At 39.9% G+C, this 72,089-nt stretch overlaps 3 pseudogenes; 2 read left to right on the top strand and 1 right to left on the bottom strand.

Moving 5' to 3' along the window:
- Positions 1 to 322, bottom strand: part of LOC125366797 — a 1,360-nt pseudogene extending 1,038 nt beyond the window's left edge.
- Positions 323 to 18,153: 17,831 nt separating this feature from the next.
- LOC125366795 lies at positions 18,154 to 44,261 on the top strand (annotated as a pseudogene).
- A 1,704-nt stretch (positions 44,262 to 45,965) lies between these two features.
- On the top strand, positions 45,966 to 49,967 carry LOC125366905 (annotated as a pseudogene).
- Positions 49,968 to 72,089: the final 22,122 nt, after the last annotated feature.

The following is a 72,089-nucleotide window of genomic DNA, read 5'->3' as shown; positions in this document are numbered from 1 at the left end:
CATTGAGGATTTCCCCATGAAGTCTCCTTTAAAAGTATGCATGATGTGGGTTTCCATGGACTTTTTCAAGTTCTTATAGTACGGGTTCCAGCCAATGCTCACCACCATTTTGTGAACATCTCCGCTTCCAACACTGGCCCAACCGTAATAAATGCCGGTGGATACATCAGCTGGGAGATTGTCTACTACTTGCTCAGGAAAATTAGCCATGGGAATGCCGAGCTGCCTGGAGCCGCAGCCGAAGCCACGCACCACCTGCCCCTGACAGAAGTACGGCAGGCTTCTCATGATGCGGTCCGTGAGGGACACAGGTGGGGACCCAGCCCGTGCGTCCGGCAGCGCCGCTGTGGGTGTGAGGCCCAGGCCCAGCGGACCAGACGGGCAGCACCTGCCAGAACCCTGCGGGAGGCCGGGAAGCCGGATGGGCAGATGGACCGCGGGCTGGGCGGCACCCACGACTCGCCGCGGTGGGACCCTCACACTGCCCACCCAACGAGAAGCTTCCAGACAACTTCGGGGGTGCGTCTGCTGGCCAGGAACTGAGGCGAGAGCCGAAGTAAGCATGGGTGTGGGCTGGGAAGGGGCTCGGAGCCGAGGCCCAGTCGCGAGAGATCCAGCCTGAAGCGCCCCAGCTGCCGGACGCACACTGGAAAAGCTCCACGACATTTTCAACACCACATCTGGTGTCATATTCACCATCTGGGAGCAGAAAACCATTGTGTCCTCTGTTGCAGTGGGAACGCATGGAAATCAGGCAGAGTTTATTCCTCCGTGGTCCCCCCACGGAGGGGCCACGTATTTTGGTCCCCCCAAAATACGCATTCACCTGTTTGCGATTTTCCTCATAATGTATGCAGTATTTCAATAGATGTGTGTTGTGGTTACCATCCATAGTTTTGAAAATAGAACAAAGCTATTACAGTGGGTAGAAATCTCTAACACGCGCCCTTCCCCATTACTGACCCAAAGCCTATTGTCTCCCAAGGTGAATGACAAAAATCATTGTCATTGACCTAAATAATGCTGGTGAATGGTTGGCTTTATTTCCTTTTTCCTTTCCAGGTTGTTGCTCCACTAACTGCACAGAGACTTGCCTAAGAGGTGGCCACACGTGGCACTAAATGCTATCTCCCAAAGAAGAGGATGACCCCAGGAATAACACTGGCCGCTCTTGCTAGCCTTGGCTTTGCTGCTGGGGTGGATTGGGGCCTCCTCAGGTGCGTGGTACATGGCTGCTCACAGGCACCGGCTCCAACCTTCTTGTTGGAGAAGAGCATCAGAAATTCTGCACATTCTTTTGAAAGATGGTGCTGTCTATTTAACAATTCTGCCTCAGGATTTATTAGTCACCTTTCCATCTCTTGCAATATAATTGGACATAATCTGAACATTTAGAACCTGGTACCAAAAATCAAGCTTTACTGCTCTATTAAGGAAAATGGGCAAAGAGAAGATGACTAGTTTGATTGGAATCTTCACAAGACAAACAAGTTCCAATCCAAGTCCTACAAAGTGATGTTTTTGTAATAGGTTTCCCAATGTTTGTGTGTTGAAACTGGATGATAACATAGTAAATTAAGTGCCCCTTCACCAAATATTAGATTCTAATAAATTAGAAAATTAACATGTCACTGTAGTCTATATTATATGTTTCATAATGCTTTATACAGAAACAGATGAAAATTAATTACATTGATAAAAATTAGGGCTGGGAATATGGCCTAGTGGCAAGAATGCTCACCTCATATACATGAAGCCCTGGGTTTGATTCCTCAGCATATATAGAGAAAAGGCCAGAAGTGGTGCTGTGGCTCAAGTGGCAGAGTGGTAGCCTTGAGCAAAAGGAAGCCAGGGACAGTGCTCAGGCCTTGAGTCCAAGCCCCAGGACTGGCAAAAAAAATTAAAAAAGAGGTTTAGGAGGGATATTCTTTGTGGATTTCTGAATATTGGAAATATTTTTTTTTTTTTTTTTTTTTTTGGCCAGTCCTGGGCCTTGGACTCAGGGCCTGAGCACTGTCCCTGGCTTCTTCCCGCTCAAGGCTAGCACTCTGCCACTTGAGCCACAGCGCCGCTTCTGGCCGTTTTCTGTATATGTGGTGCTGGGGAATCGAACCTAGGGCCTTGTGTATCCGAGGCAGGCACTCTTGCCACTAGGCTATATCCCCAGCCCCTGGAAATATTTTTAATTAAAACATTTGTCCACTCTGTGTGTGTCTATCTATGTGTGTATTTATATATGTGCATGTGTTTGTGTGTATGTGTATGTATACATGCATGCACATGTGTATGTGTATATGCATGTGTATATATATGTGTGTATGTATGTATGTGTTATGTGCGTGTATTTGTACATGCATGTATAAGCGCATGCACATGAATTCAGGGCCTGGAGATGTTGTTTCACTTTTTCTGTCTAGGATGGTGCTCTACCACTTGAGACACATCTCCACTTCCAGCTTGTTTGTTGGTTAGTGGTAGAGTAGAGTCAGAATTAAATGCTGGGGCTAATTTGATCCAAGACCTTCAAATCTCAGCCTTCTTAGTAGCTAAGATTACAGGTATGAGCTATGAGTACTTAAATATTTCTTATCATTAGATTTTGAAAACATTAAAATTCTAAGGTACAGTGTCAATCATAAGATACAGTGTGACACATTTGTTATCTTAGCTTTCTTGGTGAAAAATAATAATCTTGTCTCAAGTTTGTACATTTTGATTAGAAATCCTCCTGCTAAAATTGTGGATAAAGAGATGTCCTCTTGATAAATTTGAATAAACAGGTGAGCTTTATTGGAAGTATGATCAATTAGCCCCCACAATCCACCAGAATTATGAAAATGTTTTAGTTATAGGGCCCAAGAACCAATCCCCTGCCTCTGAAAAGCAGGGCCATGCCAACCCTGGGAATCCAAGCGTAAAAGCGGGTTTTCTCTTGTGTTGCAGTGAGCCATAGACCCTTGCGTGCAGCAGGAGAGCTCTGGCTAAGCTAATGGCACAAAACACTGGATATTCACCGGCTGCCACTCTGAACTCTCCTGACATTTGAAGTGTTTATCCCAGACATAATCCGCTTTTTTTTTTGCTGCTGCAAAAGCTCAGATAAATGAGATCTTCCTTGTCCCTTGCCTTTGTTATCCTTTAGTGGGAATCACTTAGGAGCTAGCAATCCCCTGCTCAGGATGGAAGAGTTGCAGCACAGCGCCTTATCCAACACGGGCTGCTCAGGAGTGCCACTCGGGGATGCGTGAGATTTCTCCCTGCGCTGATGTGAATGGGCATGTCGGGCCTGAGGAGAGAGAACTCGCCACAAGTATTATGCTGCATGGAACCAATTTCAGCTTCCCTTAGGAAATGTTCTATAGAGAATCATACAGTGTTCTAAACCCTGAGAACACAGAGATCCTCTTCTTCTTTGGTAATGGCTGCTTATGTTATTTACGGATATGATTTCTATGCCTCACAGAATAGCACACGGTGTTCTGTCTATCTATCTATTTCCCTATATATACATATATGTATACCTATATATCTATATATGGATTTACCTATCATCTGTATATATATTTCTGTATCTATCTACATCTACCTATCTAAATATATATGTCTATATATCTCCATACATACATACATACATCTACCTATCTACCTATCCATCTATTTCTCTATCAATCAATCATCTACCTACCTACCTACATAGCACTTCATCCGTAAGCTTAAGGACTGTTTGAGGATGGGGTCCCTGTTCCACTCACTTCTAGAAAGCACCATTTATACATCAGGTAAAATTTGAGGTTATACTGATGAATGTTTACTCCATCTAAATCTCTCTGAAATGATTCCAGGTATTTAAATTTAGAAATTTGAAGCTATGCAGTGGCCTCTAGGGCTTATATTCATGACACAAACTAATATCTTTTAAATTAGTGGCCCAGGTCCCATGAGATTCACCTCAACCCGCAATGGCCTTTGCAGAGTTTAGAGTGTTGAGAGAAGAAACACATTATTTTGTTGAAACCTATGGAAGAATCTATGAAGAAGCTGGACTGATACGAGCACTTGCAAGTATTTGGAACTGAAGTAAAATTGCAACTAACAGACAATGTTAACATTATAGGACCTCAGGGATGAAGTTGTGTTAGTTATTTTTGGTCCAACATTTGAGTCAAGAAAGTTATTGCATGAAAGCCATTTGGCCATTTAGCAACTGGATTGCATCAGAGGATGTCATGTCAAGTACATGGTGAAATGGTCAGGAAAAAAAAATCTATGCCCAGGAGATAACAATTACATGGATTATAGTATACTAAGTAAAGTGAGCTAGATCCAAAGGAACAGGTTGCATAGTTTCCTTCCTATTTTATAACTAAAGTAGGCTTAGAAATCTATCATAGTAGTGCATGTATACATTCTACACAGTAGATTGTAAAGTTCAAAAAAGGTTTTAGAAAGTGAAGAGCTTGGAATAATGACCTATCACTCGGGGAGAATGGAGGTGAGGCAGAGCTGGGGGGCAGAAGTGAGACACTCTGGTGTGCTCAGCAAAGGGGGTGTGGGACAATTCCTTTTGCCTCCCTCGGAGGTTACCTGTGCTTCCAGGCCAGCTAAGATTTACTGTACTCTCAATCAGACACTCGGGTGATGGCAGGGCCGTGCAATGCTTGGGAGTGCAAAGTTCCGTGGGTCCCTGCGGTGGTCCTGAGGACAGACCAGGGCTGCTCCCTGATTGGGGGACACCAGGCCATCAGGCAGAGAGAGCACACACACGTAGACACCAGGACGGAGGACCACTCCTGCTTTCGTTTAGATGTGGGTGGTGTGGAAGATGATTAGGTTCTGGGAAGAGATTGAGGACATCCGCCTCATGATTGAATCCTGGTGCTTTTATAAAAAGGAAGAGAAACACAGACACAAATATGCATATTCTGTTTTAGCAGATGGGCTTCTGTGCTGAGGCAGAGGGCTGATACACAGGTACACACACACACACACACACACACACACACACACACACACACACAAAGTTGTGCCATTCCTGGAGCTTGTACTCAGGGTGTGGGTGCCATTACTGAGCTTTTATTGGTCAAGACAAGGGCTCTACCTCCTCCCCACAGCTCCACTTCTGGCTTTTTGGTGTCTATTGGAGATGAGGGTCTCGTGGACTTTCCTGCACATGCTGGCTTTGAACCACAGTGCTCAGATTTCAGCTTCTGGATCAGTTAGGCTTGCCAATGTCTGTCACGGGGATGATGAATGATCCTAAGCACAGCTGTGTTGTGAGTGGTGCTGCGGTGCCTCTGTCGGGGAGAGAGCCCGTGTTGGATGAGCGCAAGGAATGGCAGACTCCTCCTACCCAGTGAGAGAAGGGAATCAAATCTCCCCTGAGCAGCACACCTCTAGTTCTGCTTCAGCAGGCTTATTCGTGTCCTTATTCCCCTGGGAAACACAGAAATTCATCAGATATTAAGAGGTCAGGTAACATGCCAAGATTAGAAATAATGTACATCTCACAGTTCTACTTATTTGTATAAAAAAATATTTGTTCTAGTGTGAACACTGGGAATGAAAGCTGTGCTGAGCTTCCTATCACCAGAGCCTGGTAATTCAAATGCATCTGATTTGTATTGATTTTAAATTTAGCTCTGAGAGCGAACACATGTTCTATAACATTGTTAAGCATCACAAATAAAATCAGAAGATGAATTGTCATTGCCTTCCTAAGCTGTAAATTGGATGACTCACCATGTAGGGAAATTAACTCCAAGATGATTGGCTGGTTTATCATTTGGAATTATAATTTAGGCGCTGTGGTGTGTTTCCTGTCAGAAATTCGCGGCCTGACATTAGATTTAGCCTTCTTATCTTGAGTTCAGTTAAGCAACGAAAGACTGAGTTCATTTAGTGAATAAAACTCAAGAAATAGCAGCTGGCTTTTCCCCAAATAAGGTTGTTGTCAGCCTTGTCTTTAACTGTGTCATCCAGAAGACTGCGGCTTTCCTTTACAACTTGCTCATTTTACAATCCTTGCAGAACCACCTTTTCCCTGTGGTTGACTTGGGTTTAAGATCCTGCTTCTTTTAGACTAGAAGGCGACAGACAGACAGGGGTAGCTAAGAAAACTTGTTGTGCTGAAGGAAATCAAAAGCTTCAGGTAAAGACAGTCACTGCACTCTGGTCCTCAATCTCTGACTCAGATCGCCACGGGAATGTCTGGTCTCTAGGTAATGTTTGGTTTTAAAGAGAATTTCTTTTCTTTCTCAGAAATATTACAGATGTATGTTTTCATTGGGTCTAGAGGTCGCTCTTCCTTCATGCTCCGCCATCACAAATTTACCTTGCTCATTCTCACTGTAATCCAGAGCAACTGATATGTTTCTGTTCCCAGTCCCTCACCTAGAGCATGATGGGAAACATTACCGCGGCGTGTAGACTCAGTTTCCACCTACATGTCGTGAGGTATGGACAAATAGATGATAGAGAGAAAGGCAGATAGACCATAGGTGGATGAGAGATGATAGTTTGATCACGGTGCTTGAATCTCACGTCTGATATGTATTATCACTCTTACTCATAAGTATTCTGTTTTCTGCAGAACTGTAGTATATAAAGATTGCAATGTGACTTCAGAGCATTCTGGTTTGTCACTCTTATGTTTGATGGATGAGGTGATCGACTGAAGTCAGACTTTTAGGCTGCACATAAGAAGGTTCCTCTGCCTGAAATGGCTCCTCCCTCCCCCCCCCCCCCATTTCCTCAGTTGATTGCTCTTGTTCTTGAGACCTCACCTGGTCTTCTTCCTCGGGGCCTTGAGTTTGTTTAGATGGGATCCACACCTCAGTTCCAAAGTCAGGCTATGCACGGTGCTCCATTCCTTATGAAAATGTACATCTGTCAACAGATGCGTGCATTTCCTCCTCTCGTGCAGTGGTATAAGCTGTCCTGACTGTTATTCTCCCCATGCTTTGAGAGCTGGGTCCCAGCCTTCTGCCTGCTTTAGGCTCTGCCTCTGGGACCGAATACTGATGGGAAGGAAATCACACAGCTGGGAGGAAAGGACGTGTTTAAGCATAATGGGGGAAAACCATCATTTACTTGGAAGGCAGTCAAGGAGGTTCTGTAATTTCACTCTAAAATTAGAGCAAGTGTGGGTAAAAGTTCTCAGGTTGGCTACAAAGGCTGTTACATAGAACCAACTTCTCAGCTCCAAACACCGCTGGGCAGGAGCTGCATAAGGTACACAATTTTACAGACAAAAGTATTAACCAATGCAAGAGATGCTTTAATACTGCTAGTAGCAATCATGTACATGATCAAAACATTAAAGACACTACTCCTTGCTTTTCATATACTTTATATCAATGATGGGGGTTTTGAGTACAGGAAATTTGCAACTGACCTCCTCAAGTAAGGAACCTGAGCTTGTTACAAACTAATATACAACACATATTCCACTACTGACTTGTGATTATTTGTTATCTTTTATTCTTCTACATGCAAATGTAATATACGGTGTATATTCCACTACTGACCTTTGGATATTGGTTATCTTATACTCTTTTACATGCAAATGTCTCCACTTAAAGTTTGATTGCTATTATCCTTCACCTAGCTCTAAGGACTCATGGATGTCTGCCACCAATATCCATGGATTGTGATTGAGGAAGAGCCAGGTGCGGGGTGCCTCACACCTGCTAAACCTTTGCTACTCAGGAGGCTGAGATATCTGAGAATCATTGTTCAGAGCCATCCTGGGCAGAAAAGGCCTTTTATCACCAATTAATCAGAAAAGGACTGAAGTGGAGGTGTGGTTCAAGCAGTAGAGCAGCAACCTTGAGTAAAAAAGCCAAGCTTGAGTGTGAAGCTCTGAGCTCAAGCCCCAGTAACACATGAATACCCATGCATGCACACATACACACACGTACACATACACCTACACCTGCACACACACACAGTAAGAACAGGTAAATTGATGAAGAGGGTGTTTGGAGACAAATCAAATAAAAACTGAAATTGTACTTGAAACTCCTGGGAGAGGGTGTGTCGGGAAGAACTTGAGAAACACTAGAGGTGAAAGCTGTTTTAATACCTCTAACCTCCATGCAAAGTGAGAGGCTTATCAATGAGTATTCTTGAAAAGTATAACCTTAAGGATAAGAAGAAAGGAGGAAGGGAAAGAGAAGGAGGAGAGAAAAGAGGGAAAGGAGAGGGAGGAGTGAAGAAGTCGGCAGTATGTCCTTCTCACCATACAGCGGGTAAATGAATTTAAATCGACAAGCAGACAATCAGCAGCTTCTGTGTTTGAAAGCAGGGATGAGAGATTGAACAAGAGCTCTAAATTCGAATGCTCGTGTGATGGTGGTGTTTCATATATTTTAGATATGAATGGGGAAAAATGCACCTTGTTGAATATCAGTTTCCTTACCTGTAAAATGGGACCTTTCATAATGTATACATTAGTAATCTTATCTGAATTATAAAATTAATATCTATATGTTGGTGAATGTATTGGTAGGTACCCAGGAAAAAACATAATAAAAATAATAAGGAATTATATTTCTTAAGTTTATTGGAACTAGGGAATGGAATGAGAACATCAAAATGGAGAGACAAAGGTAAAAGGTGAACCAATGCAAAAGCAATACTTATAAAACTATATGTTGTAATCCAACTTATGGGGGGGAGAATTAGGGGGAGAATTAGGAAGTGGTCAGGGAGGTAAATGAGGGAAGAGGTAACAAGTTTGATAAGAAATGTTCTCACTGCCTTACGTGTTGAACTGTAGTCCCTCTGTACATCACTTTGACAATAAATGAATAAGTGATAAAATGAAAAAAAAATAAAGAATTAAGAGATCCTACATGAAAGAAATTGAAGTATGTATTTCTTGTTCATTAGGATATGTATCTTTTCATAATAGAGAGTGACTGAAGTGTGCTTTGGGGGTTTGAAAATTCTGGTCATAATTCTTTCTGTGACATCTTCCAGAGTATTTGTTTCTGGACTTCTAAGTAATCAACAAATGTTTACCAAGAGTTAATTTCTAGGTGGTGTTTTCTTTAACAAACTTAAAATTTGCTTAGCAAACTTAATCACAAGTACCACGCTGACCACGAGTATGGATGCTAGAGCTACCTCTCCAAACTCTGGCCCAGAAGAACTCATACAGTCAAACCAGGCTGGATCTGAGTCACGAGACCTTAAAAGGCAAATCTTGGAAGCGCTTTAACAGTCACATTTTCTTTTACTCCAGAGTTACTAAAAGTCAGAAAAGAATTGAAGAAGTGGAAGGAGGGACCTGATTTTCATTTTTCAACTGGGCCTGCACTGGAGTTCCAGGCAGAAGAGTGGTAGCTAGTGTTTGGGAGTACAGAGGAGAATCCTGGGATGCGAAGTGGACTATAGACTCCATAGTAGAAGAATGGAGTGCAGGTTCACTGCAAAGACTTTCTGATTCTGAGTCAAAGGATGTTGTGGTGGCTCTACAAGGCTGAAATGCGGAGAAAAATAGTCCCGTTTTAAATATGTTTTAGTTAAGGTAATGGAGCCTTCCAGAAGGCTGGATTGAGTTGAATACATGCATTAAGAGCTAAGATGAAGGAGGTCTCAGCAGCAAATACAATGCAATGAGTCCTCAGCACAGAAACCTTAAATGAAATTTTCAGCCATATTTGGACTAAATCTACCATGATGGAAATATAATTGAGAGATACCAGGGTTTTAAACAGAGACCCAAGACCCATCTGTATTTAATACTTTTACAGACAAAGTACTACCATGTGGGAAAGTGATGGCTATGATCTGAGATTATGACAGGGGATCTCAGATTTTAGAAACCACACACCAATATGGATAAATAAATAAGGAAAGATGTGTACTCATCACAGATAATGGGTGATTCAATGACTTGGCTATGGTAAACAATGCTGCAATTAACAGGATTGTACTGGTAGCTTTCCCGTGGCCTTGTTTGTGCTCTATTGGATAAACGTCCAGGAGTGACACAACTTAAGGATAATGAAAACATGAAAGCACACAAAAGAGCCATCAGTGTGGATGTGCCACAATCATGCTCTGATTACTCTCACAACTCCTTGGCAAACAGTCTGGAGGAAGCAAAAGGGGCCTGTGAAGTCAGAGGAAAGGTTCAAGGAGCCGGAAGGAATCAGTCTGTAGCTGAGTGAGAAGTAGGTTATGGGAGGGGTGACTCTTCGTCGCCTGGACAGTTAGATGAAGGGAAGGAGGCATAGAGGCAGAAGGGTCCAAGAGAATGCCACACTACGGAACTCACCAGTCCTGGGAACTGAGGGGAAGGGCATGACATTCATCCATTCATTCATTCATCCACCCATTCACCTATTCACCCATTCGTTCACTTGCCAGTTGTTTGCTGAGCTCTTCGCACGCTGAGGTACTGACAGCAACAGCCACTTTGCCAACCTAACCACTGCTTCCTGACCTACTGGAAGAGAAGCAGCGGCTTCCCTCAGACTGGTGAGTTCAAGCCCTTTCTTGATTAAAATCTTAAGTCGAATGCCGCTGTGGGAAAGGATTTGAAAAGTAAAGATTTGTCTTCCCTAGTTCACAATTTTACTATGTGCTTTTATTTGAAACAATTTCAAGAAAAAAAATCTTCAATAAGTTCTATTTAACTGGAAGAAATGTCTATTTATTGTGAAGCTGCAGTGAAAGTCGATTCTGCGTTCCTTGCACGCCGAGTCCGGGCTGTCCTGTCGTGTACGATGGCAAACCCGAGCCATAACAACCTCTTGGTTTTCACCTTGCATTCCCTCTCCTTCAGTCTCCCTGCTTCCCTCTGCTCTGCTGAGCTCCCTACATAACTTAGGCTTTAACATCTAGAACCAGACTTCAAAACTTCAAACTCATGCCACGCGTGGAGGCTCACACCCGGAATCTGAGCCATAGGAGATTACATCTGATGATCATGGTCCATGAGACCTTCCTCTTCAATTAACCAGCAAAACCCAGAAGAGAAGCTGTGGCTCAAGTAGTAGAGTGCTCTGTGTAGTAAGAAGTTGGTGCTGAGTTAAGAATTCACTACTGAAATTTCGAGAAAGCACAGTTTCCTCCACTTCGCAGAATCCTTCACCAGGGAGACCTCGGCCCAGCCCTGAAGTAGTGCTTGTGTAAATCATAAAGTGCGCTTCCTTCTTGACTCGAGCAGTTATCAAATATTTATTAGCATTGTGGGGTTCGCTTAGACATCCCTAACTGAGTCATGATAAAGAGAATTTGGAAAGAAACCAAAGAGAAATAATAAAAATTATTAATAATTTGATAAATGGGCTCCGGGCAGAAGGCTGGAGGATCCAGCTTGTAGAGTCTAAGCACATGGGTGCTAGAAATGGTGGGAGAGACTAAGTACCAGTACTGGAAAGGTTCTGGACAGAGGCAGAGATCTTGCCTTCCCCCGCCTCCACCCAGGGAGACTGAGGGCAGAGAGCAGGGAGTGGGCTAAGTTCCCCGAGGAAGAGAACGAATGGGCCTTGGCTCATTTAAACGTTACTTCATATGACCCAGCAGCCCCACTTTTGGGTATCTATCCAAAATACCACAAACAAAATCACAGTAATGCCACCAGCACAACAATGTTCATCGCAGCACAATTTGTCATAGCTAGAATCTGGAGCCAACCCAGATGCCCCTCAGTAGACGAATGAATCAGGAAAATGTGGTACATATACACAATGGAATTTTATGCCTCTATCAGAAAGAATGACATTGCCCCATTTGTAAGGAAATGGAAGGACTTGGAAAAAATTATACTAAGTGAAGTGAGCCAGACCCAAAGAAACATGGACTCTATGGTCTCCCTTATTGGGAATAATTAGTACAGGTTTAGGCAAGTCATAGCAGAGCATCACAAGAGCCCAATAGCTATACCCTTATGAACACAGAAGATGATGCTAAGTGAAATGAACTCCATGTTATGGAAACGATTGTTATATCACAGTTGTAACTACTTTCAACGTCCCATGTGTATCTGTAGCTTCTATTATTGATGATGTTCTTGTATCACCTTCCAGTGGTTGTACCTACACTATCTCTGTAATCTTATCTGAGTATTTTGGAAACTGTGTATACTGGTATTAGAAGTAGGAAATTGAAAGGGAATACCAAAATTGAGAGACACAGGGTAAAAAAAGACAAACAACTACAAAAGCAATACTTGCAAAACTGTTTGGTGTAAATGAACTGAACACCTCAGGGGGGGGGGAAAGGGAAAGGGGGAGAAGGGAGGGGGGTATGAGGGACAAGGTAACAAACAGTACAAGAAATGTATCCCCAATGCCTAACGTATGAAACTGTAACCTCTCTGTATATCAGTTTGATCATAAAAATTTTAAAAAAAAAAGAACACATATTGGCAGTGGGATCTGTTAATCTTCCATGGAAGAGAGGATCTTTTCCAAGAATTAAAAAAAGGAAAGGAAGGAGCCAGACAAGATTAAGACAGTAATCCCTGCCTCTGGGATCCCTTGGTGTGCTTTGCTGATGGCAGCACAACCCCAAACTCTGCCTCTATCTCTGCAGGGCTGGTCTTACCTGCAGAGTTGTGTGGGATTAAGGACCCACTCCTTAATCTTGTCACTGATGTAGAAGATCTTGTGACTGATGTAGATGTTAAACCCATTTTTCTCGGTATGCCTGGTCACCTCTTTCAGCATCGGTCATGGAATAAGGTCTCCCATGTTCTCCATGTCCTATGCACTGAGTATCCCTCTTGATGGCATCTTTGTCATGCCAGTTCTTCAGCGTCTGTCCACCTCCTGGGAAAAGTATCTTCTTTGGTTGACTGTGGAAGCCCTGTGAAATTCTTGTCTGAGGTGTCTTCTGTCCACAGTTCTGCACCTTGTACCAGCTTGACAATCAATTCAGGTTTAGGAACACAGGGACAGACAGACACCAGGTTGCCGTATGTCTCCAGTATTACATTGCTATACAGGGGCCTCTGAGCAATGTCCAGGTCCCGCCATTCCTCCCAGCTGAAGTTCACAGCCACATCAGCAAATAACACCAGCTCCTGGTGAGGTCCTGTGCACGGTGTTGCCCATCGCTGCAGCAGTTCGAGATCGGCGCTCGGCACCCGGTGGCTTATTCCGGGGCAGACAGGGGCCTCAGGCACAGGCCAGGGCCGAGTTGAGGGAGGGCATCGCACGCAGTCCAGGGCATCATCGCTGCACCCGCAAGCATGCGGCGGGAATGGAGCGTGCTAGGGCTGTGGCATTGTCAGCAGTGGCAGCAGCAGGGGCGGTGGAGGCAGTTCCTGTCCCTATATTTTTAAGCACTATAATCTTAAACTCCTTCCAAAAGGTATGTTTAACTTTTTCCCCCTTTTTCTTTAGATCAATGACATGACACAGGTTTTATGTGTCCATCTAGGTTTAATATTAGGTTGAGAGTTTTAAAAGATACATTGGGGATTGGAAGTTTGGTACAAGTGGTAGAGCACCGACCTAGAAATCACAAAGACCTGAATTTAAATTTCAGAACTGCCACTAGAAAAATTAAGTGAAGATGCCTTGGTATAGTTACTTTTCCAATATGTCCACACAGTAAGTAACATTGGCAGTTGAAAAGCAGTGCTTATTTTCCTCATTGGTACTCTCTTATATAATCATTAATATATAGAAGTTGTGGGGATTTGGGGGTGGATTTTTGTTTGTTTGTTTGTTTGGCCAGTCCTGGGCCTTGAACTCAATGCCTGAGCACCATCCCTGGCTTGTTTTTGCTCAAGGCTAGCGCTCTGCCACTTGAGCCACAGTGCCATTTCCTCTTGCAACTAGGCCATATTCCCAGCCCATTAGAGGGGAGTGTTTAATTGATCCTGGGGCTTGAACTCAGGGCCTGGGCTCTGTCCCTGAGCCTCTCTGTGCTCATGGCTAATGTAAGGTGATGTAAGGTTCGCCAGAAAGAAAACCCACCATATGGTTCAGGCAGAGAAGAGTTTATGTGTGTGGGGGGGGGGGGAGAGCAAACTGCCAGCCCACACAAGATGGAGGCATGGGGAGACAGAGGGGAAGGAAGAAGAGAAAAAAAGAACAAGAGAGCAAGAGAGAGTAAGAGAGTAAAGGAAAGAGAGTGAAAGAGAAGAGCAGGGACTCTGTTGAGCCGGATTATATAGGAAAGGTGGGAGATATGGCCAGGTGGATTGGCTTTGACCTCAGAGAAGGAGGAGGTAACTGCCTCCAGGTGTTCCAGTTACCTAGGTAATTCAGGTACTGGGTGCAGACTTAAATAGGTCAGGAGAATCTGCTTGGAGCCCTCCCTGGGGTAGACCTTACAGCTAGCGCTCTATCACTTGAGCCAAGCACCACTTCCTGCTTTTTCTGTTTATGTGGTGGTACTGAGGAATCAAACCCAGGGCTTCATGCATGCTAGGCAAGCTCTCTATCACTAAGCCACATTCCCAGACCAGACATTGTGTTTTAAGTATATATTTTCCCACACGCAATTCAAACTACTTTGACTGAAAAGTAAATATAGCATGCATACATTTTTAATTTTCTTGAACTGACGTTAAGCAAAAGAAGCTGGGCTAGAAATCAAATGGTGTAATTCTTTAGAAAGGCTAACACAGTGCACCAAAATATACAGCAGCAAACTAGTATTCTAAAGTGGAAGTGGGAATGGATGTCAACAAATGAGAAAAAGAGAAGGGAGAATGCAATCTTAAATCAGTGCACATCCTACAAAATTAAGAAAACTGAGGGAAGGGAATGGTCAGAGGGATGAGGGAGAATGATAGAAAGGGAAACACTAATCAAGATGCATTGTATTTATAAACTAATTTGTTGAATGGGAAATCCTTTGTACAACTACATAAAGATATATATGTATATATGTATATATATATATATGTATATATATGGTTGGGCTAGAGGCATGGCTCACACAGTAGAGCTCCTGACTAGCAAGTGTGAGACCCTGAGTTCAAACTCCAAACCACCAAAACCACAAATACCAATTATTGTTAATGTAGACCAAAGTTGTTAATCTCTTCAGCACAAAAAACTCATCTTTATGGAGAAAAACCTTTGAAAATTTTGGGGAATAGCTAGGAGTGGTCAAAGTCTGTACTGACTTGTTTTTCTGGAAAGTTCCATTCAGACTGGTTTTCTTGGCTTTGTGAGATCCTCCTGTCTTCTATATTATATCCTGATGGATGCCTTGTCCATAGTTGAAAATCCTGTGGAGAATACTCCACACATATCTCACCAGGAAAGATGATAGGGGCAGGTTCTGGAGGTACTGGAAATCCTTTTGGGAATGTGTGATGGTAAGTCAGTCTAGTTAGTTCTCTATTTCTAGGCAACTCCCCTCCCCCATGTGCTTTTTTAGTCTGTCTTGTTTGGGGGGAATGACTATCCTTTTATTACTGGGAATAAGAGTCTAAGTACAAAAGGCCAAGTGATGTATAGTATTTTGGGGTCTGGATACTTCTTTGGGTTTTCCTCACTTGGTTTTATTCTGCCACTGACTTTGTAGACAGATGCTCTATCCCTTGGGCTATATCCCCAGCCCCATTAATAGTAGTCATTTAAAAGACTTCACATCAAACCTAGGGGAAAGCACAAGAAAATAGGGAAACAAATAGTATCTCTTCCCACTTCCCCCCCAAAAGTCTGGCGTAATGATTCTTTCTTAGTTTCTTGCTGCATAGTGGGGTCTTTTTGTTTCTGACCTAAATCTGTCCAGCTACTAGTGCTAGCTGACCTTGAGTGGGGTGCCTTGTTCATATCCCTGAGACTATGATGTCCTCCTTATGGCCAAAGCCAGAGACAAGTACATTGTGCCTACTCAGGCCCGCTTCCTCTCCTGACTGTGCTTAATTTTTCAAGGAAATTAAGGGAAAAGGGTGTTCAAGATTGGAAAACTTCCTACATTTGATAATTGATCTCTTAGGATAAGGTAGTTTAAGATAACTTGTTAGGATAGGTTAGTTTACCATAGGTTGCTAATGTCTATACCTTGTTGTACCAGCCACAATAGATGCAAAACAGAAATTACTTCTGTTTTAATAGGAAAGTTGCTGCCACTCTGTTCATATATTTGACAGTTTCTTCATCACCCTTTGAAATAAAGTGGCTGAGAGAAAGCAGCTCTCATGTGTTCTTGGATAGTTAAGATGCTTATTCTTCTTGAGGTGGAGTTTGGGATTGTGAACGGGTTACTTTGACCCCCTCTATTTCAAACTCTTCACTCTCCTGGCTAGCGTCAATCTTCCTCTTCCCAATAATGAGTGAGGCCAGGGAACTTCTGGAGGAGAGGCCTGGGCTTCTGTGGTTGCATAACAAGAAGGATTCCTCTGATCTGCAGCTTCAGCTCCACAGCGGGGACACTGGCAGATGCCAGGTCTGCTTATAGTTTAGCCCTAATGAGATCTCAGTGATGTGGCTCCTGTGCTCTTGCTCCATAAGCCAATATTCTTTTTGCTGCACATTGTTATTGGGCAAGTTGATATTCATTTTAAAGATAAATAACTTAGCTTTATCAGCTATGTGTACTGGAACTAGAATTGTGCAAAGCAAGAAGTCCTTTTTATTTAGCAGATTCGAATTTTTCTCCTTTTCCTGGTATATTATGAAATGAATACTAGGTGTCAGAATTTTGTGTTGAAGAGATCTTTAAGGCATATCACAACTAAGGACTTATGAACTCCAAAGGGCAGCACAGCTACACTTTAATTTCTCCTGAGGCTGCTATGCAAGGTGCTTCCTCATCGTGTATCCAGGATGTTGTCAACCTTTGGAGGGAGAGTCAAGGAGTATTTGAGAGGCATGTCATCAGATGAAACTTTTTAGTTAGGTTTAGCCAGGCAGGCAATGGCATAGAGTTTCCACATAAAGACTATATACAGAATGGGGACTTGATTTTTAATAACAGCTTTAGGAAGGAAGGGGAAAGGGCAGAGGATAAGGGGAGAAGAGAAAGTAGGGGGTAGGGAAAAGAGAGAAGAAGAGGGGAAGAAAAGACTGAGGTTGTGGTTCAGCAGTTGAGTGCTTCCCTAGCATGTGTAAGGCCTTGGGTTTGATCCCCAGTGATACAAACAATAAATTATGGAAATTGTAAAAAAAAATTTTTATAGAAATAGCATTTAGGTATTGTAAAACTTCTAGAATATAATGGGAATCTAAAGTTATCTTATTGTTTTGCATTTAGCTGTGCAACTTCATGAATATTTAAAATAACACCACCTAGTCCATTAGCGAATTATAGAAATGCAAAGATGGAATATAACATTGGTAAGAAAATTTCTGTGAGTTTCTATTCAGTAAAATTTTGTAGGGGGGCTGGGGATATAGCCTAGTGGCAAGAGTGCCTGCCTCGGATACACGAGGCCCTAGGTTTGATTCCCCAGCACCACATATACAGAAAACGGCCAGAAGCGGCGCTATGGCTCAAGAGGCAGAGTGCTAGCCTTGAGCGGGAAGAAGCCAGGGACAGTGCTCAGGCCCTGAGTCCAAGGCCCAGAACTGGCCAAAAAAAAAAAAAAAAAAAAAAAATTTGTAGGAAGAAAATATATTGGTTGTAAAATTGTAGTGTGTATAATCCTTGAAACAAACTGGAGTTGTTTGAGTACAGTCTTTAAAAAAAATATCTAAGCCTAAGTGGGTGTCACTGGCTCATGCTTATAATCTGCAGGAGCTGAGATCTTAGGATTGCGGTTCAAAGCCAGCCCAGGCAGGAAAGTTCATGACACTTTTATCTCCAATTAACTACCAGAAGACTGGAAGTGGCACTGTGGTTCACGTGGTAGAGCGATAGCCTTGAGCTGAAGAGCTCAGGGACAGTGTCGAGGCTTTGAATTCAAGCCCCACAAACTAAAATGAAAAAAAAGTGATATAGTACTTCAAAATATTTTTATAGCCATAGTGGTAGACAGCATTAATATTTTTGGTGACTAAGCATAGAAAATGTGTGTTCTATTTAACATATTTCTTACTACTATGTATTAGTTGTACAAGGGGGGAGTTCATTGTGACATATCCATATACGCATTACTATGTACCCCACCAACCTCACCCCTTTATTCCCTCTACCCCTTCCTTAAAACTATTTGAAGTACCTGTTTTTGATTTTAATTTAAGGAATTCTGAAGTGAAAATATGTGCCCTGTCACTCTAATAAGTGAAGATGAAGGATATTGACATAGGAAAAGAATACATCATCCCCAGTTCGGGGTACAAAAGTGCTCCAGTTAGGGAGAGAAGCAGCACTTCCGGGCAGCACAGAGAAAGGGAGGAATCCACTTTCAAGAGAACATGACGGGTAGTGGTTTCCTTTCCTCACAGTCTTTTTCTGACCTGTTTGTTGTACTAGACACACCTGCATTCATCTGATCCCATAGTTTAAAATATTGACTTTAGGTCACTGTGAAGAATTTATGGTTACTGGAAACTGTAGTGTAGCACAGTGGTAGAGTGTGGGTGCTGAGCATGCTCAAGGCCCTGGCTTCCATCTGTGGCACCAAAAGAAATAATTAATAGTAATTTATAAGCACCCAACAAAAGGGAAGAGTGGCAGTCTTCAACCTCTCACGTGCTTCCCCTTGGGATTCTTGTCATTTTCATTTACTCCATGTTGACGCCTCCCAAAAAGCACTTGCTTAAGAGGAGACAATGTATGATTTGTCTTATAACCATTCAACTTACTCATGTATTTAGACAAAGTCAGTTTCCTGCTGTTCCTGTGTCTTACTTGAAGAGATTTGTTCAGATTTCTGAAGGTGGTTATAACAATTCTGGATTGTTGTAAGATAATCAATAAGTTTTTTGTTTTTTTGCTATAATAGGATTGGAATTCAGGGTCTTGTGCTGGCTATGCAGTTGCTCTGTTATTTGCCAAAACTATCTCTAGCCTTACAACCTTGGTAACCTATTTCCTCCAATAGAAATAATGTTAATGAACTAGAAGAGTATGTATGTGTATGTATGTATATATGTATGTATGTATATATATATATATATATGTTTCTTTTTTACCCTGCTCCTTAAAGATCCCCCGCACCCCCATTGAACCTCAGTGCTGGTTTAGCCCTTTGTCAAGTTGTATGCTTTCTCTTGAATTGTAAAAGTAACTACTAAGACCAAATAAGGGTGTCTAGTTTTGGGAAGTTGAGATTTATGTTTGTATACTTGCTATGTGAAAATTTAAAAGAGAGACTTGGTGATTCATTAGCCATCTATTACCTGTTCCTCTTTAGCACATTAAAACTTTGGCCTTTTATGTTTCAGTATGCGGTTTTAACTCAAGGCCTTACACTTATTAGATAGTCACTCTACCAGTTGTATGCCATCTCCAGCCCAAAGCACTGGCTTTCGTAATGTGTTCTCACTAATATGTCTTCTTTGTTTCCTGCTGTATATTATAGAATGCCTTTGCATTCAAGCTTAGCTTCAGAGAAACAGATTCAGTGAAATCAAATATCTGGTGACAGTTCTGTAACTTCTATGTGTCCTTTTGTCTAGACCTTATGTTAATTAAACAGCTATTGAATATATTTTGAGTGCTAGACAAAACACTGTAAATGTGGCATATAAGTCTGGAAAAGTCACATAGCTAACACTAGAGCAGGGTTTTGAGTGGTAGTTAGGTGGTGAGGCTTTTTGCCCACAGACATAAAAGACTCACAGGTACAGGAAAAGTATTTTGCATGTTGGGACCTTGGAAAAGCTCCTTATGTCATTGTGTCATAGATGTACAAGTGAAAATGGTGCTGATAATGGAATTAAATGAGAACTAAGATAGATATATAAAATACTTAGAATAGTGCCTTGGCGTGGCTAGTATTTTAGTGTTCACTAAATGTTAGCTCTCAGAACTAGTGGTCTAGAGTGTAGGATAGGAAAAGGAGATATTGGTCAGGGAAAATTTCTACATGCCATAACAAGGAATCTGTATAGGCATTAAGAAACTTCTGAAAGTTTCTGAGATTTAAATTTTTTGTCATGTTCATATAACTAGATTTGCATGTAGCTATAAACAGATAGTACAGAAGATCCTTTATCTGATTTTCCCCCCAGTGGTAACATGTAGAATAACTGTAGTATGGTATTAAAATGGAATTGATGTTGGTAGAGTTCATTGTCATTGTTCAGATTTTTCTCAATGTCAGAGAGCTTGGCTTCAGTGGTACAGTGCTTACCTAACAGGTGGGGGCCTTGAGTTCAAACCTCAGTACCACCCGCTTTATATGCACTCACTTGGGCATATGCACGTGTACTCTATGCAGTTTATACATGTTTATTTAGATTGTCTGACTACTACCATAGTCAGGACATTCAAAGTTTCATCGCAGAGATCTTTCTGTGACCCCACTTATAGCATTGCCACCTTTTCCTAGTAGTCTCTAATTTTTCTCCATCTGTTAAGAATGCTTTCATTATATGTGTAATATTACAATATTTTTTATTGCTTAATTCTATTTTTGTTATAAATATACTACAGTTTTAGCCTTTATCTATTGGAGGGTATTTGAGTTAGTTCCAGTTCGTGACAACTACAAATAAAAGTGCTCTTAACATTGTGTATGGGATTTTTGTGTGAACACAAATTTTCCTTTCTTTGGATAAATGCTCAGGACTGCAGTTTTTCTGGGGGTCATCTGGGTAAGTGGATACTTAGTTTTCTAAGAAACCCCAGTGCTCTTTCCCAGAATGGCAGCATCATTTTATACTCCCACAAACAGTGATCCAGTTTTTCTACATTCTTGCCAGTATTTGGTCTTATCTTTATTTATTTGTTTTATCATTATTATTATTATTATTATTATTATTATTATTTTTGGCCAGTCCTGGGGCTTGGACTCAGGGCCTGAGCACTGTCCCTGGCTTCTTTTTGCTCAAGGCTAGCACTATTCCACTTGAGCCATGGCGCCACTTCTGGCTATTTTCTGTATATGTGGTGCTGGGGAATTGAACCCAGGGCCTCATGACTACGAGGCAGGCACTCTAGCCACTAGGCCATATCCCCAGCCCCTTATCTTTATTTTTAGCAATTTTAATAATATATGTATCTATAGTGTATTGTGAATTTAATTTGCATTTTCCTAAGGCCTATTCATCTTGAACTGAGAAGGGTTTTGGTTTTTTTGTTTTTTTTTTAAGCCAGGATCTTGTTATGTTCCTACTGCCTGGAACTCCTAATGTTCTTGCCATGTTTCCTTTTGTGCTGCTGGAGTACTCCCATACTCAACTTTGAGGGAAGATTTTTCTTTTTTGGGGGGGGTCGATTGTGGGGCTTAAACTCTGGGTACTCTCTCTGAGCCTTTCAGCTCAAGGCTAGTGTTCTACCACTTTGAGCTACAGTGCCCCTTCCAAGAAGAGATTTGGGGTACTGGCTTTTTTATCCTACACACAGATTAATCTTGAAACAGTTGCAGGAAAAACTCAGTATAGAAGAGAGAAAATATAGAGAGCATCAAGAGGCTTCAGGGCCCGTCCATGTGAGAGAAGCCAAGGATCTGTTTCAAGGCATAGAATAGAGGACAGGAGACTTGAAAGATTGAGAGCGTCTCTGAAAGGTAGAGAGCTGAAAGTGTCTGGGATTGGTGATAAGAACTTAAAACCACTAGTAGACATACTAGTGATTAGACATACTCAGAGGAAAAGATTTGGAAGAAAACATTGATTTAGATCATTTCTCTTCACTAACAAACATTAAGTGAGAAGAATGAATGATTTTGAGTTGAAATGCATCCAGGTAGAATTGGATATCTTATCTACTCCCACAGTGTAGAGCATAGAGTGCTTAGTGTGTCCATGAGGATGAAACCATGGGAGTGGTGTGAGCACACTTGCTGAAATGTGGATTGTAGAGAAGGAAATGTTAGAAACTCCAAGCTCATGTGGAGGTGTTAAGAAGTTTCTGGGAACTGAGTGAAGTCCTGTCTAGTTTGTTGGAGTAGGATGGACATTGGCATGTGCAGTGACAGTAAAAAGTTTCTCTCCTGAGTAGAGAACTGTTCAGAATAACTACCAATGAAGCCAGCCTTCAAGTGCCAGCTGTCCTATGTGACTGAAGCCTCATCTTGAACAACAAAAAAGCTAATGTGTCTATAAAGTTTTAGGAATCCAGATGAAGTTTGTTTTTATTACTTCTTTTTTTTTTTTTGGCCAGTCCTGGGCCTTGGACTCAGGACCTGAGCACTGTCCCTGGCTTCTTCCCGCTCAAGGCTAGCACTCCGCCACTTGAGCCACAGCACCGCTTCTGGCCGTTTTTCTGTATATGTGGTGCTGGGGAATCGAACCTAGGGCCTCGTGTATCCGAGGCAGGCACTCTTGCCACTAGGCTATCTCCCCAGCCCCTGTTTTTATTACTTCTAACTGTTCTCTTGAACTTAAATTTCAGTGCTATGTTGTTCTTGATTGATATCATAACCTTATAATCTCCAAATATTTTTGTTTAAAATTTCTTTTAGTATTTCTTTCGTTTATTCTCTGATTACTCAGACTTGACCTAACCAATAATATAATATGTTTATTCAACCTATGCCGGAGCCAGCCGGCAGTGGAAAGGGAATCCTGAATGAGGGGGGTGAGGATTAAAGAAAAGGAAAAATACAAGACAAGAGAAAAAATACAAGAGGCAAAGATGGGTTATGGGAGGTCTGCAGCTCGAGATTGTAACTAAAGACTGCAGCCACGTTTATTCTTAACTTCCAGCTTATATGCAGTTTAGGAACCAGGGAATGGCATAGGGTTGCTAAAATTCAAGAACACAAAAATGCTTTGAAGTTCGCAACATCTGATGGCAGTATAGACAGGATGAAGTTGATTATCATAGGAATGGACTCCAGTGGACATATTAAAGCAATTCCGGGTAGGGGCAGAGTTACTAGTAAACAAATGTCCTTGCACTTAGCATATCCTTGTGATAGCAACACAGCCAGAGGTCAGAATGCAATTAGCTGCTGGCTCTGCTCCCAACAAACCTATTTTGTTTCTATATCTAAATGAGCTATTAAGTATTTTAAAAGCTTACATATCACCAAGAATCTTCTTTAATACCACCTATCAAAAAGAGTGATTCCTTAGATATATTTATTTTGAGTTTGTCTCCTGTAAAATGTTTTCTCACAGAGGGAACCAGCATGATGACAGAACTCCAGCTGAGATGGCATTAAAAGAGGAGAGTTGAAGTTTAATGGCAGAATGCCTATATAAGCATACAAGGCTTTTTTTTTTAAGTAAATACCTAATTTTTACATTCTCAAGTCACATCATCATAACCATCATTTCTGTATTAGTTGTCAGAAATGTAGACTAAGACTTCTCAGATGCCAGATAATGCCTGCCACCCTTAAGAAATGTCAAACAATATTTCTGTATACCTATTTACCAGAAAAGACCAGAAGTGTGGTTGGGAATATGGCCTAGTGGCAAGAGTGCTTGCCTCGTATACATGAAGCCCTGGGTTTGATTCCTCAGCAACACATATATAGAAAAAGGCCAGAAGTGGCACTGTGGCTCAAGTTGGCAGAGTGCTAGCCTTGAGCAAAAAGAAGCCAGGGACAGTGCTCAGGCCCTGAATTAAAATCCTAGGACTGGGAAAAAAAAAATGAAAAGGCCAGAAGTGGTGCTGTGGCTCAAGTTGTAGAGTGCTAGCTTTGAGCAAAAGAAGCTCAGAGCCAGTGCCCAGGCCCTGATTTCAAACTCCTGGACTGGCAAAAAATATCCTAATAGAAGCTCCTTAAATATTATTTAAATTATATCCCATTAATTAAGCAACATCATTCTGCAGGTTGTGAATATGAGCAGAGGGAAAGTGCCTGCTGGATTAAGGGTTAAAGTGAGCAGCCTGCCTGTTCCGCTCTGCTTGCCAGATTTTTGGCTCATGGAGCATCTTTCTGCAGAGTTCCTTGCCTTGACTTCCTTTTGAGTTGGTGTCCTTATTCCTATGTGAAACATAGGAGGATGTGTCATCCGGAGCCATTTCTAGCAATAGCAAAAAACAAAAAAATCCTTACTGCTTTTACCCATTTTGTTTAATAGATATACTTTTATTTATTTATTTTTGGCCAGTCCTAGGCTGTGAACGGGCCTGAGCACTGTCCCTGGCTTCTTTTTTTCTCAAAGCGAGCACTCTGCCACTTGAGCCACAGCATCACTTCTGGCTATTTTCTGTATATTTGGTGCTGAGGAATCAAACCAAGGGCCTCAGGTATATGAGGCAAGCACTCTTGCCACTAGGCCATATTCCCAGCGCCAATAGCTACACTTTTAAAGTATTAGACCCTGAAGCATTTCAGACAAAAGTTATATGAACTTGTTTATGCCTTTGTTTATGCATGCAGAGTATTGGCTGTAAATCTGCTTGCTGTTAGGAAGGAGGGCAGGATGAAGGAGATTATTTTGTTGCTCTGTCTTATTTTTTTTCCTGTATAGTTACCCAGTGACTCTGTAAGAAGGCATCATTAAAGCTATGTAAGGCTCAGTAGTCTCCTAGGTACTGGGTATGATAGGGTTCTGACCTGAACCAGTTCTTGGTCTCCAGTGGCAGCCCAGAGCTCTGTGTTGGAGATGACAGTGGCGCTATTATTGGTATAGAGTTCACTGGCTCAGATGCTGCGCATGTGATTGTATCTATATTTGAAGTGTACTGGAGCTTGAGGTTGGCCTGCTGCCTTGTGGTGAGCTCACCATACCATCACTGCAGCAGGACTGCCGCTGCCTACAAGGAAACCCTACTGAAGTGAAATATATACAGCCTGCTGGCATGTGTTAAAGAGCTCTCTTGTCAAGAGGGAAGAAAATTGTTGGAACTAGCTATCTTTTCAGAGCAGTTTTGAGTGCCCAAGTCTGTTCTGTTTAGGAACTTGAAAGTTCTAAATGGCCAGCGAAAAAAACTTTTTCAATGAAACTGCTTTCTATTTTCAGGTAGCCTTCTGCTGATACTTTCTTTCATGTCTTAGCCATGTTTCCATCTCTTCTAATCAAAAGTAACAAGGCTAAGGATAAGAAATAGGGTCTCTGAAAATCTTTGTCGTGGTCTAGCTGGTTAGTTTCAAACTTTCATACTAATGTGAAGTTCATTTGTTCTACTACTTAGTGGAGTTAAACTTGCCTGGCATTTCCCTTCCTGCTTTCCTCGAAAGGGTTACATATGTTTAAATTATTAAAGATTATTTTCTGAGTTAAGATTATGTTCTGAATTAGTTTAAAAATCAACTTAATTCTGTTAGTAGATATCAGATGAAAACTTTCTCTGTCAAAGACTGCACATGGGGGGGGCTGGGAATATGGCCTAGTGGCAAGAGTGCTTGCCTCGTATACATGAGGCCCTGGGTTCGATTCCTCAGCACCACATATACAGAAAATGGCCAGAAGTGGCGCTGTGGCTCAAGTGGCAGGGTGCTAGCCTTGAGCAAAAAAGAAGCCAGGGACAGTGCTCAGGCCCTGAGTTCATGGCCCAGGACTGGCCAAAAAAAAAAAAAAAGACTGCACATGGAGGCAGACAGTAAGACTCATTTATGAATTTATATACTTTAAAAGGTAGATAGTATGATTGTAAAGGCTATCCTACAAATTCTTACATAGCTTCACCTCCCAGTGCTGTTATTTCTGGAGTTAGATAATTCAGAACAGAGCTCTTGGTTTCCCTTCAAAGCATTAACTGCCCACTCTTCTGGTGCAGCGTTGGTTGTAGGATGGAATAGCCAGGCATTGCCAACAATCCTGACAACTCTACTTAACATGGAGTTCAAGATATGTTTGTCTTCTAAAGCCAATCTTGCCAAGGGAAATTTATGTGTGTTCTGTGTCATGGACATTCAGACTGTGAGAGTAAGCTACAGAAAGTATTGCAATAAATGGTTGTAGTTGTAGGTGTTTTAAGAATCCCATGCACTTTACAACCTTCTGTGCACTCTTACTTGGTATTGTAGAGAGCTATCAAGTATTCCTTTAGTTTTCTTTTTTTTAAAGAATTAATTCTTTATTATCAAAGTGATGCACAAAGGGGTTACAGTTTCATACGTAAGGTAGGGAGTACACCTTAGTTTTGCTAAAATGTTGTGTCTTATGGTAGAAAACATCTCAGTTGCCCAGGAAGAGTTAGAAATATGGGGTTGACATAGCCTAAGATATCTTGTTGACAGAGTTTTGTTGAGTGCAAGAGACAAGCATGCACAAGTTCCACTTCTAACTCAATAGTTTTGGGCCTGACTGCATATTAAAGTTGCTTAAAGAATTTTTTGAAATAATTACCAGGGAGCAGACCCTACCCTAACTAAATAAATTAGTCTCTGGTAGAATGTGGGCATTGGTGCTATTTTAAAGCCCCTCTGGTATTTCTAACATGTAGCTATTGCTGGTCACTTCTGCCTTAGGTCTCTGTTCCCTCAACCATTGTTCCCTTAACAAATATTTCCCCACTCTGTGTTTCATTGTAAATTTAATCCTTTGAAACATTACTACATTATTTAAATTAATCTCAAGCCACCAGTATAAGAGGAACTTTGAATGTGATGCTTGGAATTAAGTCTATGAAACAAATGAACATCCTCAAATTCCTTCTGACTATGGGATAAATAATAGACGTGATTTACAGAAAAATTCCTCTTTTACTACAGTGATGTACTTGTTGTAGTCATTGGCTTTATGTCTTTGTGCTTGTGAATTGGATTAATAGATGGTCATCAATATGAGAATAGAACAGTACAACTATAGAGCAGTGAGTTGATACCTATAGTAGTTCTTTTTCGAGCATGGAAATGCCAAGATTAACGGGTCCCCTAATTCTCGCCAAAAGTTTTTTTTTTTTTTTTTTTTTTTTTTGGCCAGTCCTGGGGCTTGGACTCAGGGCCTGAGCACTGTCCCTGGCTTCTTCCCGCTCAAGGCTAGCACTCCGCCACCTGAGCCACAGCGCCGCTTCTGGCCGTTTTCTGTATATGTGGTGCTGGGGAATCAAACCTAGGGCCTCGTGTATCCGAGGCAGGCACTCTTGCCACTAGGCCATATCCCCAGCCCACGCCAAAAGTTTTGTGTTAAGCTTTATTTGCTGTGACAAAAGGGTAAGAAAAACACTTTAAAGAAGTAAGCTTCTTTTGGCTCATGTTTCAGTCCATTGTAGTCTGATTCCATTGCTGTGGGCATGTGGAAAGGCAGAACATCATGGTGGAGATGGTATAGTAGAGTGGCCTTGCTCAACTGACAGCTTCCAAGAACTGCATAAGAAGGAGCACAAGACAGGAAGTAGTGCCTAAGAATATTCCCTAGGGAACTATTCTGTTCAACTGTACTCCTGAAACTTTCTATCACTTCCTAATATTCCACTCAAAGCATGAACTCATTTGGTGCCAGTGGCTCATGCCCTGTAATCTAGCTTCTCAAAGGCAGAGATCTGAAGATTGTAGTTCATGAAGCCAGGCAGGGCAAGAAAGTATGTAAAACTTTTATCTCCAATTAAGCACCAGGACTAGCAGAACAAAAATATGAATGCATCAGATTAATCTATTAAGTCAGAGCCCTTTTAAGCCAGTCTCAATGATTGGATCTACCAACTCTGGACCAAGCCCTTTAATACATGAGCCTTTGTTTGGGGGTGGAGGCTTGGGGGTAGCAGAAAGGAAGGAAGCATACTTTATATCTAAACCATAACCAAGCTTGGTTTGCTGACCTCCTTGACTCTAGTGGCTGCTATTTGGCAGTTCTTAAGGGTAAAGTTTGACGTGGTCAGGATCATGTGGTCAGGATTATGTTCACACACAGTGGGGGAGGAAAGTTGGGGATGATTGGGTTCAGAGAAAATGTCATTCGTAGGTTTGTTTAACCCAGTGGAGGTAGTTGAGGTAGGAAAACCTGAAATTAGCTGATCGTAGGAGAACATTGGATGTTTAAAAAACTGAGTTTTTACTTATAAGCAAATTTTAATTTTTGCCTCCCAAATTAAACATTTAAACATTTAAATTATATTGTCAAGGTGATATACAGCGGGGTTACAGTTACATATGTTAGGTAGTGAGTACATTTCTTGTCATACTTTTTACCCCCTTTAAATTGAACTTTTAATACTGAGTGTCTTGAGTACTGTCTCAGTACAAGAGGTTTTCCCTGAAAGTCTGTCTTTCCAGATTTTTGTTGTAAAGGAAGCAATGGACTGGGACATCTACACAAAAGATTTCTTTCTTGGGATGGGCTACAAGATTGTGTAGGAATAAGTTTCTTGTTTTGTGTTTGTCCTAGGATCTTGTGAATTATGAAGAATAGTGGAAGACTATGCTATAGAGACTGAGATGCCTTGTCATTTCTGGCCATGCTCCAGAACCACAGTTGGGGGCGGCGGGTGGGGGGGGGAGGGAACGGCACACAGTATTGAAGCCCTTAATCCCCCATTCCCACCCCAAAGCCAAGTGGGGCTTCTGCATTGTCAGTCTGTTGCCATTTCTGCATTCAGGAAAAACTTCACTGCCCCCTCAACCCTAAAGCTTAGGAGCGCTCCCCTGTTGTTATGTTGCTGTCAGGAAGGGATTGGATTGTTCAGCCTGGGGAGTGATTTCTAGGCCCAGATACCTTGTCCAAGGGCCTTAGTGCAAAGGGAAAGCCCATGATTACCCTGTAAGCAGACATTCCACTCTGGCTGCCTAAAATGAAATGGGAACTTGAATAAGCAGTAGCCATGTGATGTGATAGGCGCATTAATTATTACAGACACAAAGATATGGAAGGCATCAGTGCCCACAGAGGATGGGGAGTCTCTTGTGCAAGTGGCGTCTTTGCTTGTATATTAATCTTCCTCAGATGACTGCATGCATGTGTTTCTGACTTTTGTTTGGGCCTTGGCTGAAATGAAGTCTCATGGTTCCTTTTAGGCTCTCTAGTGCCCCTAACTCCTTCTTCATCACCACCACCTTGGTAGGTGGAAAATAAATTAGCTCAGTTTCTTCTAGCCACATAGTCAGTGGGAAGACATAAGTGACAGTATTTTCTTGTTCAATTTTTTTTCTCACCTTCTGGACCAAGCAGGACTTTTCCCTTGGAACAACACTGCTTCCATGCCTCTCTTTTTGTTGGGCCATCTGGCCACCAAGACAGCCTTTCACATAGTTGTGCTCCTTAAAAAGACTTAAAGAACCATGGGTGCCTTTTTCTCATCCCCGGAGAAGCCTTAGCAAGTTACTTCTGGAAAGAATTTAAAGTATCATAAAGTAAAAAGCAAATGGCTGCATATAGTACATTTCCCTAGAACAGCATAATCAACTACTAAAGTAGCTGTTTAATAAGCTAGGTTACCTTAGCACTATAGATGTTTTGGGCCAGATAATTTTATGTTGTAAGGCTCTTCATTTGTAGGTCTTGAGCAGTGTTTCTGGAGCTGCTAGCACACCTCCAGTGGTGACAACCAGAAGTGTTTCCAAGTGCCTCCTGGCAAGTAAGCTTATCCCTCACCTGGAAATCTCCAGGTAGACTGCCAGACACGGCTATTGAGCACTTGAACTGTAGCTAGTCTGAATTGAAATTATGCTTAATTCATAAAACACATGTTAGATTTCAAAGACTAAATGTAAACCAAATACTTCATTTGTTAAATATCTCAATCATCAGCCAGGCACCAATGGCTCATGCATATAATCCTAGCTACTCAGGAGGCTGAGATCTGAGGATCAAGGTTCAAAGCCAGCCTGAGCAGGAAACTCTGTGAAACTCTTATCTCCAATTAACCACCAGAAAAATAAACCAGAAGTGGGGCTGTGGCTCAAGTAGAGTGCTAGCCTTGAGCTGAAAAGGGACAGTGCCCAGGCCCAGTTCAAGGCCCAGGGACAGCGCCCAGGCCCAGTTCAAGCCCCATGACCCAGAAAACAAAATACAAAAAACAAAAAACAACCCACCTCAATAATCTTATAATGATTATGAGCTTAAAATGGTACTTTTTACTCAGAGTTAAGGGTGCCAATTTTTTTTGTTTTGTTTTTTGCCAGTTGTGGAGCTTGAACTCAGGGCTTGAGCACTGTCTTGGCTTCGTTTTGCTCAAGGCTAGCACTCTACCACTTGAGCCATGGCGCCCACTTCTGGCTTTTTCTATATATGTGGTACTGTGCTTCATGTATACAAGGCGAGCACTTTACCACTAGCCATATTCCCAGCCCCCAATTTTTATTTTAATAAACACTTTCTACGCTGAAAATGCATGCACACATATGCACAATGGCACAAGGCCCTGGGGCTTGAACTCAGGGAATGGGTGCTGTCCCTGAGATTCTTTTACTGAAAGATAGCTAGCACTTCAACAACTTGAGCCACAGGGTCACTTCTGGGTTTTTTTTCTAAATAATTTATTGGGGATAAGTCTTCCATGTACTTTGTTGCTTAGACTGGCTTCAAACTGCAATCCTCAGGTCTCAGCCCCCTGTGTAGCTAGGGATACTGGCATGGGCCACCAGTGCCCAGTGAGAAATACAACTTTTGCAGGGCTAGAGATGTAGCTCAGTGGTAGAGCTTTTGCCTAGCTCATGAAAGACCCAGTGTAGCAAACAAACAAAAAACAACAGAAAACCCAACTTTTAATGTAAAAGTGTTTTAGTGTTAAATTGAAATCCTAACTTTTATTTTAAAATGTAGATCCTAGAAAATTTTAAATTATATTGTATAGCTTTCATTATTTCTTTGCTTTGGTTGGTTGATTGATCTGGTGCTGGTGTCCAACCCAGAGATTCGAGTATTCTAGAGAAGTAGACAGACAGATACACTATCATCAAGCTTCATCCCTAGCCCCTTGCATTACATTTCAATGGGCTGGCACTGAATTAGTGTTGATATTAGTATGTAATTTGTCCATTACTCCTATATTAGGCATTCAGAGCCCTTTGAGCCAATGTTGGTTGTTTGTGATGAGTTCTCACTGTGTAGACCACTCTTCCTGCCTCAGTCTCTTGAGTGCTGAGATTATAGGTGCACACCCCATGCCTGGCTAACCATTGGATTTAGATAAATTTTTTTGTAATATTTTCCTTTTTCAATAAAGTAAAATTAGATACATGGTATCCATATGATGTTAGCTATTCCCATTTTTTTTTCTCCTACTGATGGTACAGAATCAGTTTGGTGTTCTTACAGTGTATGTTTGTTTACATTTCCTTCTTTCCCATATTGGATTTTGTCTCTCTTTACTAAAGTATATAATTATATCTTAATATTGAAGTTATGTTTTTTGATTGTTGATATTGTATGTTTGTTCCTTACTGTATGGTGCCACACTGTCCCCTAGAACAGTCTCTGAACATCATAGGCCTTCAGTGAATGGATTAAGAAATATTATCTCAATAAAAGCATAAGGTTTGAAATATATGAGATACCTGATTAATTCTTTAACTTTATCCTCTTCTTTAATGCTAATTTCATTATGCAATAAGTTTTCCTTTTCTGCTTGTAACCATTCGTCTTTAATAAGTTTTTGCCTTTTGCAGGAAATGGAAGCTAGCTCTTTTCCCTAGTTGTGCTATTCAGTTTTCTTCTTTTTCATCATTTTTGTCATTTTTAAGGGTTAGTTCCAGACGGATTTTTGTACAATATGAAATGTGGGTCTCAGTTCATTCATAAGCTGGTATTGATTTTCTCACAGTTCTCAGAGACTCACATATTTATACACTGCCATGTTATATATGTGTTCACTTAGTACCTCAACTAAGTTGGATATATTAAATTTTTTTCAGTTGGTTCATTTCCAGTGTTTATAACTCACTTTTCAGAGTGTTGATTGTGGTAGTATATAAGTATTTTTACCTTTAAACAGGCCTTTTTTTTCCACCTGGTATGCTGGGTCTTAAAAGCCCTTTTAGCTAGGTTAGAAGGAAAGAGAAGTTAAAGTTAGGAAGCACAGTTACAAATACAAGACATCTGTGCAGCTATTGGCAGGTTGATAGATGCTTTAATGTTATGTTTAAACATGAGTCTTTAATACATCCTCTAGTGTCTACTCATCTTTGGTTTAAAAACAATTTAGGATATGCATTTTTGCAATTAAGCAAAGTGCTTTTTACATTCTATTGTTTTAAGTGCAGAACTGTGACTGACTTTGGAAATTTCCATTTGCTTATAATGAGGCTAGTTAGGAGAATCAGTTAAAATTTATTTTAATCCAGTACTTCCTCTGGGGAAGAGAAGGGAGCACTTTATGAAGGTATATGTTTGACAATTAGAATTGATTTGTCTTGTTTTGTTTGGTCAGTCGTGGGGCCTGGGTGGCCTGGGCGCTGTCCCTGAGCTCTTCAGCTCAAAGCTAGCACTCTACCACTTGAGGCACAGTGCCACTTTTGGTTTTTTGGTGATAAATTGGAGATAGAAGTTTCATGGACTTTCCTGCCCATGCTGGCTTTGAACTGCAATCCTCAGATCTCAGCCTCCAGAGCAGCGAGGACAACAGGCGTGAGCCACCAGTGCCCAGCTTTCCTTCTTTTTTGAAAAGCATATGCATAGTAATTTAGAGCAACTTAAGCATGGATTCAAATATGTACTTCCATCTAATACCTATTTGACTCCATTTCTTCCAGCTGTAAAAAAGGCATAACATACAGGGTTGGTACAAGGATCACCAGGTTAATATCTATAAAGCAATTAAGACAGTGTGGGATACAGTAACTGCTATGTTGGTTTGTTTTGAAGTAATAGCTGCCAAACCAGGTGTGATGGTCGACCCTAGCCCTCAGGAAGCTGAGACAGAAAGATCGAGTTCAAGGACAGCCTAGGGTACATAATGATTCTTTTTTGTTTTCTTCCCCTCCATCATGGGGCTTGAACTTTGGGCCTAAGTGCTGTCCCTGATCTCTTTAGCGCAAGGCTAGTGCTCTTTTACTTGAGCCACAGTGCCACTATGGGTTTTCTGGTAGTTAATTGGAGATAAGAGTCTCACAGACTTTCCTGGCAAGGCTGGCTTTGAACTATGATACTCAGATCTCAGCCACCTGAGTAGCTAGGATTACAGGCATGAGCCATCAGTACCCAGCTGTTTGTTTTGGGTTTTTTTTTTAAGGAATTGGCACAAATTCTCTTCTCATGTTCAAGTAAACAGTTTGCTATTCGATACATGCTAGTCATGAGCTTTGGCTATGAAATTGCCCTTGCTTCCTCTCTTTCTGGCCAGTGTCCCAGGGAAAGTTGGATAGAGGCAGCCTCAGGTCAACAAAATAGAACTGAAATACCAAAGCTTAATAGCAGTTCTTTTTTGCAATAATACTAGAATACATATTCTAATATTTTATAATAAAGCTATTGGAGAAAACTTGGTAAGTCTCTAGTAGTCTTTTTTTTCCCATTCCTCTTTTGTAGTATTGGTGTTTGAACCCAATTGACTCACACATGTTAGGCAAGTGCTCGAAGTTACACCCTGCCCCTGCTCATGCTCTAGGAGCCATAGTCTTAATCTTATTCTTGTTATGGGGCTAAGGAATATTACAGAGTTAGAAGGAGGGGATTCCCCATCCCTCCGAGTCCACTGTTCAGAGACAGTCTCAAGCAAAAAGATGGATTTACTGGGGAAGCATAAAGTGAACTGACCAGCAATAGATGCAGCACAAACTTGGGAGCTGCCACCGTGACCCCCAGCAATCCTCTAAAGGGAAAAGCATAGCACAGATGTGGGGGCTTGATGCAGGGTTACATCAAACAACAAGTGACGCTCGCATGGCATAGATGAAGGAGGTTGACGCAGGGGGTAGAGCAAATAACAAGCAAGCCATTTACAGAAGAAGAATTTTGGGGTCAGGTTGACCTAATAATCAAGGTGGAGTCAGCTCTATTCCCCCCAACATTTCCTACCATGTTTCCCTAATCACGATGGAGTCAGCTCTACAACAATTCTCTTACTAGTGGAGGAGTGTATCCATGTAAACCAGAAAGAGAAAAATGAACTAATTATTTATTATACTCAATAAGAAAAAAAAACTAGAATATCTTAACAGAAGTGAATGGTTAAGATCTCGTGGTTAGTGATTCAGTATTAAAATGCTAACTACACATACACAATGTGCAGAGCAACATAAAAATATTTCCATTGACTCTGTAATGTGCAAGGAGTCAGAGATGCAGATGAGTAGGACAGCTTGCCCTCCAAGTGTTCCTGCTGGAAGTATCCTGTTGCAGAGATATAGGGGTGAGAAGACCCAATGGGAAGGGGAACGAGGTGACCCTAGAGATGGGCCAGTTAGATGAAAGAGCAAGTAGTTGAGATGGGCTGAACAGTTTATCAGGGCAGCCCAGTGAGGTATTGTTAGTATGCATGAAGTGTTTTCACTGTATTTTTCATTATCCCTTTAATTCCTTTCAATAATGTGTGCCAGGTATGTGCACCAAGGAGGTTGTGAATGAACTGAAGCTTCAGTAGCTGAAGGCTGATGGCAGAATGAGCATTCAGTCCCTATGTTTCAAAATCTGCACACCTCACTTTTGTTTCCAGCTAAGGGGGAATTCTACCTACAGACATAGTACTAAGTAGTTTAAGCCAAAGAGATAATGAGTTTTGGGAGTAAAAAAATCTGTGAAGTAGCAATCTGTGAAAAATCTGTGAAGTAGCAATAAATGGACTGCAGTATAGCAAGGGATGACTATCTAACACTGCTACTTTGCATTTTTTCACCTATTGTGGGGATCTTTGGAACGTAGCTCCCATGATAGGTGAGAGATCACTATTTACCTATTTAACAAGAAACCCACAATACAATGAAGCTGCTGTAAGTGAACTGTGATATATATAGTGAGGGACAACTGTGTTAAGTCCATTAGTAAGCTTTTTGCAAACTGTCACTGGGCATTTTGGAGATGACAAAAATGAAATTAGTGGCCAGGCACCAGTGGCTCATGCCTATAATCTTAGCTACCCAGAAGGCTGAGAACAGAGGATCACAGTTTGAAGCCTGTCCAGGCAAGAAAGTCTGTGAGACTCTTTATTTTCAGTTAGCCACCAAAAAGCCAGAAAGTGGAGTTGTGGTAGAGCACAGATTTGAGGGGAAAAAAAAGAGAGAAAAGCTGAGGACAGTGCCTCAGAGTAGCATATGCTGTTGCATGCACACACTTTTGCTTGGGCACACACACACACACACACACACACACACACACACACACACACACACACACACACAAAGAAATTAGTGTGCTAGCCATGTCTTGTTCTTATTCCCACTGTTGGGAACAGTCCTACACATAGAAGGTGCTCTGTACATTGTTTTGAGAATGAAATTTGTAAAGACTCTTCCCATTACTAATATGTCACTTTTATGTAAGCATACTAATTAATGGGTAGCATACCAGGTTTTCCTTTTCTGATGCCCTAATGCCACAGAATGTTGATAAAAACTCTCTAACTTTTGAGCTTTGTTCACTTGGAAAGGCAAAAAACTAGTACAACTAAATCACTTTTGAAAAAGAATAAAATTCCAAGTATCATACTACCTGATTTTGAGATTTAATTTATAGCTTGGGAACCAAGTCAGCAGTGCCAGTATACTCATGGAGAGATAGATCAATGGAGTAGACTCTAGACACAGACTCACACAGGTTTGGCCAACTTTTTCACAAATACACAAAAGCAATTTGATGGAAAAATGAGACATTTTATTATTATTATTTTTCGCAGTACTGCAGTTTGAACTCAAAGCCTTGAGCTTATGAGGCAAACCCTCTTCCACTGGAACTGTGCCTCCATGCCAATGTCTTCTTAATAAATTAGGTTAGGACAATCAGATAAGCATAAGCAATAAAACCAAACTTTTACCTAAACCGCACTCCTAACTTTTCTGGGTTACAGAAAAATTATCTAAAAATTTATGATAGATGTAAATGTAAAATGTCAAAGTACAAAACTTTTGGAAGAAAACATATAAGGAAAACCTTCTTGACTTAGGGGTAGAAAAGCATTCTTAGACAGGATGCTTATCACATAATCCATAAAAGGAACAAAATAAATAAATTAGACTTTATCAGAATCACAACCTTTTTTCAGGCATGGTGACAATCCCAGCTATGTAGGAAGGAAAGATGGATTGATCATGGTTCAAGGTCTGCTCAGGCAAAAATCAGTAAGCCTTGTTTCAAATAGTAGACTGGGTGTAGTAGCACAGACCTGTAATCCCAACTGTGTATGAGGCATAAATAAGAGAATCATAAGTTTGAGGCTGGTGCTGGGAGAAAAACCCTGTCTAAAAAAAATCTATTAAAGAAAAAGGGGTGGGTTCCTGGTCAAGTGATAGACCATTTGTCTAGCAAGCTCAAGAAAATTCAAAACCCAGTAAAATACACACACACACACACACACACACACACACACACACACACGCACACAGAGTAAAAATAAAATAAATCACTATAAACTTTTACTCTATCAGTGGCTCTATTAAGAGAGCAAAAACTTGGGTTTAAAAAAAAGAAAAACAACTACAAAAGCAATACTTGCAAAACTGTTTGGTCTAGGTGAACTTAACACCTCATGGGGGGAAAGGGAAAGGGGGAGGAGAGAGGGGGGGTATGAGGGACAAGGTAACAAGCAGTACAAGTAATGTATCCAATGCCTAACATATGAAACTGTAACCTCTCTGTACATCAGTTTGATAATAAAAATTTGAAAAAAAAAACTTGGGAGAAAATATTTGCAAATCTCTTAGCTGATAAATGACTTGAATCCAGTAGACATAAAGGACTATGTGAATTCAATGCTGAAAATCCTGTTAGGAAATAGATAAAAGACTCAAAAGTTGCATGTGGTGGCTCACTCTTACATCCTACCTACTTGCAAGATACAGAGGTTAGAGTTGACGCCAACCTAAACAAAAAATTGTGGAGACAAGCTGATTGGGGCTTGGTGGAACATGCCTCTCATCCCAACTATGTGAGAAGCCTTGGGTAGGAAGGTATGGTCTTATCCTGAATCCAGCCCAGGGAAGAAACGTGAGATTTTAACCATAAAATAACTAAAGCAAAAAAGAAGAAGAAGAAGAAGAAGAAGAAGAAGAAGAAGAAGAAGAAGAAGAAGAAGAGAAGAAGAAGAAGAAGAAGAGGAAGAAGAAGAAGAAGACTTCCCAAAAGATTGTGTGGGAGAAAGGAACCACAGGTGTCAAATATCATTCCATTATAGCAGCACAAATACAACAGTTCTGTTAAAAAGAAATTAAAAGAAAACTGATGTCACCACCAAGTGCTGGCAAGAATGTAGAAAAACTACGTACATTGCTAGTAGGATATAAAATGATACTATGGGAAAGTAATTTTATTACAACTAATGTTTAAATCATAAAAAATATTAAACTACTTTCTAAACTTCTGTACTGTCAAAAGTTAAAACTCTTGCAATATACATTTGTAATGGATGTATTTTCTAATTCAGATAATGGCTCTAACAGTGCCTTTTGAATCTCATTGATGTACAGAGAACATTTCTACATTTTAAAATCCACTGGGCTGGATTAGTAGCCTAGTGGTAAAGTGATTGTATACTAAATGCAAAGGTCTAGTTCAATCCCTAGTGCTGAATGAAGAAAGGGAGAAGGGAAGCAAGAGAGAGAGAGAGAGAGAGAGAGAGAGAGAGACAGAGAGAGACAGAGAGAGAGACAGAGACAGAGAGAGAGACAGAGAGAGAGAGAGACAGAGAGAGAACACCAATAAAGCAGGAGATGAAGCAGTAGAATCCCATCATGCCTTCTGAGAGTTGAGTGTGGCCAGTTCAGACCACAGTCTCCTTCTGAAAGATGAGTGTGGCCAGTTCAGACCACAGGCTCCTGGATCAACTTAAATATTTGAGCATTGCATTTCTTTGTGAAGGTATTCTCAAAAAGGAAGTTGCAGACTTTTATTCAAATCAACATTGGTGCATGAAGATTTGCAAGATTTCGGTGAAAGGGGAAAATAGGTTAAACCCTAATGAAGTGAAATATTTCCTCATTAGTAGACCTGTATTACAAAAAACCAACTATTTCTATAACCTGAATTTTATTAAATGTTTTGTAATGATCTATTTTACTTTATCATCAAAATACCTGTATAAAACCCTTGATTTTTTGGTCTCTTGGTCCACAAAAGTCTAAAAATATTTATTATCTGATCCTTTACAGAATGTCAATCCCTAGCTTAAAGCACTGATCTTCAAGCAATCAAAATTTTACTTTGTATCCCCTGTAGTTACATCCCATAAATTTTGATGTCTTATATTTTCATACAATTCAGCTAAAATTTCTAATTTCCATGTCATGTCTTCTTTAAGTTATATTATTTAGAAATTGGTAGAGCTAGCCAGTGAGCAAGAGTGTTAGTTAGGTACTGAGTTTGCGTCCTGATCTTGGTCCAAAAAAGTATATTAGATAACTTTTAAACATGTAGAAAATTCCTTGTGACCTTTTATTCAGAGTCCTAATTAAGTTCCAAAGTGTCAGTCTAGAAATGTGTTGAAGTTTGCTTTCTATCAGCATGTAGCACATCTTGGCAGCTAAACACTTGAAGAAGTGTCTTCTGAGCTGGGGGTATGCAGATCACAATGGTCCTGTAATTTTTTAGTACCTACTCTGTAGAGTCCCAGTATCAACTAAGATCTAGTAAGTGTCTTGTACGTTTTTTGTATATCTCTCTTTATGGATCCAATATTTTGTTTTTCTTTTTTCTGTGATTATGAGCAGATTAAAGGTAAAAAGAAGCTGTGCTGAATTCTGGTTTCAGCAGTCTCTCTACTTCACTATTTTGTACCGTACTCCCTAGCAATTAAATTATGTCCACTTATACATGAGAATTTATATAAGAGGGAATTCTTTTCCTAGCATTGGGTCACTGCTGTTTCCTCTTAAAACCTACCTTGTTTGTAATGGAAGGAATGAGTGTGAACACAGAGCAGTGTACTCTCAGGTCCACCCAGGTGTTTCTGAAGTTGTATAAATGCTGTGAACCAAAGCTTTTGTTTGATGGGTGCAGCAGGCAAGCCGGGGACCATGTACACACTTTCTACCCTTATGGTTGTTGTGGAAAGACAATAGTCTATAAAAATAGAGACTTGGCTGAGCACCAGTGGCTCAGGCCTGTAATTCTAGCTATTAAAGAGGCTGAGATGTGAAGATTGTGGTTCAAAGCCAGCCTGGTTTCCAGTTAACCACCAAAAAGCCAGAAATGTGCTATGGCTCAAGTTCTTGCCTTGAGCAAAAGGAGCTCAGCAACAGCACCCTTGCCCAGAGTTCAAGCCGCAGGACTGGCAAAAGCAAACAAACAAACATTAGATTATACAACACCAATAGTGAACCTAATGGTCTCCTGACCATTGGAATTTCTCAGTTTGGGTGAGGTAATGTGTGGTTGAGCCGTTGTCATGTGGACTTGCCTCTTCTGTGTATGTAATATTTGTTAAGTGCTCATGTCTCTTTCCCTTTCTGTGGAGCAGCTGAATTACCAGGATGCCTTGGAAACAGCAGCCTGAGATGAGGGCCTTTCCCTGGATGTATCTATATATTCTCAGCTCAGAATTCTGGATGATGAACATCCCAAGGGGAAGTACCATCATGGCTTAAGTGCTTTGAGGCCCATCCGGACCACTTCCAAATAACAAGCTCTGAAGGTTCATGAGTCATCAGCAAATCACCAAAAGCATTTTTGAAAATTTGGACTCAGATGAGGCAGTTGGGGAGATGCACTTTTAATCAAGAGAACTGTTTACTGGAGTGTATTTTAAATATTGTCTTCTTGGTGTATGTTGAAGCTTTGTGACTTGGTTTCTCTTTACAGAAACCAACACCCAGTGGACAATGCTGGCCTCTTTTCCTGTATATCATTTTCATGGCTTTCTCCTCTGTCCTGGGTGGCCCACAAGAATGGGGAGCTCTTAATGGAAGATGTGTGTCCTTTGTGCAAGTATGAGTCTTCTGATGTGAACTGCAGAAGGTAGGTGTCTCTGGTCCATCCTGGTTTCCACATACTGGATTCTAGGCCTAAGACAGGAGGGTGTGAATTCTGCAGCTGTCCTGGGTGGGGCGGTCTCATAGGGGTGGCTTCCCCTTTGCTCTTCTGTTTTATTTCCTATTTGACTCTAGTCCTATTTTAAGCATGGGCTTTCTCTCTCTCTCTCTCTCTCTCTCTCTCTCTCTCTCTCTCTCTCTCTCTCTCTCTCACTCTCTCTCTCTCTCTCTCAGCCCTGCTTCTCTTCCTGAGTCTGAAGGGAGATTTTGTGGCTGCCTTGTGACAGTATACATTTTTGTGGTAGCTGATTGTATGATTAAAATCTAGTTTGCTACTTTGCTTTTTACCACAGGATCCTTCAGAAAGGGTGGGGGCCCTGACAAAGGAAGTTATCCCTAGACTTTATTCAGGGGTAGGCCTTTTGGGGGTGAAGGAAGGACTCTTGTTCTCATTATTTTCTGTACCTTGGAATGCTCCCTATCTGGAATAAATAGGCACATAAACAGGAAGGGACTTTTTCTCTAGAAGGTAAATACTATGTGTATAATTTTAAAGGAGAGACTTGTATGTGCTTTGACAGAGCCTGCAGACAAGAAACTATGGGAGGGAAGCTAGGGTGTGTCTTTTTCTCTGAGGAGATGTGTAACAGGAAGACATGTGCTTTGTTAAAACTAGAGAGACTGCGGCAAGAAGAGCTGAATGAAGTCGGGCCAGATGCTGCCTCCCTGAGAAGGTTTGTGTGGATCTTCTGCCACACCAGGCTCATCCTTCATGTGCCTGTCCTTCATGTGCCTGATGATTATGTAGCTTCAGTGGACCAGTAAGTTCTAACCATCCTTTCTGATGGTCTCCAGGAGCCAGGCCCTGTTCAGCTCTTAACTCTCTTGTTCAGTTACTGGGGTTATGCTCAATTTGGGGTAGTTAGCAGCTTTAGAGATACCTCCATCTCTGTTGGAATGAGTCAGTGGATTTGGGAATAATGGTGGCTTCTCAACCACTGAAATGATGATGGGCTGTACTGGGAGAGAAGAAAGAGCTAATTTGCCTTCCTAGGGTGGGAGTGAAACTGAACTGATCCTGGTTCTGCACAGGACTGTGCTTCTTGGTTGTATGTTGACGTGAAATAACAATCTGGACCTGGGCAGATGTGTCATGGCAGTATTGTGAACATAGTTTTACTTTGTATGCACTGTGAGCCAGCATGGTAACGTACCATTGCCTGGAAGCAGAGTATCATGATTAACAGTCCTATGGCAAATGAACCCTCAAGGAGCTATAGAGGATTGTCAAGGTTTTCAGAGTTTGACTTGGAGTCCATTTCAAGCTTTGGTGTATAGGGTAAGCAATGGCAAGTGTTGGAGTGTTAATCTTGGTATTTTCCTAGTCTAACAGAAGCAGAGTAGGTAAGGGAGTCTTTGACAGTTTTCTGGGAACCTCTTTTTTTAATTAATTAATTAAATTTTGTTGACAAGGTGTTGTGCAAAAGGGGTACAGTTACATAATAGGGCAGTGAGTACATTTCTTGTGATATCTTACACCCTCATTTTTCTTTCCCTTCCCTAGATCAGGTAGGCATATATACAATACCCAGTGTACCAAAATCATATACAGTAGCCACATGATGTACGACAAAGGAAATTCACCTAGAACTTTCAATATAGCATCAATAATAGAGTTTGCTTGTCCTTGTCTTATATGATCATACATATATAGCTGTTGAGCTATTGTGATCCACTGGGAGGCCTATTTTACACCTGTTTATGTTTAGTAGTTGTTTGGTTTTAGATATATAATGTAAGGTCGCTGACCCAAACCTGTGGAAATACCATTTTACAAGATTTTTTTGTTTTACAGACCTCGTCGCTACTGTTCCCCCCAGCCACCAACCACCTTAACAGTCATATATCAAGAAGACCATGCCCCTTTGTTCTCTGTGTTCTAGGCTTGTCTTGCTCAACATTATTTGTTCAAGTTCTGATCATTTCCCTGTGAATACCAATATTTTATCATTTCTAATTGTGCATAGGTACCACATTTTTTGGATCAATTCATCTGTAGAGGGGCATCTGGGTTGTTTCCATATTTTGGATATTGTGCATTGTGCAGTAATAAACATGAGATGTCTTTTTGATATCCTGAGACCTGTTGTTCATGATAGATGCCTAGGAGTGGTATGGCTGGGTCATAAGGTAGGTCTATGTTGAGTTTTGAGGAACCTCCATACTGTTCTCCACAGTGGTTGTACTAATTTGCACTCCCACCCACAGTGGAGAAGGGTTCTTCTTTCCCTGCTTCCCCTCAAGCATTTGTTGTTGGCTGAGTTCAGAGTATAGGCCATTCTAACGAGTAAGGTGGTATCTCAGGGTTGTTTTGATTTGCATTTCCTTTACTGCCAGGGATGTTGAACATTTCCTCATATGTTTCTTTGCCATTTTTATCTCTTCTCCTGAGAAGTCTCTCTTTAGCTCTTTTCCCATTTAATAATTGGTTTACTGGGCTTGGAAGGGGTTAGTTTTTTTAGTTCTCTGTAGATGACGGATATTAGGCCTTTGTCTGTTGCTGGGCTGGTGAAGATCCTTTCCCATATGTTTGGCTGTCTTTCTAGTTTGGTGTCTATGTCTTTAGCTGTGCAGAGACCTTTTACTTTGTGGTAGTCCCATTTGTCGAGTCTCTCCCCTATCTGTTGTGCCCCTAGGACTATATTCAGGAAGTTCCTTCCTGTGCCTATACGTTCTAGCGTCTTTCCTACTCTGTCCTTCAGTAGTTTCAAAGATTCAGGTCTGATGTTGAGGTCCTTGATCCATTTTGAGTTGATCTGGGCATCTGTTTCTTACACCTCCTTTGTTGCCTTACATTGAGATTTTTTTATTAAATCTATTCTCTACATATTTTCCTTGAGGCATTGGAGCAGTATTACTGATTATGCTGTGTATTTTCCGTGTGTGGGTAAGCTGGAGGCTCATGGTTTGAGAAAGTATATGTTTAAGATGCATGGTGACTAGGTAGCACTAATTTATAGTTTTGATTTTTCTTTTCTTTCTTTTCTGTTTCTCCCCCTCCCCAAAGTTTGATGCCTTTTAAAACGTTTTTTATCTCTTTTGCTGAGCCAGAGAACACTATTTTTCTGATATTTCTAGGGTTTTATATTAATTGACCAACTAACAAACTTTTGTATTGTATAAGTTTTATGTAAATGAGACCCTATAACTGAGATATCATTTTATGTTATTACTGATCAAAATGTCAAACATTTTCTTAGAGCCATCTTTTCCAAGAAGAGCTTCTGTCCTTGTTTCACTACAGAGCTGGTGGCTGATCTGATTGGTAAACAAATTCTTTCATTTGGATAGCATGGCATGGAGACAGGCTTTCTTGATTCCACTCTCCTCAAAAAAAATTCCATAGGTTTTTGGGATTGTTCATTTCTTTCCTTGAAAAAATGTTACTTATGCATGTTCAGCTTGGTGGCTTTTAAGGTCACTCCCTTGAGCCTCAGCGGTTCAATCATGAAACAACTGGAAAAACAATGGACACATCTATTATAATAATAATTTAAAAATTATTGCTGCAGCTGTCTTTCTGAGACCTCTTTTCTTTTTGACTAGAAATAAAAGAATTAGGCCAGTTTTAGATTAGTACCAACAGTGAGCAAATTTCCTGTGAGTAGACTTGGATCCTTTCAGGAACATTCATTTTAAATTTTTGCAGATTTTCTAAGCTGGCATGATTTCAAACTGGCTTGGCCTGTTCTTACATAAAAACATCTTCCCCAGATTACACAGATTACGAGCTTCCCAAGTTATTTCTTGTTTCCTCATAGGTGTCATTGTGACCTGTTAGCCGAACAGACCAAATAAAGCACAACCAAGCCTTTGCTTAGTGTGTGTGTGTGTGTGTGTGTGTGTTTAAATTGGCTGGCCATCTGATGCTGGGTATTCCTGCATCAGAATGATTGGGTTGGGCAATGCCAGGGAGTTAGTGACCCATGTACAGTTTACATAATCACAGTGAACAGAGTACCAGAATTTGTCCAGTTAGAGATGAAGAGTCAAAACTTACTAAACTAACAGCGACATTTTGGGGTCCTTTTAGACTCCGATAGTTCTGAAAAACCCAGGCCTTTCCTAGATGTCTCTGGACAGTTGGCATCTGCCTTAGATCCATCCACAAGAGAACGCACTGTCTTTTGGTGAATGTGAACTGCCCCAGGGCCTTGGGGGGAAAGACAGTGAAAAACGTTTGAGTCGGTAAGTTCTCACCCTCCATCCTTCTCTCCATCTGCAGCTTGCTTGGTGCTGTCAGGATCTGGACTTGGGGGGAGCCTCTGTAGTGGAACCAGTGACAGAAGCTGTTCTTGAGAATTTTCAGGATGGCTGTATTTTGTGCTCAGAATGAGATAGTCAAGCTGGACAGGAACTCTCACCAAGAGTTCAGGTATGGTAATGTTTATTCACTGGGAATCGCTTTCCATAGCCAGACAGCAATGCTGATAACCTCAAGTTTTCTCCCAGTTTGTTTAGACTTAAGTGATAAATGTGTAACTTTTTTTAAACTGAATTCTGTTTGGATATTTCCATAAAAACCTGTTTTTTCTTCTCCCATACGAAGTCATATCCATTGTCATTACTTTTGTTAAAACCCTGAGTTGGAAGTTCTTTAATCTACTGTTTCCTCTTTCCCTTCCTGTAAAGTTTTACATAGTGTTAATATTGGTTCTGTCTTTTGCCTTCCCTGCCCCTCCCCTCTGGGAGAGGCTGGTGCTCTTACTCAGGGCTGAAAGGGGCACTGTAAAAGGATGGGAAGGAAGGAGCCCAAACAACAGCCTGCTGTCCTTGCAAGCCTTTCTTGGAGACTGGTCCACAGTGCCTTGGTGTGTGAGAAAGGGCTTCATCTGGTGCCATCTCCTGAGTGCTTCACTGGAGGAGGAAGGGCTCTGTGACTCAGGTCCATATTTTGGATGCATACTGGAAAAGAAGCCAATCTTCTTGGTAGTAAACCAGCAACCCATGCATGTGTGCAGTGGGGAACCAATTATTGCATTTAAACCTAAAAATAAAAATTGGAGGGAGGGCAGAGATAGAATACAGTAGCTCTTAGAATCAGAATTCCTCTACAGATTGAGTTATAGAGCATGACATAAGTCTCATTAATGAAAATCTCCTAGGGCCTAGGAGACATGTGATATTAAGCTACTTTTGGGAAAACAGAAAAATACAAATTAGCTCAGAGTCTGGCTTCTGAAGATCAGCATTAGATATTGAAGACAATTGTACCTCTGTTTCTGTCTGTGGTTCAGTGCTGGCTTATAGCCGTGTTAACCTTTGCTGTAAGAAAACAGGGTAGATGGGTGGGTGGGTGGGCTTTGAGTTTACTCTTTCTTCCTTAGGTTACGGGATTGGTTTGGCTTTCTTTTGCTGTGGTATGTTTTGCTTCATTTTTGCCAACCTCAACCTTAGTTTTAGCTACATGGACTTGAAAAGAGTCCAAAGGATGCCAGCCCTTTTTCTTCAAGCCCTAGAATTTTATATTTCATCATGAACAGACATATCTTCCACATAGCCTCGTGTACCAACAGCACCAGCAATTATAAACAGAGTGCCTGTTTAGGGACTTTTTAGGATTTTCTTTTAAATTCTCTTTCCTTAGCAGCAAGGTCTTTATTCCTAGAGATTCTACTCCAGTGGAGAATCACTGCAGCTTCAGGACCTGTAACAGGTGAGTGTTATCATCCTGATGGACTGCCTCGGACTCTGGAAACCTATTGCTTCTGTTTTGTATTTCCAATGTGTGTAGTTATGACAACAGCTGGAGACCAGATGACCCTCTGTAACTGAACTCTGTATATTCCCACTGTATGTTACTACAATGCTTCTGCCGTTGTACAGTGTTTGTGAGATGGTCTTTGAAGATGGTACCTTTATATATTTTTTCTTTCATTTTCAATAAAAGCACATTATCTCCACCTCTTGGTATTTAATACTGTTGCTGAATGTGCCTGTGTGAGTGTGTGCCCCAGCGTTGCAGGACCTCAGAGCTGGAGGTGGTCCATGGTGGTTCTTGGGTGCTGGCCGTTCCCTCCCTTCAGGTGGAGTTAGACATATGCTACCTGAGGTAACATGTTTTTGTTCTTGGGAGGGAGTGGGTGTAAGGAGGGCCCAAGGGAGGGTCTCTAGAGTTGTTTTGGTCTGCTTTGATTACTACTTCTGTACTATTAAACTGCTGATGTTTATTTTCAGGAATGTTTTGTAAAGGCACTTCTCACTCTTCCCCAGTACAACTGTACATACACTATTCCTTTTTATCAAATAAGCACATTTGATTGGACCTGGGTAACTGGGTAGTTGGACCTGGGTAACTGAAGCCGAAAGTCAGGACACGGGGGATGCCAGGCAAATGAACTAAAAGGGTATTTTATTTTAGGAGGGCCAGGTTTTTATACCATTTCAGAAACAGGATCATAAGACATCAGTTTACAACTTCAGGAGTAGAGATCAAGTGGCAGGATATTTTACATATCAAGGCATTTGATATTTACTATTACAGTACTACTTACTGTAGGTACACTGTTCCTTTTTATCAAATAAGCACATTTGAAAGGATACAAAGAAGGGTCTTAATTTCATTTAAAGAAATCTATCCATGTGTGGAGATACTGGAATTAGGTCAAATATACACTTTTGAATGAACATGTATTTAGAATGAACTTCAGCTCATAGACAGGTCTATGTTACATTAGAAAGAGTAATGGTCATGATGGTGTCCTTAAGGAAAAAGTTTCTAATCTGGCCTGTGCAATATCCTGGGTCAGTGATAGTGGGCAGGGTGTCTGTAACATTTGGTTTTCCAAGAAAGATTTTTTTCATTGCTTGAACCCTGATGTCTGTGGTGTGAAGCAGACTACTCTTTCTATCCTAACATAGCACTGTGACACTGGGTGTTGTTGCTGTGGGGATGTTGACAGCTACATATATTTCTCCTTATAGGCCTTTGTGGTGAAACACCTCTTGGAGTATACCCCGGCAACAGAGTCTAATCTGCGGTACAGATTGCTGTTGGTACTAGGCCTCCTTCTGACAGAAGTTGTACGCTCTTGGTTACTTGCACTGACTTGGGCATTGAATTACTGAACTGGTGTCCGCCTACAGGGGGCTATCCTCACTGTGTCATTCAAGAAGATCCTTAAGCCAAAGAACATTAAAGAGAAGTCCCTGGGTGTGGTGAGTATGCCCTACACAAAGCCCTCTTAGTGAGGACTCCTTTCCCCTGGGGTCACTTTTTGCTGAGATCCTCCTGAGACAAGTGGCAGTAGCCTGTGTCCTCAAAGTTCTCCTCACTGCTCTTTGTATCTTTAGCTCATAAATATTTGCTCCAACGATGGGAAGAGGATGTTTGAGGCAGCTGCTGTTGGCAGTTTGTTGGCTGGAGGACCTGTTGTTGCCATCTTGGGCATGGTTTATTATGTGATCATTCTGGGACCAGCAAGCTTACTAGGCTCAGCTGTTTTCGTCCTCTTTTATGCAGCAATGGTGAGTAAGCCTTCTAGCTGTATTAGGACAGCAATTCCTCCTTGGGAAACTAATACCTTCAAGGGAATTATAGTAGACTTCATCCTCTGATTGGAAACTTCCCCAAGAAGCTCCTTGGATTGCGGAAGTCTAGAACTAGGCAATACAGTCCCATGTGGGTAGAAACTCACTTGTGGGGAAGAAGTTATCACTTGCAAAAAGCAAGTGGCAGTGGCTCCTACAAATGAGGAGTCTGAGTGAAGGAGAAAGCCAGCAGGTGAATGTTGCCCTGGATAACATAGTAGTGTCTGAGTTACTTCACCTCCAGTTGGTATTTTCAAGTCCTCCTGCCCCTGCTTTGGTAGCCCTCAAAATCTGCAATCATAGTGAGAATAAAGAGTACTTTGTCATCACTGCCTTACCAGAGACAAGAATTAAATAATTCTTAATTATAATGAAGTTCCTTTTATTAGAGAAAAAAGAATACAACTACATAAGAGCCAGCATGTCCCAGAAAACAGAATTATATGCTCATTTTATTCAGAGTGATTTCCAGCAGGTCAGGCAGTCCATTTTGGATGAACTCTGATCTGGCTTTTCCTTTCAGATATTTGTGTCACGACTTCAGGAGAAAATGTGTGACTGCCACAGATAACCATGTCCAGAAGATGAATGAAGTTCTCACCTATATTAAATTTATTAAAATGTATGCCTGGGTCAAAGCATTTTCACAGAACGTTCAAAATGAGTTTAAAAAATATCTTGTGGGGCTGGGAATATGGCCTAGTGGCAAGACTGCTTGCCTCATACACATGAAGCCCTAGTTTCAACTCCTCAGCACCACATATATAGAAAACAGCCAGAAGTGGCACTGTAACTCAAATGGTAGAGTGCTAGCATTAAGCCAAAAGAAACCAGGGACAGTGCTCAGGACCTGAGTTTAAGCCCAGGACAGGCAAAAAAAAAATACCAGTCACTCATGCCTGTTATTTTAGCTGCTCAGGAGGCTGAGATCTGAGGGTCATGATTCAAAGCCAGCCCAGGCAGGAAAGCCTATGAGACTCTTATCTCCAGTTAACCACCAGAAAACTGGATGTGGTGCTGTGGCTCAAGTGGTAGAGTACTAGTCTTGGGCTGAAGAGCTCAGGGACAGTGCCCAGGCCCTGAGTTCATGCCTCAAGCCTGACCTAAATAAATAAATAAATAAATAAATAAATAAATAAATAAATAAATAAGGTGTGTGTGTGTGTGTGTGTGTGTGTGTGTGTGTGTGTGTGTGTGTGTTTCTGGATTCTTTGGGTTTGCTCATTCCCATACTTTGCTTCCTGAGCACATTAGATACTCAGACTTCTTAGGTCTACAGTTCTAGCATCATAAAAACTTTATGTTCAAAAGAAGTCTTAAAAAATTGAACCCATCACTCCATCTTACAGATGTGGAACTTTAAGACCTAGGAAATCACTCATTTTTCCAAGATAACTCGTTCGAATAATTCAGCTCTTTACCTTGTTTCCTCCTTCCCTCACACACTTCCTCAACAAGAGTTGAATTAGTAAATACTTAAGAGAAAAAAGAATCAGGTCCTGAGTCTAAGCCTCAATACCCGCCCCCTCACCCCTCAATTGACACCCCCCCCCCACCCGCCACACACATAAACCTTGAATTTGCATCAGAGGTATTAAAGGGCAATTTTAAAACATAATTGTGGCTAGAGTAAGTCTTACTTGACAGTAGAGGAGCAATGTCCCAAGATTTCTTTTGACTCTCTTTGAGGCTTGCTTTCTTTTGATAGAAATCTGAGAGGAGGAGCATCAGATATTGGAAAAGGTTGGGTACTTTCAGAGCATCACTATTGGCGTGGCTCCCATAGTAGTAGTGATCACCAGTGTAGTGACATTCACCATTCACATGACTTTGGGCTATGATATGACAGCAGCACAGGTTAGAGAACCCTCAGGAAAGAGAAGTTTTAAAAATATCATCTAAGAAGGTATTCTGGTCCTCTTGTTTACTGCATTTCAAGGTTGTCCCAAGAACTGTATTTATTTGTGTGTGTAAGTGATGAAGCTGAGATGAAGACCAGGGAACCAACTCTAGCGCCTAAGTATATGGGCTACTTCTAGTCGATCTGAGGTTTGGGGGTTTAAATTTTTGGAAATACAAATCAACCACAATACAATCTATGGTTCAGATTTACTGACAATTTTAGTTGAAGGTCTTATAAACACTACCCTTTAAATAATGTATCTGAAATGTAGTTACATTTGCTATTCAATTTTGCAGTCTTTCTGCTACCTGAAAGGAAATTAGTGAGTGATTTCAGGCTCACTTTCTCTTCTTTTCCAATTTTAAGGCTTTCACAGTTGTGATTGTCTTTAACTCCATGACTTTTGCTTTGAAAGTTACACCATTCTCAGTGAAGTCCCTTTTAGAAGCATCAGTTGCTGTTGACAGATTTAAGGTAAGTTGCTCCTTGCTCCTCCCTGGTGTCAAGCTGTGCCTGCCACAAGTAGTGGCCTCTGTTCCAAGGCCCTCTGAAAGCCTCACTGCTCTTTGCCTTGTGCCCTTTGGCATAAAAGCAGCAAGGGAACAATAAAAGAGACTGAATTAAAGAATAAGGCTAGTTACTTTTTAAACTTAAAGTAAATGTTTCCTTTCCTGAATGTTCTGGTTCTGGGCTCAGTGTCCCCTCCCCATAGTGAGCCCCCTTGCCTGGCCCTGAAATGGATGTATGTTGTCACTTAATGGCTCTGACATAGTTTAAAATGGTTTTCTTCCCCTTCTTCCTATCATTTTGATTGATTAATATGCTGAGTCTTTTTTTTATATTTATTTTTCTTGCCCTGTGATTATCTGCAGTAACTAAGTCAACTGTCAAGATGACAATCATTTTCAAGGAGTTCTTTATATATAACTACCTCATTTTCAAGCTGGAAGCCACCATGAAATCCAGAAAGTAACAAGGTTTATTATATAGGTATGAAAATCACATTCAAGTAAACTAAGAAAGTGACCAAGATTAGCTAGTAAATGAAGAATCCAGAATTCAGTCCCCACATTCAATTCATAGTATAGTTTGTTATCTAAAGCACAAAATCTTCCAGTTTTTTAAAACTAATTACTTTGACATTTTGATCTTTGCACAAATAAATTCCATTGTACAAATAGCATTGAAGTACACTAAATTGTAAACTAAATTTTTAAATGAATTGTCATGGAAAGAAATGACATCCTTAATGTCCTTAAATTACAATGTATTCCTTTCTTGAGATAAAGTATAAGGAACAGAAAAACTAGTTTTTGAAGCACTCAGGCCGTGTAGAAAACCTCTTCACACAGTGTAGTTAAAAGAGCAATCCACACAATGAAAACTGGGGATTCTTCCATTTAGATTACTCAAAGTGACATACATGTATTGAAACGACATTTTCACCCATTAAAAATAAGTACTCCCCGACTGTCTAGAAAATTGTTTTTGTCACAGTAGAAAACAGAGGTTGAAATAAGAGACATTTAAATAATTATTTTGCTTACTGAGGTTGCTGTAGCACTACAAGTAGACTTCAGGTCACCTTAGAAAATCAATAATTGAGAACAAGAAACTGAATTGAGAACAAGAAAAACAATAGCATGTTTGTTGGTTTTTCTTGTCTAGAATGGATACGTGTAGTATGGATATTCTGACTTAATTATTGTGAGCACCTTTAACCTAAATTGTACCCTACTGCTCACAAATTATACTTTACTAATCACATAATAGTGGTTATGTACTCTTTTAAAATAGATTCATACAAACAGTCACGCCAGATTGTAAGACTTAATGTGAACACCTAGTCAACTTTGTATTTTACTAAGGAGCTGTGTGGTACTACTCAAATTGTTCAACCATGCTTCAGTTTTCAATTTTCGATATGAATGGGAAGGATAAAACCCATTTTTGCCTTGCTCATTTTGTCCTTATAGAGTACAACTACCTCTCATTTCTTGTTGGCTTCTCCAGTTGTAACTTTTTATTTTTCTAAAAAGAGCCTCAGAGGAGATAAGCAAAGGGCATCTAGTGCAGTAAACATGATTCAACTTACTTCCCACATGACTTGCCAAAAATTTGCCTCCCACTTAGGGAGAGCCAGTGTCTGGCTTCTCATCAACTGCAATAGATTCTCTGTGGGTACAGATAGGCTCAGTGCATACTTTGTATCTCTGCACAACCACAAAATATATTTATTAATCGTATTTCTTTCCTAATACCCAGAACTACTCAAAAATTTGCTTTTCCAGACTTTTCTGCTCATTCAGCCTTTCGTCCTGTCTCTACTCTCATCGTCTTTAATTAAATGCTTTTCTATTTCTGGGACAGTGATGAAAAAACATGGACTAGCCTGTCATTTCTACAGCCAATATTCTATGTTAGATATGACCATTCTTTGTCCTTTTCTGTTTCCTTCTTTCTTTTGTTTTGTTTTATTTTATTTTTTTGCCAGTCCTGGACCTTGAACTCAGGGCCTGAGCACTGTCCCTGGCTTCTTTAAGCTCAAGGCTAGCACTCTGCCACTTGAGCCACAGTGACACTTGTGACCATTTTCTATATATGTGGTGCTGAGGAATCGAACCTAGGGCTTCATGTATGTGAGGCAATCATTCTTGCCACTAGTCCATATTCCCAGCCCATGTTTCCTTCTTTCTTGAACTACAGTTTTCTTTTTTCTCCAACAAACCATCTCTGCGGTACACCTCACATTTTCCTACCTTTCCACATCTACCCCTGTATGTCTACAACTCCAAGCCTGTCAAAATCTTAATGAGATAAACAGATCCATCTAAAAATCCAACTATGAAAAGGATTCCCTCATCTCAAAAGAGGATGTCTCCCTCTCCTAGCTTCCTATCACAAGTTGCTTCTATACATGCACTTCAGCTAGTAACTTTCTGCCTTATCACAAAAGCACGATTAACTTGGTGTTTTACTTCCCTAGTATGTTCTTTAACTTTGTGTGTGCCTGTCCTCTCTCCCCAGGTATAGTTTTAACTGTTTTCAGGAAAGGCACTATAATATCACTTTCTATAATATATTGCCTCAATCTTCAATGTATGGTGTGAATGGGAAGGAGAAAACCCATCTCATTTTTCTGAGCCGTATTCATTTTCCCTTTTATAAAGTAAAACTACTTCCTATTTCTTGTTGGCTTTTCTAGTTGTAACCTTTTTATTTTTCTAAAGGAGGCCTGACAGGAGATAAGCAAATGTATGCAATTAGATATTTGATCTGATATGTGAAGTTTGTTCTATTAGATGTGATGCCAATAAAAAGCATAAATGGTTAAACAATTGGCTTTATGATGTTTATATGATTTTGAAGAACAGGTTAAGAATATGTACTTAGGGGAAGCACAAAAATGGAAGGACAAAGGGTGAATAAATGCAGCAGTGATACTCACTAAACACTGTTGAAAATGAGCTGTATAACATGGGGTGGGGAAATTGGGTGAGAAAAAAATGAGGGAAGAGATCACTGTTCAAAATGAAATGTACTTATCATGTGAATGATGGAGCTGTAACCTTTCTATACATCCTCTTTACAATAACTATAAATAAAATTTAAAAAGAATATGCAATGATCAAGATGCATCATACTCATTAATTATATTGAATTGAAAGTCCTTTGACAACTACTTAAAGATAATTTTAAATTTTTAAACAAATATAGAAACCTTAAAACCTCTAATTCTGCTTCAAAGGCTTTACCTACAAATTAATGCTTATGTGCAATAGGAGCATGAAAATAACATATCCTTGCTTGTCATAGTAAAAAATTAGAGATAATCAAAACAAAAGATTTGAAAAGTATTCAGTGTGTTTCTCTCTAAGAAATTTTGGGAAAGCTTGAACACATAATTTGACTGCCATTGTTTGTATAAGTGGCATCTGTGTGATAGTGGCCAAAAAGGTTCTAAATATATTCAGTCTCCAGGACAGTCCTACCACCTGGCTATCTGTTTCAAAAGGTTAATAGTGTTAACGCTGAGGGGATTGTGATCTAAATATTCATTAGCAGACAAACATATAATAGTGATACTTCTATTTGTAATAGGATTAAAATAAATAAACTAGTATGTATCAAAATGGTAGGATTTAAAACATAATGTTGGTTGAAATAAGGATGTTAAATAATATACACAATAAATTATATAAATGATTTTTATAAATATGAGCTAATAAATATTTAGAAATATTAATAAATACCTAAAACTATATCATATATGGAACCCATTATGTGTATTTATAGACATAAAGGAATATATGTGTAAGATTTTAGGATATTTCAAGAGTATATAGAAGGGAGAATAATGGACCTAGGAAGAAAAATGGTAAATTTCAACCTCTAAGTCCTTTTTTTTTTTTTTTTTTTTTTTTTGGCCAGTCCTGGGCCTTGGACTCAGGGCCTGAGAACTGTCCCTGGCTTCTTCCCGCTCAAGGCTAGCACTCTGCCACTTGAGCCACAGCGCCGATTCTGGCCGTTTTCTGTATATGTGGTGCTGGGGAATCGAACCTAGGGCCTCGTGTATATGAGGCAGGCACTCTTGCCACTAGGCTATATCCCCAGCCCCCTCTAAGTCCTTTTATGCTTATAAAAGCAATTAATATCTCCTAAAGTCCAAGTAGATCTGGTCTATATAGTAGCTGCAGTTAGAAAAATGTTGTTGCAAAAGGAAATATAAATCAGATGCTTAAAGAGTAATTAGAAGCCATGCACGGTAAGGCATGCCTTTAATCCTAGGACTCAAGGTACTGGGGTCAGGAAAATAGTCAGTTTGAAGTCAATCTGTGAAAGATTCTAAGCTATTGAAAATTTCCAAGTAATAAATTGTATAATGAACCTAACACAATCTGTGTATGAGGCTAGCAATTTGTTCTTGTGCTCAGACTTAGGGTGTGGCACCACAGATATGAGCAGATATCTTTAAGTATCAACTAGCTACCTTTAGTTAGAAGCCTCCGGGTTCATGTGCATATTTCTATCTCCTACTCTGAGAGGGAGCACTCCTTAACCAAAATGCACTGGGTCAATCCACTGAGTAGGATGTGTGGCAGAACACTTTCTCCTTTGGTCTGGTTGCTGAATCACTATATTGCTTGTACCTACACTAGCTCTTGCTTCATCTCTTTTCATGGGAATCTAATAGGCCATTGAATGCAAGTAGAATCAAATCTCCATTGAATGCAAGTAGAAATTCACCTCCAGAACAATTGACGTGAAGGTTTTCCCAGCAATTATTTATTGGGCTCTTGCCCTAGTCCTCAAACTTTGATGCCTGACCACCCTGCTGCTCATTATTTAAGCAGGTCCTTCTCTCTGCTGTTTTCTCCAATTCTTGCACTGCCTCAGTCAATGACAAGCTGTCTGACCCTACTTCCTCTTCACAGACTGAGGTCCTCACACTCATCTCTGCCCAGTACTTTCACCATTATAGTTTCCATCTTGTTATTTTAGTACCCTGGAGAATTTTAAAGTTATAACATCTGCAGGGCAGTTCAAAAACTACATACTACACAATAAATTGTGATTCTAAATCAACCAAATGCTTTGTAAAAATGCATAGTCAGTATATTTTTGTTTGCTGTAATATATAGTTTAGAAAGTACAGCTTGACAACATTTTCCTGGCAGTCAGATAATACAATGACTTGCATGCACGGATATATATCTTTGCAAAGGTCAAGAAGTCTTGCTGTTGGGCTGGGGATATGGCCTAGTGGCAAGAGTGCCTGCCTCGGATACACGAGGCCCTAGGTTCGATTCCCCAGCACCACATATACAGAAAACCGCCAGAAGCGGTGCTGTGGCTCAAGCGGCAGAGTGCTAGCCTTGAGCGGGAAGAAGCCAGGGACAGTGCTCAGGCCCTGAGTCCAAGGCCCAGGACTGGCAAAAAAAAAAAAAAAAAAAAAAAAAAAAAGAAGTCTTGCTGTTAGGACACTGCTTTGTCATTTCACTTCCCTGGAGTCCTGCCTTTTCTAGAGAGAGAAAATTAGTATTTACTTCTCAGACAGCAGATCTGCATTTTCTCCTCATAGATCCTGCTGACCTATGCCTTAATCCCATTTACATAAACTTTAAGAGTAATCAAAGAAACACAAATCAGTCTAACAGAGTAAATGAAAACTAAAGTTGGCGTTTGTAATTTTCATGTATTAGCCTTATTTTTACATGAATAAAACAGAAAGCAAAGGAATTTCAATTGTGTCTTAACACAGAAGAACAAAGCAACAGCAAAATGCCCAGTTATTCACTGGGGCTCTCTCATGTTCAAATAAAATAAACTCAGCAAGGTACCACCCAATGTGAGTACATTTATACCTTCATGAACATTCAACTGACATTCATTATATTGTTGAAATTAGCCTGCTATTTAGAGGACAAACATGTTTAGCTTTCCATTCCTGGTGTTTATCGTCTCTGATTTACTTTGAATTCAAAGGAACCATTTGATAGTTCGGCTATTTTTCCTTTAAGGTGCGTATAATGAAAATGTACCTTCAGCTCATTAGGAGTATAAAAAGTTTGCAAGGCTTAATACAAGCACATTTTATCATGTCTCTTAATTTGTTCTGCAAGAATGACCAGTGTAAGGTAAAATGGAAAAGATCAACAGCCCTCAGCTGGGGTGGGATGAGAGTGAAATCTGACTCAGTTAAGGACCCTGTGAGATGGGCCAATTTGCGAAAGCATGGAATCTAGCTAGGATGGAAAGAAAATAACTCCTGGAGAGAGACAACAAACTTAGCAGTGACTAGCTCATAAGTACTACAGATCCACAGAGGAAGCTAAGAACTCCAGAAATACCTGATTTGGTTAAAAAAAAAAAAAAAAAAAAAACAGTTCCCCCCAAATTAATCAAAAGACTTTGAAGAAAAATTGCAATGGAAATTCTAAAAGGACAGTGACAATTAGCACATAATATTTATACACATTTATGGGCAAAATGATGCTGAGTTGATACATGTACACTATTTGGAATGACAAAATCAGAGTAATTAATACTTGCATTGATTGTTTTCTGGGAACATTCAAGTTCTGCCAGGTATTTTGAAATCTAAGATTCTTTGAACTTTAGCTACCCAATTGTGTCAGAGGGCACCATAATTCGTTCTATATAACCATAAATTGGACACAGTGCCCATTTTTAAAACATGCTAAGTAAGAGTCAAGAAATTTTAGATGGGAAAAGTGCAACAATTGATTAGTTTTAGTAATCAATTAAAATGTGCCATGAAACTATACTAATCATATCTTTGTTGGTAGAAGAATAAGCAAATAGGAACAAAGTGCAATTTAAAAACAAATCTGTGTACTGTATAGGAATTAACTATGTTTAAACTAAGTTTTTGTGGAACTGGGATTTAAACTCAGGGCCTCCTACTTGTTGAACCACACCTTCTGACCTTTTTTTCACTATCAACCTTTTTTCACTGACAACTGCTGGGCCATGGCCATTCTGCTTTAGGCTTCTTGCTGTAGCTGGAATGACAGGTGCATGCCACCACACTCTTTCTGTTGAGATGAGGGCCTAACAACCAGTTTTCCCTACACTGGCCCAGAACTTAGGTCCTCTCAATCCCAGCCTGCCTTAGTAACTAGTATTACAGGCGTGGAACATTATGTCCAGCTCATTAACTTTTGAGGGAAATCAATTGGGTTATACAATTTATTGTCCAACACAGCACAATTTGGGAGCATAATGGAATATCTGTAGAGGATGTAACAGCCACCAGACTCGGACTATTTGACATTTGATTATGTGGCAAGGTATAGGCTGGTCCCTTCATAGTTACTAATGACCCTTCACTTCAGTCTCAGAGATGTTCCAGTTTAGGCAAAATTCCTATAGCTACCTTATTTTAAGGTCCTGGTCTATAACATCAGAACCAATCTCTCGGTGTTGAGAGAGGCTGTAAGAACAATCAGTCAGTGTCCACATTCTTAGGCTCAAAGATAATGTTTATATTTCCATCTGTAGGTGCTTAGAGACCCTAATGAAGAAATATATTCTGGTTTGGTGGCAAAAATGTTAGTGTCAGGAGCATAAAATTAAGTTGATATTGAGCACCAAAGTGCTACTCAAGAGAGTAGAACTTAATTACATTTACTTGCTACATAAACAATACAAGTACTTACAAAAATCCTGACACATATTGATTACTATTTTTGGCATGTAAAAAAGCAAAACAAGCTGGGTGCTGTTGGCTACCTATAATCCTAGCTACTCAGGAGGCTGAGATGTGAGGATCATGGTTCAAAGCTAGCCTGGGCAAGAAAGTCCATGAGACACTATTTAACTATTAAAGCAGAAAGTGGAGCTATGGTTCAAGTGGTAGAGTACTAACCTTAAGTAAAACAGCTCAGGAACAGTACTGTGACCCTGTGTTCAAGCCCCAGGACAGGTACAAAAACAAAACAAAGCACTATAAAATGGCTTTCAGGCAAAAACAAACAAAAAAACCTAAAACAACCCAAAACCTTTACAAACCTAATGTCTGAAACTGCAGTGAAAGACTACCAAGCACTTTTATAGTGTCATGCCTGGTGTGCTTTCACTAAATTAACATAAGACCCTTATCTCATATAATAATGCCATGCTGTAAGTACTTTAATTGGCTTCATCTAAGAGAGGAAGCTTAAGACTGCAAGGAGAGACACTCCACACACCCATTGCTATGCAGTCAGAACCAAACCCATGTTACAACCTTTATACTTTGTTGGTATCAAGATTATGCCTTAGAAAAAGAAATAGTGATACCTGTAGGTATACAATAAAAGTTTTAATTTTGAAGAGAATAAAATCTCCTTAAATTGTGATATCTGTATTTGCCTGGCAATAGCAAAATCAGTGTTATTCATAGAAGCACCCATTACTCCTGTTTTTCTTATATCCTGTGGTTATCTCTAAGCAAACATTGTTACCCCTAATTTCAGAATCAAATACACATTTCCATTGCTACTTTCCACCTCTTGCCTGACCATGTCTGCACTCTCAAAACAAGGCTTTCTCCTTCTAATTTTGCCCTTGTCATCATTCTTGAAACAACATCCAACGTGTGTCACAAAAATCTACCTGGCTTATGTCCCTTTGAGGCTCAAATCTCTGTAATGGCTGCCCATTTCACTTTGAGCAAAGCTCAAGTCTTGACCCTTGACCTCTGTTGTGAGCTAACTTCCTGTACTTCTCTAACTTACATCCTAACTCACATGTTGCTTCACATTAGCTTCTTTACTTTCTCCTCAATTATATATGTATGCATATATGTATGTATATGTATACATAAAAATATGTATATAAATATATGTATAGATAAACATAAATGCATACGTACATTTTTTTCCATTTCACAGTCTTTAGACTTGCCATCCTTTAAAAACTTTTTATTGTCAAGGTGAAATGCAGAGGAGTTACAGTTACATAAATTAGGTAGTGAGTATACATTTCTTGACCAACTTGTTACCCCCTCCATCAGTTGTCTCCTACCCTCTCACCTCCCCAATTTGCCCCACCCCTGAGTTGTACAGTTAGATTACATCATACTGTCTTTTAAATATTGCTATTGCATTGGTTCACCTTTTACCCTTTGCCTCACCATTTTAATGTTCCTTCTCCCTTCCCTAATTCAGACAAACATATATAAAATACCCGGGACACCAGAATCAAATACAGTGACAATAGGGGCAAAACCATAGGAAAAATGAACAGAAGAAAAGAAGAAATAATTTCACACAGTACATTAAAAACAACTTCAATAATAAACCACTTGTTTCCATATTATGGAGATCACTTCTCTTTGTCACCTTTTGTTATGTGTATGTAGGTATTGAGCTATTGTGATCATCTGCTAGGACTATCCTAGATATATATAATTATTACCAATAAAGGAGACCATAGAGTTTATGTTTCTTTGGGTATAGCTCACTTCACTTAGTATGATTTTTTTCTAAGTCTTTCCATTTTCTTAGGAATTGGGCAATATCATTCTTTCTGATAGAAGTATATAATTCCATTGTGCATATACACATATCAAAATTTCTTTATCTACTCTACTACTAAGGGGTATCAGGGTTGGTTCCATATTTTAGCTATGGTAAATAATACTGCTATGAACATGGTTGTGCTGGTAGCTTTAGTATGGCTTTGTGATCCTCTAGCTAAATACCCAGAAGTGGGATTTCTAGGTCATAGGGGAGCTCCATATTTAGCCTTTTGAGGAAACTCCACACTGCTTTCCAGAGTGGTTGAACAAGCTTACACTCCCACTAATAATGTAGTAGTGTTTGTTCTCTTTTGGCCACATCCCATCCAGCAACTGTTGTTATTAGTTTTCTTGATAATGGTCATTATTACTGGGTTAAGGTGGAATCTCAATGTCGTTTTGATTTGCTTTTCTTTTTATGGCTGGAGATGAGCACTTCTTTATGTGTCTCTTTGTCCATTCTCATTTCCTCTTCAGAGAAGTTTGTCTTTAAGTCTTTAGCCCACTTGGTTTTTTGAATGGGACAGTTTCTTTGAATATTTGTTTCAAGGGAACTTAACTTTTTTAGTGCTAAGTATATTTTAGATATAAGGCCCTTGTCTGTTGTATAGCTAGTTAAGATCTTCTCCCAAAGTGTAGGCATTCTAATATTTACCTTGCATTAAATGTCCTTTGCCATGCAGAAGCTCTGCAGTTTGATTTGCCATCCTCTTGAAAGTGAAAACATTTACTTCCTCCATCCTGGCTAAATCTTTAACCTATTTCCTCATGACTAAATTCTTAGTCGTTTTTTTGCATCTCTCTTCCTTTTTAATTTAAATTTTATTGTAAAGGTTATGTACAGAGGGGTTACAGTTATTCTCAACCTTTACGTTCTCAACAAAATATTATCTTAGTGAGGCCACAAACATAAAAACTATGAATTGCCTCCTCTCACAGCAACATTTTACCTTGAATATTCTCCAAGACATTTACTACTAACTGGCAAGATATCTACAATGATGTTAAATTCATCTCCTTATCCTCACTTAAAATATATGAGGCCAAGCCATGTAAATGGCCTATTTATGTACGTCAAATGTCAACTATACCTACATTTTATGTCAGTTAGCTTACTAACTTTTTGAGGATCATTTTTTCTACGTTGAATTTCTTTATACAACAACCAGTGCTTTGCTTATAATTGGTGCTCAATAAATACTTTTTGAAAATAAATTATTTGGCCAAGTTTTAAAGAACTAGAGTATATAGGAGTGAATAGGCATCTTGCTTTAACAGATAGTAATCATTACTTTTCATCTGTTTTCAATTACTCTTAGGATACCACATCTCTTCTTATCCTGGTTCAGTTAATTTGTTTCATTTGTACTATCTTTGTGCTTTCTTTGGAACTCAAAGCAAGCAGCAAGATTGCAGATTTGCCGACAGTTTAGTACAGTGCTTTTTGTTTTAGTTAGTCTTAATCCTTTTGGGCTACTCATATACTGGGTAATTCTGTTCTTTAAAAAGAACGGAAGTTCATTTCCCCTCACAGTTCTGGAGGTTGAGAAGTCTAAGAACTTGTTATATGAATAGTACCTTGTCAGGGGGCAACATTGGGTGATGGCAGGCAGAAAAAACAGGTGAAAAGCTGTGTGAACCCTCTTCTAGGAAGGCTTTAGGTTTGTTTTTGAGAACTTCACCCTGAGGAACTAATCTTGCCCTAAAAGCTCCACTTCTTAACACTATTAGTCTGTTACCTTAGTTTAGAGGGACATTCAGACCAGAGTAATTATGGTCCTACCTTTTATTTCTTCTTCTGAATGAAACTTAGAAAGATACAGGGTGAAAGAAACTGGTAAGTGCACAATAAGAAACACTGATAGGGCACTGTCTATCCATATGCCAGGTCTCTCTGCTCCTGCATGTTATCTTTTTTCTACCTCATAGTCAAGAGGAATCTATTAAAAAATGAAATAGATAGGTATGTTTGAGTTCAGGGAATCAGATGGCCTAAGAAATGAGCTCTGGTCCACTATGAAGATTGGTCCTCTCTGATCTCATTTTCATTCCAGGAAAATGATGGACATATCAGTTCAGAGTTACACATTTGAACCCAGGAGAGGTTTTAATGTTTCAGTAAGTACAGGAAATTCCCTTTTCTCTATTCAAAATTGGAATAGAAACATCTTTCTCATCCCCATTGTCATTGAAGACAGATCCAAAATGAGCAGATAATAGAGAAAATAGCTTAATACTGTGCCAACAGTTTAAATGCTATTGAAGAACAGCACAATTCTGGAAGTAAACATATTCTGTTCTTCCTATCCAGTATTTCATCTTTTTTCTTGTCCATCTGACCCCAGTGTTGAATGTAACATATTCTGTAAAGTCAAGAAGACTTCCATCTCAAGAGATTATCAGTCTTTTCAGTACTTTTTTTCACAAAAACACAAGTAGAGAACTGTCATTACAACCAGACTTACTGCTCTTTGTGCCATGTGGTGCTTACAACCTGATTCCAGAAATGTATACCTATGTTCTGAGGTTCAGAGACATAATATATAGCATTTTGATTTTACAATCACATAATAATAAGCAGAGCACTGTGATTGTCAAAAGTTTACCAATTTAGCCATTGTCAATTCAATAAGAATATTGTTGTACCTGCAAGCTTCTCACATTCCTGATACCATCTGCAGAGTTAATCATTCACATATCTGATACCTACTAAGCAGATTATAACATGCTATGCAAATGAATATACTAGTAAATGAAGGGCCCACAGAAATTGTTTAAAGGGTAATAGAAGAATAACTTTAAAACAAGGTGTGATGAAATGATATTCTACATAAAAGGGACTTCAACTATTATTTGTCTGTTTTAATTTGATTTTTTTGAGACAGGGTCTCATTACATACCCCAAGCAGGCCTTTGAACTCTCAAACCTACTGTTGCAGCCTGAGTGTCAGTATTGCAAATATGAATCACCTGAATCTAGTTATTATTTGTATACTAAAAGAGATTCTTAAAGTGAAAATAGTTTTTTCTTGACAGATAATCACCTACCATCACCAGACATATGAAGCAAAATATGTCCATTTTGTATTAAATGACACCCTTCTAGGAAATAAGGAGAACATTTTGATATGATGAACATGGTTCTTGTGAAATATGTTATTCCCTAAGTAAATGCAAATTCATTTGCAGCTGGCAAGGAAATAAAAATTAGAATCATTTCAATAGAGTTTTGACACAAAGGACATTAAAGATGACTCAGGGACTTTTTCTTCCAGGATTAGCAAAAACAAAGTCCAAATTATAGCATGTTGTGTACATCTAGGAGATGATTACAGTGGCTCAAGCCAGTAGCTCTTCCTTTGGTTTGTATAATCAGAGCATTGAATGATATTCCCCTCCCCTTGAGTTTCATTGAAAGTATCTCTTCCCTCCTCCAAAATTTCTTTGAAATTTTTTTTGAGAAAGATCCAGCTGGGATCTTTTTTCTGAGGCCCTGCCTACAACATAGTCCTCTGAATATTTTACTCATTTTCTTTCTCCTATTCCCAGGCTTTTCTCATAACTCCTTGCAACAAATCTTGTTCCCAAGTATTTTTAATTTTACTATAGTCCTTGTTTTGGCTAATGATGCCACCATCTGCACTGTTCCCAAGGAGCTGAAAAGTAAAATTAGAGACCCATTTAATTCCTCCAGGTATTGTTTGTTTTATGTAATTCAATTAGTTACCAAGTCTTGACCTTACACCGTCCAAACACTGCCTAAATCTCTTTGTTCTCGTTTCATCTATTCCCTTCAGAACTGGAGTGGGTAATTACTATCACCACCCAATTCTCTGTTCATAGATTCATACTTACATAATGTAGCCACAACACTGTCTTCAGAGGTACATTTCAAATATGTTAATATGATCCTGCAGTGACTTCTCTAAAAATATGTGATGGACTTAAAAATTAAAAATGTGTCAGGTACAAATAAAAACATATGGCACAAGCCTGTAGTTGCAGCTACTTGGAAGTCTGAAACAGGAAGAAAAATTGAGCCCAGGATTTTGAGATCACTCTAGCCAGCAATAAAACACTTCATCTCAATAGATATAGAGACAGACTGGCACACAGAGACAGAGAGACAAAATTGAGGGCCTTTCTAAACAAGTGTGGAATTTCAGGATCTGATTTTCAACTCCTTAAATGTATCTAGTTCACCAAACTAGCTAGGAATGTTAATATGATCTCTCAATACCTAAATAGAAGGTAATTGTTTTTCTCCCTTTGCATAAATCACGAAACTAAAAGTATTATACTGTATTCAGAAAAATAAGCTTGTATAGCATTTAAGAGTATAGACTCAATATATAGTACTGGGTGTGTATGCTGGTTCTTCAAGTTATCAAGTTTGAGAAGACCTTTTTCCTTCCTGTGTTTAGACTTCTTTATCAGTAGAACGAGATTAATATGCAATCACAAGGGATTTATTTGCTTATTATTATTCAAATAAATTAATTAATGAATATATAATGTCATTAAGTAGCAAATGGTATAATGCCAATCCCACTTTGGGAGAGATATTAAGCAATGAAGCATGGTCACAGAAGATCATGGGACAAAAAGAAGAAATGAGATCATGTTAAGGAAAATCAGCAGGTAATATGCAATTCATTGGGAAGAATGTGGCCAAAATACTGCAGCTACTCTAAAGCATGAAGAAAACAATCCAGAATGTAGGATCCTCAGAAAGGGTAGGATTCTGTGGAGACAGATCCTACCTCATCTTATGCAAACATTTTCCATCAGATTGGCAACCTAATAATGTAGGTGTTGTATACAAAAAGGTCACCAACTCTAGAGGTGTTTTATGAATAGTTGAATGTCTTCACGTAGCATATTCCAAAGTGATGTGAGCAACAGATACAGGAGAGATTTCTAAGAATCATTTGAGTCTCCAGTGACAAAAGGCTTCACTTAATAGCAAATAAGTATTTTCAGTAATTGATAGTTTTTGGTAAATTCCATAAAGCATAAATACCAAGACTCCATCTTAGTTTCACTTGTCAGCTTCCTTTATTCAACCAATGCTAGAACTAGGGGTGGATCCCATCATGCAGAATAATTTCTTTTCTCATGATTCAGCATGGACAATTTTAGCCAAAGCTTTTTAGGTGGCAGCTATTCTTCACTATTAAATCAATGTTTCTTTTTAGAACATTCTTGAAAAATACAATCATCCACTGCAATTTGCTTGCAGTGTTTGTTTTGTTTCTATTCACTGACATATTTTGAAAGGAATATAGCAAAAAGGAGTTAGAGAGATTTTTTTTGTTCCTTACTATCACTTTTAATAAGCTAAAGAGACCAGAAACAAAGAAGTAGGATCACCTTTTGAGCATACACGGTGAAGCTTTGAGATAAAGCCCGTATGCCTTGCATCATTAAGAGTCAATTAGTTGGCCCCTCCTGTCTTCTGGCCCTGGAGCCATGTGTGGCTATTATGCCAGAACCTGGAAAGATGGTTCTAGCTGGCCCCGCCTCCCAGCCTTGGGACCATGTGTGGCTAAGATGGTGCCTGGTGATGAATCCGGAGGCGGGCCTGTGGGCTGTGACGTAGAATTAGGCCGCCTCTTAGGATTTGTCTCTGGGCCCTCCACCCTTGATGGACAGCTCAGGCCGCCCTAGATAGGTGCACATAACCCCTCCCTTTCTTGCTGCTCTCTGACCTATTTTAAGAGCAGAGCTCTTTCAATAAAGCAAAGTGTGCTGACATCTCTCCCGGACTCCATTTGATTGTCCTCCGGTGAGGGGTTGGGGGCTGGCTGTAGGCAGGTTCTTGGCCTGCCCCGGTCAGGGCGCGCTTCCACCCGGCCCCTCGTCGCTCCCAGGGGCCTGGAGAGCGCTGGGGGCTGTGACCCCAACACTGCTCAGATCAATTCTACTTACCTAAGTAAGTACACACAGACAGTAGGAGCACAGTCTTAGTGGACCAAACTCACCATTTACTTATTGCATTATTTTATTTTCTTGCTTGCCATGTTGATCTAACCATCCTTCATTTCCTTCTTTCTCCTTCTCTAAATGGTTTTAAAATGCAATACTAAAGGACTAAATAAAGAAGCAGAAATGTTGTCACTATCATATAGCAAACATGTTTTTGGATATAGATTTTTTTTAATTTTTGTCCAGAGAAAATACAAGATGAGAGAACATTGGTTTTTCTATTTAGTCTTCTTGGATTGAAGTTCTCACTTCACTGCTCACTTAGCTATGTGTCCTAGAAACTTTACTTACTTTTCTAAAAACCAATTTCCTTTCCTGGTAACTAGAAAACACTCAAGATATACAATCAGTATTAAATGTATGTATTATTTACATAGGTACAGTGAAGTATCTTACATTTTATTTTCAATTATTGTTACTTCTGGTTGTCTTCTACTTTTTACTTATTTATATATATTATATTTTTCTTCACATATATTTGTTTTATTGTAAATGTAATATGCAGAGGATTTTCAGTTTCATATGTCATCTAATGAGTACATTTCTTTTTGAACATTGTCACCTCTTCCCTCATTTTCTCTCAGGTTTTCCCTCCCAATCCTCCCCACAAGTTGTATAATTCATTTTTCAACATAGTGTCTAGTGAGTATCACTGCTGCATTTGTCTACTCTTTATCCCACCATTTCTGTGTTGCACTTTGCCCTCCTCCAAACAGATAAACTCACATATAAGACAAAAAGTACAGAAATAACAACAAAAAATGGAAAACAAAAACAAAAGGCAAAATAATCAAAAACCTCTTGTTTTCATTTCTTGGAGTTTATTTCAACAAATATCAGTTTATGTAATCATTTGCACATAGTTATTGAGCCTTTGTGATCCTCTCATGTGGATAGCCTCCTTTGATCTCACTGTGTGAACATTTAGAGTCCTGTTTACTTTATCATGTCCAAGTGCTATCTTTTTGTCTTTTACCACCCATTGTGTTTACTTGTAGATATATAGACACATTCTAATTACTACAAATAAGGGAAACCATGCAACCTAGGTTTCTTTTGGTCTGTCTTCAAACTGAAGAGTTTCTGCATGGCAAGAGACATAGCTAGCAAGCTAAGTAGAAAGTCAACAGAAAGGGAGAAGATCTCCACTAGCTATACCTCAGACAAGGGCCTCAGATCTAAAGTATACTGAGAATTCAAAAAATTAAATCCCCTAAAAACAATCCCTCAATGAAAAAACCACCCAATAAAATCAGCTAAAGACTTAAAGAGAGACTTCTTTGAAGAAATAATAAGAATGGCCAATAGATACATGAAGAGATGTATCTTTTAAAATGCAAATCAAAACAACACTGAGACTCCACATTACCCCAGTTAGAATGGACATTATCAAGAAAATTAACAATAATAAATGTTGGCAGGGATGTGGCCAAAAGGGAACTCTACTAGCCTATTGGTGGGAATATACACTTGTTCAACCGCTTGGCAAAGCAGTATGGAGCATCCTCAAGACTAACCTCAGAGCTTTCCTATGATCAGCAATTCCACTCCTGGACACTTATCCTAAATACACAATGGTATTCTATGCTTCCATCAGAAAGAATGATATCATACCATTTATAAGGAAATGGAAAGCTTTCTGATTTTCTGTACTTTAGTCCCCTTGGTTCTCAACTAAACTAATAGCAAGAGTTAAACACAGGTACTGGAAAGGATTGGATAATTTGGGTCTATATCTACCATTTTTATCAATCTAGGAGGTACATGGGAGTTATAAGCATACTTTCCTATACCAGCTGTGTATGTGTGATGTTCAACAGTGAAATGTTTAACAAATGAATTAGCTTTAAATATGTATCATGAAAAGAATGAAACTGAACATCAGTTATGATTATCCACTTGGAAAGCCCATTAAGAAATTATTATATCATAGTGGACCAATTAAGACCATGTAGAAATGTGCTTTCTATCTCTGCAAAGAAGTTTTATAATGAATCAAACAGAATAGCTCAATTTACCAGTATAGTCAATGTGGGAAAATGTAATCTGCCTTTTCCTCCAAATGGAAAAAAAAAAAACCCTTTGTATAATTCTAATCATACACATGAAAATCCTGTATGATAGCTTTATTATTCAATTCTTCTTATAAAATGATTCTTAAGGGAATTTAGTAGTCTATTTAGATAATATCACTACATAATGGAGCCAGGATTTCAACCTGGAACTAATGTCAAATCTCTTTCACCTAAATAAGATAAATGTTATGACCATAGCTGTGCTATAAAACCCACTTCACTATGATACATACATAACAATCTCTTATTAATGATACCCATCCACACCTGTCTAACCCACATGTCTCCTTTCATCCCATGAGTTCCAGCATTAGACTCAATGCTGATCACATAGCTACCTCTTAATAAATGTTTGTTAAATGAAAAAAAATTAATGATGAATTAATTGAGTAAATAGAGTTTAACTCAGCTGTCTATAACACTTGGTAAGACTGGAGTGCAGAGTAAAGGGCAAGTGTTTTGCTTGCAGTTACAGAATTACTCAATGGCAGATGAAGATTAGAATCCCAAGACCTGTAAGTAAAAGCCCACTGCTGAGCTCAATGAGCCAAGTCACCAGCAGGGTAAATGACAAGTACATTAATGGGAGCTGCTGTCCTCTTGAAATAGAAGTGAAAAACACTGATAATATGAGCAAAAACTGTCTATATAACATAGGAGATAGATCACAAGTGACAGAGGATATCATACACAGTCACCTTAGCTATTAACCAACAGTTGCAGTAAAATCTAGAAGTCCCATGTCTTTTACTAAATTCTTTTAAGAGGCAACAGCATTGAGCCATGCATTTCTTCTCTAAGTTTTTATGTAAGTAGCAAATGAGGTAGTAATTCAGCCTTATACATATTACATGGGAGAGAAAAATGTGCTTCATTCCTGTGATAAGGCATTATCAAGGTGTTATTCAAGTAATGGACGGGTGAATTGTTTAAAGATATCTTATGCATCAGTAGAATCATTGACACGAAATCCTTTTATTAGTATATATTAATTCACAAATGTAATTATTAGAGAGACTATTCAAAGGCAAGAAGAAGGAATATAGTGGAAGAGGCAAATGGGTTCAAATGATATCAATATTTAAAAAGCTTTTTTTTAAGCAAGAACCCTGGAAAGAAATGCTACAGGCAGAAATCCACTGTAGTCTAGGTCTCTAAGTCAAGGTTGTGGAACCTTTTAAGAAGTGATAGATGATTCTGCAAGTTGCGAGGTCACAGAAGTTGTAGAGAGATCAGTAACCATTTGAGAATGTCATGGAGAAGTCACCTGCATTCCTGAGAAGATCAGGTCTAGAAACTAAATCATGAGATCTACAATTATCACCATACATTGATTTCTTCTTCAAAAGCCCCAAAGTCAAAACAATTCAACCCTTATAGAGAACATATAATTTGCTGGCTGCAAAGATAAAGCATCACATATTAGAAGCTATCCTAAGTTTCTGGGCTTCAGTGACCTTTTGAGTTGCCACTGTGATGTCATTAGAGTTACAATTTTATGCAAGATTAGTCATGTAATTATGTGTCAGATTCATTGGTTCCTGCTGGCTCCTTCAATAATGTAGAGTGCACTAACAGCATCTCATGTGTTTAGCTCAAGGCCACTGCCACTGGAAATGCGCATCTGCTTTGCTCTGTCCTTTTTCCATATCTCACTGGCCCTTGGAGCTGTCACTACCAGCACTGAGAGGAAAAGAGAAGCACTGTGTAGGTTTGCTAAAGCTTCTAAAAGCAGGGAAGAAGTCACATATAAAGGGTCTCACTTTAATGAAGTCAGAAATTTAATTTGTAGGTGTTTCTTACCTTGACTGCAAATGACAATTACCTGGAATTATTTTTTTTTAAAGAAAATACTGGCCCAGGGAGCCAGCTCTAGAAATTCTCATTAGTCTGCACTAAGATCCAGCACCATATTTTTAAAAAGTTGCCCTGGATTATTTTATCATTTAGTCAGCATTCAGAGGCCCTACTTTTGCATTCCTCTTGCTAGAAATGGGGTTCAGAATGTTGTGAGAAGGCATGCTTCTGATCCTATCATCTCCTCTGACTGCCATTAGCCCTATAGGATAAAGTATCAAATAGTTTCAATGTACAAATACAAAGAAACTTAATTGAAATTTTCCCCCTCTTGGGGCTTCAATTCTAGGCCTGGGCACTGTCCCTGAACTCCTCTTTCCTCAAGGCTAGCACTCTACCACTTGAGCCACAGTACCACTTCTGGTACTAAAACTCAGACACATTGACTTGGCTTGTCTGAAGTCACACAATTAGCAGGTGGTGATGCCAGGAGTAAACAAATGGCCCCATCTGCTGGCCTTGCTCATCTTTACATTAAGCCATGCTGTCACTGCCCTTTCTGAAAGCTTTGTTGAATGAGATATAGAAAGATAGATGCATTTATCATAAACTGACAAGTTGACATGAAAGCCCCCTGTACAACTACTTAAAAACAAAACAAACTTCCTGTCCAGTTAATGAGAGGGACAGAAGGAACTGGACAATCGGGAAAAGGAAAAAGAATGAGTGAATGAGGGAAGAAAGATATCCCAAGCTAAGGGATATATGGGAAGATGCAGCTCTCCCCAGCTGTGATGACCCACAAAACCTGTGACCAAGCTCATACTCATTCATTGGTCCCATGTTCTGATGGATACATAGGTTGTCAAGGCAATGAACACAACCAGTTTGTTACTAGGTGTGTTGCATTGTGCCATCAGTGTATGAAACACACACCTGCTCTGGAGATTTTCATAGCCTTCATAGAGGTCAAAGCAGAATTGTGTGTAAACAGAATTAATGGTTCCTTGGTGCAGAAGTAAGCAACAAGAACTGGAAACACAAATGAATAAACTGTGAGGGGAGGCTGCACAAAGGGGGAACAGCTGAGATGGCTTTTGAACAGGTGAACTTCTTCACTAAGCAGGGAAGGAAGGTCGACAGAATGATGAGAGCTGAGCCAAGGAGGCAGAATCTGGTGAGGAGTGTGCTTGAGATCCTCAAACACATTCTCATCTTCACTAACTCCCTGCTTTCATTCAAGGCTGAGATTATATTGCTCAGGGGTTCAGTTTTCTCACTCCATACTTCAGTACAATCAGAAGGTAATGATTCTGCCAGCTCTGTCCCATTCCTAAACTAATGGCAGAATTCAATCCAAGTTTCCATTTTCTGTGCAGCCCTGCACACATTGATGTTTTGTGCTACAATTTGTATTTTAAAATCTTCATAAATCTTTGTATCACTTTTCTACTCACAACTCACATGAAATACTTCTTGTCTACTCCATGTGAGGAGAGCTAGCTAATTAAGGAGTTCAAAAGACTGCATTTGAGCTAGAAACAAACCTACAAACCAGCTTGCATTAGTGTGTCTTGAATTCTGGGTGTTTTCTTTGAAGCCTGGGATTGTTTTTAAACTTTCACAGAACTTTGCAATTGTTATCCTTAAGTGGCTATCCCCTTTCGTTTTAATTAACAATGAACTTTGAAGGCTTTATCTGTTTGTCTTTATGTAAGAAAAGAGGTGGAGAAATTCCAAATTCACTCACTGAATAACCTCCAAAGTCATTAAGCTCTTTCCAACAAGCATTAGACAGTTAATTAGAATAAATGTATCTCTCATCTCCCCCTCTTTATATCATTTTAAAACAACAGAACCAAGGAACAATGCTGGCATAATCACTGTCACTCTCGCCTCTGAATCATTTCAAAGCAGTTATAAATTCTCTGGTGTCTATTAAGGGCAGGCCAGTAACTATTAAGTCCCCAGTACTTAGTAATTTATTGCTTTACCTAAACTCAAATTGTGCTGCTTTCTTTGGTCCATCACACAACCCCAGCCCTTTGTAAGGATAACTTAATAGTTGCAGTATTCTACCACAGTGTATGTTAAAAATAACTCCAAGGCTTGTTTCAACCCACAAACTTATGAAGTAATTCAATTAAGTTAGATGAAAATGATTATTTCTTGATAACTGGCTTTATTAGCAGCTTTAATCTTTCTTCTGATATTTAAATATGTTCAAAATGAGTCATTTGTGTGTGTGTGGGTGTGGTGTGTGTGTATGTGTGTGTGTGTGTGTGCACGCCAGTACTAGGGCTTGAAATTAGGGCCTGGGCATAATCCTTTAGCTTTTTTTATTCCAAGTTGGTGCCTTGAGTTACAGTTCCATTGAGTCACAGCTCCACTTTCAGCTTCTTGGTGGTTAATTGGAGATGAGTCACATAGATTTTCCTGCTGAGACTGGCTTTGAACTGTGATCCTACTATCTCAGTGTCTTGAGCAGCAGGATTACAGGCATGAGCCACAGGTACCCTCATAAGCAACACCTTTTGTGTGTGTGTGTGTCAGTTATGGGACCTGAACTCCAGAGCTAGGCATTCATGCAGCTCTTTTGCTTAAGGCTAGTGCTCCACTACTTTGAGCTACATACAGCTCCACTTCCTGTTTTCATGTGGTTAATTGAGCATAAGGGTCTCACAGACTTTGCTGTTTGGGCTAGCTTTGAACCCAGTTCTCAGAACTCAGAATACTGAGTAGATAGGATTACAGGCCTGAGGCACCAGTGCCTGGCAGTAACAACATTTGAATATTCCCAATTCTCTAAAGACTAGGCAGACTCAATTTCTAAATCGTTTTACT

This window comes from Perognathus longimembris, chromosome 18, assembly GCF_023159225.1.
Source record: "Perognathus longimembris pacificus isolate PPM17 chromosome 18, ASM2315922v1, whole genome shotgun sequence".
In the NCBI taxonomy this organism is placed as follows: domain Eukaryota; kingdom Metazoa; phylum Chordata; class Mammalia; order Rodentia; family Heteromyidae; genus Perognathus; species Perognathus longimembris.
This window is presented reverse-complemented; position numbering and strand designations above follow the sequence as displayed.